The 72,089-nt window shown below is 36.9% G+C and overlaps 1 pseudogene; it reads right to left on the bottom strand.

The window, feature by feature from the left end:
- Positions 1 to 22,401: 22,401 nt before the first annotated feature.
- LOC144249351 (broad substrate specificity ATP-binding cassette transporter ABCG2-like) lies at positions 22,402 to 42,431 on the bottom strand (annotated as a pseudogene).
- Between the last annotated feature and the right edge of the window lie 29,658 nt (positions 42,432 to 72,089).

Below are 72,089 nucleotides of genomic sequence, written 5' to 3' on the forward strand. Positions count from 1 at the left end.
TATACACAATGGAATATTACTTGGCAATAAAAGAGAAAAAATCAAGGCATTTGCAGGTAAATGGATGCAGTTGGAGAAGATAATGCTAAGTAAAGTTAGCCAATTCAAAAAAGACAAATGGTGAATGTTTTCTCTGATATAAGGTGACTGACTCATAGTGGGGCAAGGAGGGAGAGCGTGGGAGGAATAGAGGAACTCTAGATAGGGCAGAGGTGTGGGAGGGGAAGAGAGGGAGCAGGGGGTTAGCAATGATGGTGGAACGTGATGGACATGATTATCCAAAGTACATGTATAAAGACATGAATTGGTGTGAACATACAATATATACAAAAAAAAGATATAAAAAACTGGTCTCTATATGTGTAATAATAATTGTAATGAATTCCATTGCCATGTATTTAAAAAATAAAATCAATTTTAAAAAGGTAGAACATCTAAAGATAGAATAAATGATGTTTGAGATCTCCATAAAAAGGTATTTCTTAATTTTTTCATGCATAAAAAACTTAGAGAAAAATATAAAGGATAAAGAAACTTCCTCCATAGTAATATCAATATAATATAATTATTACACTAATTTCTTTATTCCCCTTACATTATTTTTTGGTAAAACATAAAACTATATAATTTCTTATATTTTTGGTTTAACTAATGTGCTATTCTATTTGTAAACATAATGTATATAATAATCCAATTTAATGTTTATAAAATGTCAAATTGGTAGTTATCTTTCCATAATTTCTTCCCCTGTTGAGCATTTATGTTGTTTTAATTATTTGACATTATAATTTATAATTCATATCTTTCTCTATGTAGTTTCTTTTTATCCAAAATTGAGATTATATTCATAGGGAAAAACATGAAATGAAAAAGACAAGTCAAATATAAAAATCAGTGCTGGCTGTTGAACCTTGCATAGTTTATTCTTTTGGCTATTCAAAGAGGTTAAAATAATTCACAATGCTATCAGAATTTTTTTCTTTATACCAAACATAACAACGGGTCCAAATAAAATCCACATCTTTGGTAGTACGATACAAAAATACACTAACTTCCTTTGTATTTTTGAACTAATAGTAAATGGAAATACTTAACAATATGTTCATGTGATTTTGTTTTGAACAATTTGTTTGATTATTAATATGTCCTAAATGATTCTTTTGAATTTTCTTACTTTTTTTTTCAAAAATATGTTATATGTGTTATACTTTTTCCATTTTACTGAAGAAGTTTTCAACTCTTTTTCTCTTTCAGTGCCAATTTTCATATTCTGAGTCATCTTAATGTTCCCAAATCTGCTTTCATTATCTTTTCTCCTTTACTTCTAAAGTGGGCATCACTCTATCAAGAAATTTTCATTTTTAATGGATAATTCTGATATACCTGTTGTTAATATTTTCATGTAATGTGAAATGAGATTCTGAATATAATATTTTAACAGTTGCTGAAAGGTCTTATAAAATATTATTAGTGATTCTTTCACCATTGATTTTCACTGTATCCCTTATTATAAACATTTAATTAAATATCACTGATAATAGTTTTTTTATTGGTTGTTCAAAATATTACATAGCTCTTGACATCTCATATTACATACTTTAGATTCAAGTGGGTTATGAACTCCCATTTTTACCCAGTATACAGATTGCAGAATCACATTGGTTACACATCCACATTTTTACATAATGCCATATTAGTAACTGTTGTATTCTGCTACCTTTCCTATCCTATACTATCCCCCTCCCCTCCCCTCCCATCTTCTCTCTCTATCCCATCTGCTGCAATTTAATTCTCTCCCTTGTTTTTTTTTCATTTCCCCTCACAACCTCTTATGTGTAATTTTGTGTAACAATGAGGGTCACCTTCCATTTCCATACAATTTTCCTTTTCTCTCCTTTTCCCTCCCACTCATGTCTCTGTTTAATGTTAATCTTTTCCTCTTGCTCTTCCTCCCTGCTCTGTTCTTAGTTGCTCTCATTATATCAAAGAAGACATTTGGCATTTGTTTCTTAGGGATTGGCTAGCTTCACTTAGCATAATCTGCTCTAATGCCATCCATTTCCCTGCAAATTCCATCATTTTGTCATTTTTTTAGTGCTGCGTAATGCTCCATTGTGTATAAATGCCACATTTTTTTTATCCATTTATCTGTTGAAGGGCAGCAGGGTTGGTTCCACAGTCTACCTATTGTGAATTGTGCTGCTATGAACAAAGATGTGGCAGTATCCCTGTAGTACGCTCTTTTAAGATTTTCAGGGAATAAGTCCAAGAAGGGCAATAGCTGGGTCAAATGGTGGTTCCATTCCCAGCTTTCCCAGGAATCTCCACACTGCTTTCCAAATTGGCCACACCAATTTGCAGTCCCACCAGCAATGTACAAGAGTACCCCTTTCCCCACAACCCCTCGAGCACTTGTTGTTGTTTGACTAAATAATGACTGCCAATCTTACTGGAGTGAGATGGTATCTTAGGGTGGTTTTGATTTGCATTTCTCTGACTGCTAGAGATGGTGAGCATTTCTTCATGTACTTGTTGATTGATTGTATGTCCTCCTCTGAGAAGTGTCTGATCAGGTCTTTGGCCCATTTGTTGATTGGGTTATTTGTTATCTTATTGTTTAATTTTTTGAGTTCTTTGTATACTCTGGATATCAGGACTCTATCTGAAGTGTGAGGAGTAAAAATTTGTTCCCAGGATGTAGGCTCCCTATTTACCTCTCTTATTGTTTCTCTTGCTGAGAAAAAAACTTTTTAGTTTCAGTAAGTCCCATTTGTTGATTCTAGTTATTAACTCTTGTGCTATGGGTGTCCTATTAAGGAATTTGGAGCCTGACCCCACAATATGTAGATCGGAGCCAACTTTTTCTTCTATCAGGCACAGAGTCTCTGATTTGATATCAAGCTCTTTTATCCATTTTGAGTTAACTTTTGTGCATGGCGAGAGAAAGGGATTCAGTTTCATTTTGTTGCATATGGATTTCCAGTTTTGGAACATCATTTAGTCACCACTGAATACCTTGCCATACTGCTGCAATGTCAATCTAGGGACATGGCTGTTGATGTTTATATTTTCTTTAAATAATATTATTTCTTTTTATAAAATTTGACTAATGCATCTTATACATTGTTTTACCAGGTTATTATGTAGATATCAAGGTCAATTAATTTTTTTCTATTTTTGGTAGAATTTTTCCTCTATCTATATGATACAGTTCTCTATATTACACATTTCATTAAACAGAAAGGAATACATATCCATATTTATATACAATGTACACCTGCCAGTTTATAAAACAGCCCAAATTATCAATATCTTCTTTTAAAATTATTAATCATTAAAGTGGACCATATCTTATTTATTCTTTGTACTATAATTGCCTTTTAATGTACTTTTTATTGTGGCAACAAACACACAATAGAATTATCATCTTGTTACCTTTTAATTGAAGGAAGATTAACAAAATGTGAGTTAATTTTTCATAAGCTGAAAAATAAAATATTAGTTTATAGACATTTACTTAAGAACATGCATGTATACATATGTAATTTACTTTTATTTCCTTGGATGTCATAACTAATGTATAATGGAAGGGAACCAATCTGTTATGCAGAAATAAATGAAATGTCAGTTGATATTTATTTTCCAGTTATTTCCCTTGGGATACCATTTAAGACTGCAAGAAGACTGCTGCTATGGAAGGTTCCTCAATATGTTGGGGAGGGAGGGAGAAAGGGAAAAAGTGGGTAATTTGGAGAGATGTTAAAGAGGAAGTACATGTACTACTTTCTCTGTCTTTGAAGTCATGCTCATGCACCTTAGATCTCAAATTTATTAGAGTCTAATGCATTTACATACATTTGAAAAGCATAATACTGATTTTTGAAACATCTTTTGCTGACTGTATGTTCAATGGGCTTTACAAGAGAATTGTCAAGGGGACAGGAAGGCTGGAAGTTGTCAATGAATCCTACAATTCCTGAGATTGGTGCCAAGATAGATTTACTGAGAGCCACTTCTGTTGCTTGAGCTGGCAGCAGCAGGTGCTGATGTTGAGCTTTCAGTATGGTAATGCCCTTCCAGGAGACTGGGTCAGCTAGAAACTTGGTGGTAAAATGATGACATGCAAAAACTGAATGATTATCTTGATGTCTTTGAGGACCACTGCACTGGGATATAGATCCTCATGGAGTGATGCTTTTATATTGGCTGTGACTGTTTTTGCCCTTTGAGAGCCAAGTCATTGAAACAAAGACCATTGTCACCTACAAAGCCCAAAGTATCTACTGACACTTTATATAAGTTTGCAGAAACCTCCATTAAACCTACAGGAACAGTTCCCCAAAGTTGGAATACTCAAGTCCATGAACCAAGCAATACCAGCCTCTCTCAGCAACATTTCCATAAACTAATTTGCAGAATTTATGCTTTAGGTCTCTGCACTTTTAGGACCTGATGTATTAGAGGTCCTGAATCCTGAAGATTAGGTAGACAGGGTCATACAGGCAATTTTCTATGAAATCTAACAGTGTCTGCCACTTAGTCACTTTGGGATTGCCACAGTGGTGTCACAGCAGCAGAGAAAGGAGTTATAATATTGGTCATCCCTGTAATCCTGAAGGCTGGGGTTACTGCCATATAATAGGCAGAGAATTCACAGAAGTAACTCAGTGTCTCTCTGCAATCAAGTCCCTGAGGCCTCCAGAGTGAAGGTGTGGATAAGTATACCAGAAAGCAGCTTAGAGTACAGCTGAAGCAATGGCCAATTATGAGGAAGTTCTAGAAAGGATAGTGGAAGACACATGTAGATAAATGTGATCATGATCAACAATGGGATCCAGCTAGTTCCACTGAACCTCTACACTTCTCCATGTTGTGTTTTCTAGAAACTACAAGTGACCTCTCCCTCAAGCTGTCCAAGTGGACTTAAAGTGAACATAAGTGGATCTGCATCGTGTGAGGGGTGGGCTGACATAGGTGCTGTTGTGCTGTCACATCTCTGTGCACATCCACTTTTGGTTGAAGCTGTGGTGGGCAGTTCTATGTGAGCTGAGCTCATTCCAACAGCATCACTTCTCCACCCTGCACCACATCTCTCTCCATGTTTCTGCTCTTAGTCCTGTTTTTATGTGGTAAGGTCCCCAGCTTGCAGGCAAATGTGTTGAGGAATTTCAAGGCTAACAACACCCCTTGAGAAATCATAACCAGCAGAAATAAGGTCAAGCAGAAATGTCCCAGCACAATGTTTTTCAGACAGGAAATTATGGAATGCTTTCCTTCATGTGGTCAGAATAGGAATCTAGATGGTTGCCTGCAGAGTCAACTTCCACAGACCCTGGGAATTGGCCTTTACTCCTTTTCTATCTCATTTTCTAATACAGGTTTCTAACATCAACTGCCTATAAATTACCTGGAACAAGTCCTTGTCTTGGTCTCTTTTTTTTTTTTTCACATAAACGCAAACACAAACACGTTGTGAGCTGGGCTCTTCTAATTTCTTTCCCTCTACCTCTCATTACGGTTTACAGGATTGTAAAATGGAGTGCCTCTTCCAAAGAGAAAGGATTCCCCATGTTACTGATTATCGTCCCCTTTCTTTCTAGCTGCAACCTCTTTTCTTTTACAAACCAACCCACTACTCTGAAATTTTAAGTGCACTTAACCAAAGCCATACCCTCCAAATTCACGTTGAGGTGTCCTGTTCAGGAGCCAACTGTGTAGCCCTCATCCAGCATGGGCTACTAAACCAGGGTCACTCAGATGAATTTGGGTTAGCATAAAATAATCGTGCAAACACACACAAAAAGTACCTTTTTCATGGGTGGTCCAAAAAGGCTTTTCCACCTCAGATGTAAGCTCCCACAAGGCAGGCAAGAGAAAATCAGGGGAGGGAGATGGGAGAGAGGGAGAAGGCACTTTTTGAAGCCCAATTTATTGATGGAGGGGCAGGTATATTTGATGGAATGTTCCATCAATAAAAGGAAAGGGTAATATTACAACAAACAGGTGGGTGTAACTCAGCCCCATAGGGTGACACCCAATCCAGAGCTGCACCTCACCTGGCTCACTGAGGTAAGTCCACATGCATCACAGTGGGTGCAATGCCAGTTCAGTACCTCTTTACTCAAGACTCAAAAGATGTGTGCATAGCTCCTGTTCAGGGTGGCCTCTGACAATATCTAGGACTTTTGTGAAGCCTGGCTAATGAAATGTGAAAACATTTGCACACTGTAAAATGTGATGAAAACGTGAAGGTTCCATCACTTCTCCTTTCACTCCTCAATAGAAGGTGCCACTTGGAATGTGGTACCCACCCTCCCTAAATGAAAGGAATTGTGAACAACACAGCTATCAAAAAAAAAAAGACAACCTGAAATAAGTGCTGGAAAGAAGAGAAAATTAACATACATTAGGTCAAGAACATGTATATATCTATGAGCACATAATCATTGTGACGCTTGGCTAATGTCCTAATGCTAAATTTCCAATTTTCCATGAACCACACTAGAACAAACAGTATGTAAACTTTCAAAAGCTGCCTATAAGGCATGGTTTATCAGTTTAAAATAGTTTATCAGTTTAAAATGGTGCTATGGTTCTGATCACTGATGTGGTCAATTAGTTGCTCGGCTACCTCAGTCATGGGGGGTAGAGACACGGAATCAACACACAGACTTTAGGAACTGGTGAGAGAACTGGCTGGATACCCACCTCAAGTCTTTTTCCAGTAGCTCAATTTATTTTTAGAATGCATGCGATTTTTATAGGGTTTGAGTGGGGTGTGCCCATCAATCATATACATAAGCAAGATAGTATTCATAAGCCAATTATCTTATGCCTAATGTAACCACACTATGATGATGCTCTAAATATTGCTATCATCAGGGTCTTTGTCCCTAAGGGAGTGGGTTTCTAAGTTAAGAGTTTCATGCTTGAAGCTCCTAGCTATCGGTTTCCTGGTCTGGCAGCTTGGCAATGCTAACCACAAGTGCTAAGGATGTGATTTCACTAACGTCTCGCTAGAGCAGAGCATACCATCCTGCAGGCGTTCCTATCAGGCCTAAATGAGTGTAGATTCTTTAAGCACTCTGAGCTGCTCATAGCTGCTAGCTGCTAGCTGCTAGCTGTAAACTGAAAGTTATTCCAACATAATGGTATACTTTTAGTCTTAATATACTTGAGAAGATATACATACAAATATTAAATACAAATACAAGATATTTAGAATCCTATCTATTGTATAAATTATAATCACTAGAATAAGAGCAAATAAAGAATATTTAAGAAGAGAAAAATTAAAGAAAATAATAGGAGAGTGTTGGAAAAGGAAAAAATAAGATGGTTGACTTTTGACAAAAGCAAGAAATGTAAAAGGAGTTCCAATTAATGCTACAAAATGAAAAAAATTTCTGTACAAATTTGAAAACATGCTCAAAATAATGTTTAAAATAAATCTTTGCAAGTTGTAGGAGGGACAAAATGTTTTAAAAAGTCGTTATTTGATATTATACCCATCTGATAAATGAGACTTTAAGATGAACCTGGGGCCTGTTGAAAGATTATTTGATATTGATAAATGATACCATACTTAATAATTTGTCTACCATGAATCACATGGATTGAATAATAGAGTCCCAACATATAAAATAATACCTACTATTTATGAGAAGAATTAGCAAAATCACATTGCAACTGGAAAGTTAACCCTACCTCTCTCAATCTTTGATGGAGAAAGTAGACAAAAGGGGATTTAATTGAATACATGACTTACTATATGTACATCAAACTTTATGCAGTTTGAGCATATTTAGCCCCCAAATCTGAAATCTGAAAATGCTTGAAAATCTGAGAATGTTTGTTTGGTCACTATGACACCACAACTGGAAAATAGCCTTCCCCACATAGTACCCCCTACCTTTTTGACAATGGACAGGGCCTAGAAGCAGCTGCATCTCTGAGCAGGCATCTCAAAGGGAGTGTGGGGTTCTCACCTTAAGCCCCATCTGTGTAAGACATTACTTCCCTCTTGGGGCACCTTAACTATTATCTCAACTTACCTCAGCTATTGCCACCACCACTTTTAGATGCAGTAGCATACTTTGAGGGACACCAGCAGGGTCTGGAAGCCCAAAATCAAGGTTAGGTACAGGCAATATGCATGGGTACTACAAGAATATAGGGAATAAACTGTAATATCTGAAATCCACACTGCAAGAAAGGAAGACACATAGACAACACGAAAAAACAAGAGAGGAAAGTGCCACAAACAAACCAGAATACTATAATAACAGAATCCATGGACAGCAAAGATGCTGAAATATCAGAGAAAGAGTTTAGAAAGTTCATAATTAAAATGATCTGTGAATTAAAAAATGAACTGAATGAGCAATTATAGACAAAAATTTATCACTCCAACAAAGAGATAAGGAAAAAATACAAGTAGCAAAAGATTACTTCAAGAGAGAAAGACTCTGAAAAAAAAACAGTCAGAAATCCTTAGAATAAAGGATATAAGAAATCAAATAAAACACTCAATGGAAAGCATAATCAACAGACTACATCACTTGGAAGAAAGAATGTCAGATAATGAATACAAAGTATACAATCTGGAAAATAAAGTTTATCACAGGGTGAAGACAGTAAAAAACCAGGAACAGAACATCCAAGAATAATGAGACAACATCAAAAGACCAAATCTAAGAGTTATTGGGATAGAAGAAGGCACAGAGTTTCAATCCAAATAAATGCACAATCTCTTCAATGAGATAATATCAGAAAATTTCCCAAGCATGAAGAACAAATTGGTAAACCAAATACAAGAGACTTACAGGACATCAAACTTACAAAATTACAACAGATATACACCAAGCCACATTAAAATGAAAATGCCGAGCATATAGAATAAGGATAGAATCTTAAAAGTCACAAGAGAGAGAAATCAGATCACATATCAGGGGAGACCAATTTGTATCTCAGCAGATTTTTCATCCCAGACCCTCAAAGCCAGGAGATCATGGAACAACATGCACCAAGCTCTGAAAGAAAATGGAAGCCAACCAAGAACCATATATCCAGCAAAACTAAGCTTTAGATTTGATGATGAAATAAAACCTTCCATGATACACAAAAGTTAAAAGAATTCACAACTAGAAAGCTTGCACAAAAGAACACCCTCAGCAAAATATTCCAAGATGAGGAAATTAAAACAATGATGAAAATCAGCAGAGGGAGGGATTACACTAAAGGAAAATCTAATCAGAGGAGAAACCAAGTCATATTAAATACCAAAAATAAACAAAAATGGCTGGGAATACAAATCATGTCTCAATAATAACCCTAAATGCTAATGGCATAAACTCACCATTCAAAAGATATAGAATAGCAGATTGGATAAAGAAAATGCCCAATAATATTCTTCCTTCAAGAGACTCATCTCATAGAAAAAGACATTCACAGACTGAAGGTAATGGGAAAAATTATACCACTCACATGGAAACTGTGGAATCAAGCAGGGGTTTCCATCCTCATATCAAATAAAGTAGATATCAAGCTAAAGTCAATCAAAAAGATTAAAGAAGGACACTACATACTAATCAAGGGAACCATACACCAACAAGACTTAAAAATATAAATATATATGCCTAAAACAATGGAGCGACTATGTTCATCAAACAAACACTTCTTAAGTTCAAGAGTCAAATAAACCACAATACAATAATTTGGGGAGACTTTAACACACCTGTTTCATCATTAAATAGATCTTCCAAACAAAAGTTTAACAAAGAAACTATAGAACTCAATAATACAATCAATAACATAGACTCAACTGACATAAATAGAATATTTCATCCTTCAATGAGAGAATATACTTTCTTCCAGCACATGGATCCTTCTCTAAAATAAACCCTATACTATACCACAAAGCAACTCTTAGCAAATATAAAAACGTAGAAATACTACCCTACATTCTTTCATATCATAATGGAATGAAATTAAATATTAATGATAAAATAAGAAATCAAATCCACTCCAACACCTGGGGGCTAAATAATATGCTACTGAATAAACAATGGGTTGCAGAAGACATCAAGGAGGAGATTAAAAACTTTTAGAGGTGAATGAGAACACAGATACAACATATCAAAATCTCTGGGACACTATGAAAGCAGTTTTAAGAGGAAAGTTGAATGCATGGAGTTCATTCTTTAAAAGAAGAAAAAGTCAACAAATAAATGACTTGACACTACATTTCAAAGCCCTAGAAAAGGAAGGACAAATTAATACCAAAAGTGTTAGAAGACAGGAAATAATTTAAATCAAAGAAATTGAAACAATTGAAAAAAATTGATAGAACAAAAAGTTGGTTCTTTGAAAAAATAAATAAAATTGACAAACCCTTAGCCATGCTAACAAAGAGAAGGAGAGAGAAAACTTAAATTATTAACATATGTGATGAAAAAGGAAATATCACAACAGACACTACAAAAATACAGAAGATAATTAGAAATTATTTTGAAAGCTTGTACTCCAATAAAATAGAAAATATAGAAGGCATTGACAAATTTCTAGAGTCATATAATTTGCCAAAATTGAATCAGGATGATATACACAATTTAAACAGATAAATTTCAAGTGATGAAAAGAGAATGCCATCAGAAGTCTACCAACCAAGAAAAGACCAGGACTGGATGGATAAACAGCCAAGTTCTGCAAAACCTTTAAAGAAGAACAAATTCCAATACTCTTCAACTTATTTTGGAAAACAAACAAACAAAAAAAGGGAGTACTTACAAATTCATTCTATGAGGCCAATATCACTCTGATTCCAAAACCAGGCAAAGACAATCAAAAAAAGAAAACTTCAGATCAATATCTCTAATGAACACAGATGCAAAAATTGTCAATAAAAATATGGCAAATTGAATACAAAAGCATATCAAAAGATCATGCACCATAATCAAGTGGGATTCATCCCAGGGATGCAAGGTTGGTTCAATGTATGGAAATCAATAAATGTAATTCTTCACATCAACAGACTTAAAGATAAGAATCATGTGATCGTCTCAATAGACACAGAAAAAGCATTTGGCAAAACACAGCTCCCCTTCATGTTCAAAACACTATAAAAATTAGGGATAACAGGAACATATCTCAACAACATAAAGGCTATGTATTCTAAGCCCAGGCCAACATCATTCTAAGTGGAAAAAAAAAATTGAAGGCATTCCCTCTAAAAACTGGAACAAGACAGGATGCCCTCTTTCACAACTTCTATTTAACATAGTTCTTGAAACAATGGCTGGAGAAATTAGACAGACTAAAGAAATTAATGGGATACACACATGAAAAGAAGAACTCAAATTCTAACAGAAGCCACATATGATCAGCAAGATTTTGACCAATCCTGGCAGATGGCACCACTGTTAGAGGAAAACTAAAGGGGCCAAGAGGCTTCACATGGATTCCCAAAAGTGATCTCTGTGGAATCTCAGCTGACTCTTAATAGTAGACAGGAACAAGGTTGCTTTGGACCAGCTTGGTTTTAAACACCTGGCAGGAGAGTACAGTCCAAGCACAGTCTTACACAGACATTTAAAAGGAAAGCAATGTTGTTGTTTTTTTCCAATGTAACTTAAGAGGTACACTCATGTCAGCCCTACCAAAATTAAGTAAAGATGAAGGCTATAAAGGAAGGGTTGTGGTGTGGGAGTGCCTAATAATAATGATCACAAAACACTAGAGTTTTGAGTTTGTCCTGAGTTAATCTAATACTGATCTCATAGACCTGCAAATCTTCCTAACCTCCTACATTGATAAACATTATTTGTTCTTCACTGATATGATTGAGTTACTACAAAGACGTGAAGCAACCTGTCAAACCCCACCAAAATAAACATCTGTGAAGGCATGGAAGGAGCAATTACACAAACTAACAGTAAAGCCCTTCCCCTAGCTGGAGCTATTAAATAATTCAGAACTTGCCTCCTTTAGGAATAAGAATCTGACTCTTTATGTTCAGGTTCTGCACACTGATCCAATGATGGACAGACAGCCAGATAAGATTCTCTCAACACTAAAGGCTGTACTAAACAGGAGAATCTGAAACTGACTCCCTTCAAAATTACTGGAATGCATCTAAAATTAAGAGAAATTAAAGCTCCAAACTGTCACACCTTCTGAAATTCCTCATGTAGAGAACAGAAACTACCCCTGCCCTGGCCAGGCCCCACTGACATGTTCTCTAACATAGACTAGCTAAACCTTCATATATATATTTTTCTCCCTCTTGTCTCACTTTAACACCTTCTCCTCTTATGAAAGCTTTCTTGGCCCTTGAATTTTCTGAAGATGTAAATTCAAAACAAAAGTTTTCTTTTATCTTTCTTCAAAGCTGGCTTTGAGTAAATCTATTTTCCTGCCCATTTGACTCTGAATAATTTTAGAGTATTATGATCAGTACATTCTAGATTCTGACTCATGTAGGGCAATACTTCTGGTGAGGAATAATTTGGTAGTGAAGATTAAACATCCTTTATGCAAATTACTCAAAATATTTGGAACTAGGAGTGTTTGGATTTGGGGTATGGTGAAATTTCTTTGGGATGGACCTAAGATATTTGCACATTGTACACATAACCTGATTGTAATTTTAAACAATATTTTTTTTAATTGGGGGCATACAAAAGTTTCATTTTCCAGTTGTGGTATCATATTGACCAAACAAACATTTTCAGTTTCAGATTTCAGAATTGTTAGGAATATTCAACCTGCATGCAGTTTTATGTGCATATAGTAAGTGCTATATTCAATTCAAACTCTTATGACTTGGTAATTTTTCTCTAATATCTCCATCAAAGATTGAGAGATGTAGGGTTAACCTCCCAGTAGTAATGTGATTTTGCTAATTGTTCTCATACTACTAGTAGGTGTTGTTTTCTGTGTTGAAACTCTACTATTGAATCCATATGATTAATTATGGTTAAATTATTGAGTATTGTACCATTTAGCTAGTTACTAGCTAGCCAATAACCAACATCCACAATCATGAATCTCAGTGGTATATATTCAGGATGGAGCAAAGTTGGAAATCTGGTTTCTATCATCTGACCCCAAACCAGGGGGTCATTTAACTGCCGCTTACATAGACTCATTGTGTTGCTGATTCATTGTGTTGCTGACTCATGGCCAAGTGAAGAACTGTCATTCAATGACATGTGGGACATCCCAGCGCCTGCCCCAGAAAAAGGACTGGGTTCATGTTTAATGAAGTCTGTTAAAATGATCATCCTTAAAAAAAAATTCTTCAAAGCTACAAGGCATTGTTTCCCTGAATGTCCAGAAGGTGGCGGTACACACCAAGGCCATTCATTTCATCTCCTTTATGAAGCAATGAAAGCTAAACAGATCCTGAAACCTTCAGGATCAAAATTCAATACTGGATATTAAGCACAATAGGCAAAAGAAAGGAAATATATCTTTAATTAATGGCTGCAATATTTATATTTAATTATTATTTTTACTACACCATATTCAGCAATGAAAATATTAGAATAATTTTTCAACATTTCTTTTTACAAATAAAAAAAATCAATGGCAAAGTACTTCCAGAGCTCTGTATTAATCCATTCAAATTACTTTCTCATTTTATGTTAATTGAAGGTAATCAACTTAATCACTTGGTTGGTATTTTGAGCCTTCACTTATTATTCTTTCATGTCAGCTGTTTCCCCTCCATAGGCTCTGGATCCATGAAAAGTCTCTACAGAGTGTTTCATACTGTCAGTGCCTTTGTCAGAGCTGGGCAGGCAGCATGCTCCCTATTGCTACTCCCATCATGTCAAGTATGATAGAAAGAACACGAAACTTGACAAGAATAGGAATCCTCACTTGTCACAGTTCCTCCTTCCCTGATCATCGCTGGAGCTTGTGTGGGTGCTGAAAGCTCAGGTTTCAGGTGTGGCCTCCCCTCCAGTACGAGAGGAGATAGTGATGCCTAATAGTGATGCCCAGGGCTTTTAAATGTCTGAAATTATGGAAGTAAACATTATATTTCTAGATTGAAAATAGAAGGTGCTACCATTAAATGAATCACCTAACTTTCTCAGCATGACACCTATGAAATGGGAATTTGGCAAGAAAAATCCTTACCTCAGTTTCAGGAAAGCACTAAAGATCAGTGGTGTCCCTGTGAATGTAAAATATGCTTGCTACTATTTCAGCCAAGATGCATTTACTGAAAACTTATGAATCATTAAGCTCTGCCCAGGAGAGGAAGAGCATCCTAGTGGCAAACTTCAGTGCCAATCATGAGTTGTCTACTGATTGAATGAATGAGACACTTGGTTTCTATTGCAAAATATATATCCCTCTTCTCCACTAGATGATTTTTTTTTTGCAGTGCATGGTTTGTGTCTCCTTTTTCTTCTTTCTACTTTGTAAAATATCTTTACATCCAAAAGAAACCTTAGAGTTTTTTTTGTGAAGTTTTCATTTTAAAAATGTAGAATATTTTGAGCAGCATATGTACCAGAAGACTTAATGGGGACCTGAAAAGGAAGGAATCCTTTGGAAAAGAGGACTTGAGAAGTCTGGTTCTTCTTTTGGTGCAAGATTCTACAAGTATGAAGGTATTAGCTCATAAAATGACTTGCTGATAACTTGGAATGAGCGGATGTAGTTTTGGATGTAGTTTTTGCCTTATAAAGGCAGGGAAAGAAGAGATAGATACTCTTTTTGGACAATCTATGCATTGTTTTTGCTTTAGTTTCTCTTATTGCAGTGCAGGTTATTGGTTGAATTACCAGCAACATTTGGTGTGGTTCAATTTAGCAATTAATTATATTGGTAAAGCTCATATAATACATCACCAATTTTGGTTCCTTCCTGGAAAACAGTGAGTTTTTTTTTCTTTTTCTTTTTCCTTTTTTTGCCTCCTTATCATTTACTACATGGTGGAAGAGACAGTGAACATCTACAATCAGAAAGTATAATTTTTCAGGATTTCTGGAATTGTCTGGACACAAGTGATCATTGTGGTAGTTTGGAGAACATCAAATTTTCTACCCTATTCTAAAATATTATCCTTGATTTCCTTAGCATTTTGTATCTCAATATTCCCGGGAGACAAACTGAAATTTTATTTGATTGTGTACACTTTGGGGTACCACTTATTTTCCAATTTGTGAGGTGAAACCTCTCTGAAGCTCAATAGGCATTCACAGTGAGCTCTCAAGCACAATCATCACACAGAAAATTTGCTACTTCATATTTGTCTTTGGCGTGATACATGAGATTTGGGGAAAATTATTTATTTGGGGGTTTTGCTATAATATTTTCTCATCACACTTACATTTTTCTTTTACTGTGAACAAATACCTTTTATAAGAGATGAGTAAGAAAAATATTTTTTTCCCCATCATAGACCTTAGGTGGTTGTGCTTAGTTTGGGTTGCTGTGTTTCAATTCCCAAAACTTGATCATTAAGATATTTGATGCAGGGATCCTGACTGCACTTCTGACATCCCCCAGAGCTGTGCAGGTGTCCTATATCCAGGGCTGTGAACTGCACAACCTGGGCAGACATTCTTGGGCCTTGGCTAGAGCAGTGCTCCAGGTGGCTTTGCCATTCAGACACAGTAAGTCCCTCCTGGCTCCTAGTCCCACCTAAATATGGGTATAGAAGGCCAGCATTTCAGTCACTGTGCAGATTCAAAGCAGTGACCTAAACCATTGTTTCATCCACATAATTAATAAACAAATATATGGCAGATACTAATACACAAATAGAATTTCCTGAAAACAATTTTGTGGTGTTTATTTGTTAGTTTTTTTCTCTTTTACCTTTTGAGAAAAACTATCATGAATCCTTGTAAAAGTAAGCAAGCCCATTTTCAAGGTATTCTAATCATCCTGGAAAATTGTTACCACATGAGGCTGCAGCTGCGTTCTGTTGCCTGCTTCCTCCAAGCAATAAGAACAGTGCCTGTCATGAGTAGGGATTCAACAAATCCTTTAGGAAAAAGACAATAGAAGTACTGGGTTCAGAAACAAAACCAAGTATTTTTCTCTCTTCTCTCTTTTAGTCTTATTGTGATTAACATACATAACTGAAAACTCGCCATTCTCACATTTGAATGTGTGGAGCGCAGTAGCATGGACTGCATGCATAGTGTGGGGCCACCATCACCACTGTGCACTACCAGAGCTTTATCATCCTCCTACAGTGGAACTCTGCCCATCAGCACTGACTTCCCATCTCGCCTTCACCTCAGCCCCTGGTAACATACTTTCTGATTTATTTATGAATTTGACCACTCTGAGTGTTTCATGTAAGTGCAGGGGTACAGTTTTGATCTTTTATGACACACAATTACCCTTGGCATAATGTTTTCAAGGTCTGTGCTGTACTGTATACCCAAAGTCCATTACTTTTTGTGGCAGAACATGTATTCCATTGTTTGCATGTGCCACATTGTGTTTATCCATTTATCAGTTGATATCTTCCCTCTTATACAGCTACTCAAAATCAAGAATTTTAGCAGGACTATAAGCCAAAAGTCCACACCATATATGTCAGTGTGCCAAAGGCCTCTTTGGGGTTTTTCATCATGTACTTAATTATTTACTTAGCTTAGGCTCAGTTAGTGCACCTTGTCTTTGGTGATCTGGTTGATGATCTCAGTACTTTCCAAGAATTTGTGAAAGCACAAATAAAATTAAGAAGGAAAATATAATCAGTAAATATAACAACTGTCATCTCAAGGATAAAGAAATCTTCACAGTTGTTATTTGATCACTATGACAGTGTTAAAAATATTCAAGATAATAGTCACCTTTTCAAAAACATCTATCAACAATGCAAAGTTGTTAATCCATTCTGAAATGTTGATGCTAAACATTGTAGCCCTTAAGTAAAGAGATACAGTGGAACAGCAACAGAGAACCAACACTATTTCAAGGCCAAGGTCTTCTTAGTGCTCCTTGCACATGAGAGGCTCTAAAAGGCCATTTGTGTATATTTTTATTCTGGTTTAATATGTTGCACTACATTTTGAACTTTGAGTTATAGGAAATAAGTATTTCAGACATTCTAGAAGAAATGTAGCAGTGCATAGAAATTTTCTCGCTTCTTCCCCAAATTTTTAAAATATGACAAAGCAAAACCAAAAAAAAAAGAGCCAGTATCAGATTTCTGTGCCATCTACAAAGGAATTAGTAGTTAGGAAAGGAGAGGAATAACATGATGATGAAGTTGACAGGGTTTTGTGCATAGGGACCCCTAATTTACTTTGGTGTTTGATAAAAGTCAATAATGGAAATGATTTTATTAAGACCCAGCACTCACAACATCCAGCCACTTTTCTTTCACTTTGAATGAATGTGAGAATATAGGATTGTTGAACACATACAACTCTGGCCATCCTTTAAGAAATATTTTCTTTTAAAAGATATTATCTTCAGGCCCAGAGTGACCATGGTAGAGATATAGATCTTCTAGACTTCACCCAGATTATGTTTTGGATTGTTAGAGCCAAATCCTATGTAAGTTATTTAGTAGTAATTATATTTAATATTAAACAGATGGAAATAACATATAGTATGAAAACATATTCTTATTACAGAACATTTCCATTGCTGATCTAAGGAGAAGACTTCTCCAAAGGAATTGATGATTTTCTATTATTTGGCAGCCATCCATTTTGCTGTAATGTGAAATCATCCTTAAGAAATGTTGCATCAGTTGCTGGACATTCTTTGTTTCTGTATTATGGTATTATGTTGTGTTTTGTTTTTATACCATTACCCAATTCTGTATCACTTTGAATGATATCAACTTTGCAGAGAAGCTAATCAAGACTTGGGATCCTTTATTATATTACTTTTGTGCTCTTTTTGTTCTTCATCTTTTGGTATGTACAGTTTTGTTTATAATGAAAAGATTTAAATTTTATTTTCATAAATCTTCCTCTTTTATTCATACTTTATTCCTGCTTGTTTCAAATAAACTAAGAAGTAGAAAAAATGTTGAGTTTGGAAAATTTATTTTACTTTTCTTTCATTTAGAGTTTTAAGCATTAAAAATATTTATTTTCATTGCCTTACATTTATCCATATGCATGTTTCTACTCAATGAAAAAATAAGAACAAGTGCAGATTAATAAAGTTATCTAAGACAGTGCTTTGCCTCAAAAGAAGAACATGCTCACTCACATGATTTTTAACACAAATGTTAACACTTCATAGTTACTTGGTAGCATGACTTTTCATTTCACTCTTTCTTTAAAAAAAATAGAAACTGAAAAGCAAGCTAGATCCAGGATGTCACAGGAAGTGTTTGAGTGAATTATTGCATGCCAAGATAAAGACATTCTCTTTTAACTCATTCATATTTTACACTTCGTAAATATCTAAAGCCTACCTACAAAGAATATGCATATATTACCTGTGATACTCAACCAATAATGAATGTAAACTGTTTTAACAATTATTTAAAAAAAATTTTAAGTCTTTTGATTTGGTACAAATGGACACTTTTAACACTTTTATATAAGTTAATTAAGATAGCTTTAAAGGTTTTTTTCTCTGCACTCTGTCTTAACATCTGTGCATTCTCTTAGTCCACTGAAAAATATTAAATTATGTTACCTTAATTTAGGTACCAGGTGTTTTTCATCTAACACTAACGTTTTATGCTTTCCTTAAGAGTCATCTTAAAAAAATAACTAAATTATATCTGTTTTAGTCAGCTTTTCTGCTGCTGCAACTAGAAGTTTATTTGGGGGCTTATGGTTTAGGGGCTTTAGTTCATAGGCAGCTGTCTCCATTCCTGAGGGGTCCAGGTGAGGCAGAAGAGCATGGTGGAAGAACATGGCAGAGAGAGATGGCTCACAAGATGATCAGAAAGCAGAGAAACTCCACGTGCCAGATAAAAAATATAGACTCCAAAGACAAGCCCCCAATGATCCATCTCCTCCAGCTACTCCCTTCCTCCCTTCAGTTACTCAGTTAATCCCTAATGGTAGATTAATTCACTGGTTGGGTTAACCAACATGGAACTGCACACAATGGCTGTAACCAAAACCACCCAATTCAGCCCATGCTTTTATGAGGTTACCCATATTATTCTGTCTTACATAAAAAAAGAAAGAAAACTAAGTATTGTACAATGCAGTACATAGTGATAGCGGCCATATATACAAGCTTTGTGCATCTGGATTGTTTTAATCACAAAGATGAAAAAGGAGTTCCCCAAAAATGTTACTCAGTCTTTGTTCAAATATGTTGAACCAACATTTCTCAAGGATGTGTTCTGAGAGATGTTTATAGCTTTCACTAAATAAATAAATTCATAAATGTTCAATGTGTTAATAGAAAGAATGACTCTCAGACAAATTGATAATAATGTCTTCCAAATCAATTTAATCAGGAAAACTAGCACATTGAATAAACATTTTTATATAGATAATTCATTTATTCTAAGAACTTCTAAATACAACTGCTGGATAGGGGTCAAATCTGAATCATGTAAATAACTAGTTTAAACCAAGCATAGCTATCAGACAACAGTCAGGGTCTTATAAGAAGGAAGCCATAAGACAAATCTGTCTTAACACTTTAACAAATCTGTCTTCAAAACCTAGGCAGGAAGAACAGTCCAGTTTAAGAGTCCTGAGCCACAGGAATCATTAAACTGTGCCCCACAGGCCAAATGGGGACAGCCACTGTTTTTTCTTCTGACCACAAACAACTATGGGCCTGATAAATGTAAAATATTAACTATTTGGTACTTTCCAAAAAAATTGGTTTGCCTGTTCCTACACAAACATTCCGGCCTTTAAAAAATTGTGGAATATACTTTTCTGTGTGTTAGGCAGAAAAAATAAGCACTAGAAATGCAATCCCCTCCCGGCTGTAACCCCTGGGGGACTCCTTACTTCCTACCCTTACTTTCTGAGGGAGCCTGTTTTGATCATTCATATATATATCTCCTTAACCCTAATATAGTAGTATTTTAAATAGTTCAAATTTCACATACATAGAGAAGTTATATGCATACTCCCGTGATTTGCTTATCTTGTCAATGTGATGCTTTGGGGATTTATCCATGTTGCTAAATCCAGCTCTGGTTCATTCAGTAAATGAGTCAATATAAAGAACGTAGTATCTTTCACCTGACGCTACATGTTTGCTTATTTTTTTAATAGATAAAAATTCATTTCCACTGCAGAGTAGTAGAATGTTGTGCTAATATTATATTAAATGTATTTATCAGTGGGCTGTGTTTGTGGCTTAGGGGTAGAGAACTCGCCTAGCATGCATGAGGCACTGGGTTTGATCCTCAGGACCACATAAAAATAAATAAATAGACAAACAAATAAATAAGTAAAGGTATTGTGTCCAACTACAACTGAAAAAAAATTTAAAAACAAATGTGTTTATCCTTTCTCCTGCTGATGAAAATTTGTGATGTTTCCATTTTGTGCTTATTATAAATACCACCAAGAACACTTTAATTCACATCTCCCTATGCATGTGAGTTTCTCTACAGTAGACAGCAAAGGCCTGCCTTGCTTCAATGCTACAAGTTACTTCCCTGTTGTTTTCCAAAATGATCATACCTAGCAGATAAGTTATTCTGCTCCCAACATCCAACTGAGCACCTGTGCTTCTCAGATTTGTTACTTATTTTCCAGTTTAATGAGTGTGTAGTGTTATTTCTTTATGGTTTCAATTTGCATTTCCCTGATTACTAAAGAATTAAAGATTGGACATCTGTTCATATATTTATTGGTCATTTGTATTTTTCATTCTGCAAACTCCCGTCCAAAACCCTTCCCTAGTTTTCTATTGATTATTGCCATTTTCTTATTGATTTTCAATAAATCTTTATATATTTTGGAAAAAAAAATTGTTGAGATTTGTTCCACTAAGCTCAGGGATCTCTAAGAGTTCTCCCCTTATTCTAGAGACTACTATTCTCTGAATATTGCTGGACTTCCTTTTGCAGAACTGAGTTCACTGATGAGACCAGAAGACTGAACACCAAGCCTGGAGGCACTGGGCTTCTGTTTGCATCTTAAGGACACCTAGGACCAAATGCACAATCCTGGTGTATTTGCATGTAGCTATGTCCTAATCATACTCTGTCCAGAACTACTACTTTGAGTAACAAGTAAGAAACATAATACATAAATCATATGAAAGAATAAATGGATTACATCACATTGTTCAAAAATATATAATGCAGGCAACAATTACCTATGAAAATTATGATGATTAATGTTAAATAGTCAGTAGTACTTCATTAGAGCCTACAAAAGTCATCGTTCAATACTCAACTGAAAATCAATGATTGATAATGTACATTTCATCCTAGACCTCCTTAAGATGCAGACCGAGCACCAGGGTCTAGGCTAAACTGATTTCAGCTAAACTGATTTCCTTACAAATGATGGACAAATGAACTGGAAGTTAGAAAAGCTTTGTATGACACAGAGTTAAAAACAACAGAAAAACCTTGAAAATTGATAATCAACAATGACCACAGAGCTAGTCAAAGATGAAAAGAACATTATATCATCCTAGTTAAGAGGGTTAACCTGACAGTGAATAGCCTTGTTTAGTCTGGTTACTATCTGTGCATAAAATGCAAACTCTTTGAGGTATCTAGTGCTTTCTAAAGTTTAAAATCTCTCAATAAGGAAGGTGAATTATAAGGAACAGCACTTTGCATACAGGATCCTCCACCAGACAGTGGGCAGCCCAGACAATGGTCAGCCTAGAGAACCCTCAACTGTATTCAGTAACATCAAGTTCTCTCACTGCCTCATTTCAAGGGCAAAACAACCCTCTTGTCCCTACTGCCTTTTGTCTCCCACCTCTCTTCTCCCTCCATCTGTGCTTAAATTTTCTGTACAGACCTTTCTGCAATCTGATATATCAATTATCATGTCTCTACCCTCATAACAAATGAATTGCATGAGAACAGAAATGTTTATTTTTACTCATTTTGTGTACTGCTTTCTGAGTTCCCAAAATGCAGCATATGATCTTGTGAATGACTCTGCAAATGAAAGTAGACAGCTATGCAATATCCATACATATCTGAGATACACTGTCTTTATTTTCTTTTTTTGAACAAAATTTTTTCTACTCAATAATACCCATTATAATTTTTCTAAATCAACAAAAATTCTGGGTGAAGTAACCTAAGAATCACTAAGAAACTTTCCCATAAGTAAAACTTGTGATTTTGTTGTTGTTGTTGTTCTATTGGCCATGATTACATACCAAATGAAGCAAGGATAATAAATGAATGGAAGAGAATAAACCAATTCCTGAAGTAGATCATATCAAAACCATGTTACTTCTACATGGGTATTTCACAGCATAATTAAAAGAGTCTCAGGTCACCTGAAATATGTTTTCCTCAGGATCTCTCAGCAAGTTCTTGAAAAAACACCAGATAATCCATCTGAGCTGATGATAGAAGGAGTGATATAGGTGGTCTCCTTGAAGGCTGAGCTCCTCTTCTTCTGACCACCTTAGAGTTGGTCTAACTCAGCTTTCATTTCTCTGTAGACGGAGGAGTTGAGGTAAAATTCAACTAATGTTTCTATGACTAGTATTTTCCCCTTGGAGAGCTCTTCAGTCTCGCTGACTTTCAAAGAAAAAATTAATAAAGAACAAAAACACTACTATTAGACAATAAGTTATTTAACCCATTTTTCTTTGACTCCTTTCTTCAATAACAATTTGATTTTAGAGCTTGAATATAAAAATTACTAGCTTTATCGCCGCTTTTCACATTAGAAAAACACAGCTGAATGAGCTGGCTACTACTATGATTGTAATTACAGATAACATCAAACTCACTGACCTTTTCCTCCCAACGTGGAACCTAACTATTAAAATAAATATCTTCATACAGAGTTATAATGTTAATATAAAAATCTGGTCCTTTTATTTTACATGTTAATGCATAAAAACCTGTTTTTCATTTTTAAATACTATAACAATGAGCATATTTTTTTAAGAGAGAGAATTTTTTAATATTTAATATGTTTTCCTCAGGCTCACTCAGCAAGTTCTTGAAAAAACGCCAGACAATCCATCTGAGCTGATGATAGAAGGAGTGATACAGGTGTTCTTTTTTTTTTTTTTTTTTTTGGTGGACACAACATCTTATTTTTTATTTTTATGTGGTGCTGAGGATTGAACCCAGTGCCCCGCGCATGCCAGGTGAGCGTGCTACCGCTTGAGCCACATTCCCAGCCCAAGCATATTTATTTTTAAATGGAAACCCCCCATAAAATCAAAAGTAGCATATAAATGCTCACTCATAAATGAAACAAATAAACAAACAAAAAACCATAGCACTCTCAGGTAATAAAGCCTATCTGCTGACTGGTATCAGAACACAACATTAATGCAAATTCACAAAGCCCTGTTAGAATATCTTTCCATATCACAAAACCTCAGCCAAATTGATGAGGCAAAAACTGTGAATCTGAGATTGATGCACCTTCATGCCCTTCTTTCTCTCTGTTAAATATCATAGCAGAAAATTCTCCCTTAATAATTTCCAGAAAGAAGACTACAGGGCTGTTGTACAGCTTACAGGGATAACCTGCAAAAGAAGGCACTCCAACAACTCAACCCAATGGTCTTCAAAAGTAAAGAGGACTCACACAGTGTGAGACAGGTGAGACTAGGGAAGGCAGAATTATCATCTTCTCCCTCATTTTCATACATACATGCATACGTACATATCCAACCAAATCTGGACTCTTTACAACATATTAAATTAGTTATTATCTACAATAAGTAGTAAAGTTCAATAAGCTATCTAAATTTCCTGGAGTTTATCAATACTCCTTCATAAGACTAAGGCTAAGTACAGGAAGGAAGTTTTGAAGGCCCAGATGCATTGTATTCTCTGAGTTGATCCAGGAAATACTGGAATGGCAGTACTAATGACAACAAGATAGCTTTTCCACCTATTAAATTCATATTTCAAACTTATCATCTGTCAATCTGTCATAATTCCAAAGAGGAACAAATCCTTCAGGGTAGCATTCTGGAGAGAAAATGACCAGTACAGTACACCTGAACTCTTTCCTCCACTTCTAGTGGCATAAATCATCTAAACTTTGCCTGTGGTCTGATTCCTGTCTCCTCTGGACTCCCCAGATCCATACATGCTTGATTATTTTTAAAGGAGAGATATTAAACAAAAACAAATTTAAAAAGACAACTATTTGAGGTCATAGAGAAGCATCTACGATCATACCCAAATATCTCTGAAGCAGATTCTATGAGCTATTTTTTAAAAAATCACATAATTTAATAAAAAATTCAAAGAATCAGGCATCCCTGAAATATTGGTCCAATCAGATTTGGGATTAGCCATTCCATTGACTAATAGATCACTCACACCCACTTAAGTCCTAAATCTTTAGTCTAATGTTTCTAGAAAGTTAAGTAGTATCTCCATGAGCTCTCGTGGAAGCAGAACAAGATTACATGCCATGGTAAAAACAAAAATAAAAAAGCATTCTTTTATAGGTCTCAAAATAATAATATTGGGCCATTCCATAAATATTTAACTGACAGAATAACTGGATATAAATCTAAGTAGTTAAATTTTGAACTTTAAGGGAAAGATCACTGTTACGGTTTAGATATGAATTTCCCCAAAGATTCATGTTGTTTTAATCAACTGTGACCAGAAGACCTGAAAATAAAAACATAGAGAAGGAAAAGTTTATTTTGGCTCATGATTTCAGAGGTTCAGTCCACGGTCAGTCAACGCCATAGTGGTGGGCCCAGGGGAGATAGAACATCATGGTAGAAGGACATGGAGTAGGAAAGCAGCTCAGGTCATGATAATTAGGAATTAGGGAGAGAGCTTCACTCACCAGGAACAAAATATAAACCCAAAATGTATGTCCTCAGTGACCTACTTCCTCCAGCCACATTCTATTTGCCTGTAGTTATGATCCAGTTAATCTATAGCAGTGGATAATCCATTGATTAGGTTATACCTCTCAAAGTCTGATCAATTCACCTCTGAATATTCTTATGCCATCTCACACATGACCTACTGGAGGAAACCTCATATCTAAACCACAACACATGTGTTTAAGGCATGGTACACAATATAGCAATCTCATAAATTAATAACTTGAATGGACTACTGTGTGGTAGGAGGAATTAGGTCACTGGAAGTATGCACTGGAAGAATTTATCATGCTCCTGATCCACTTTTCTCTCTCTCACACACACACACACACACTCTGTCTCTCTCTCCCTCCCTCCCTCCCTCCCTCCATCCCTCTCTCTCTCCCTCCTTCCTCGCTGGAAAGAGTTGAACAGTTTCCACCACTACAACTTTCTGCCATGATGTTCTCACCAAAGGCCAAAGAAATGAAGCTTAGTTCTCACCTAAGGCCCAAAGCAATGCATATAGCTGTATTGGAGTGAAATCTCCAAAACCATGAGCCAAAATAAATCTTTCCTCCTCTAAGTTACTGTTCTTAATTATTGATCACAACAATAAAGAGTTAATTAACAAGAAGTGGGGTCATTGCTGTGACTATACCTGACCATGTGCTTCAGAAGCCTTTGAAAATGATTTGTGGGAGGAATTTGGAAAATGTGGAGATACAAGATAAAGAAGCTTTGGAATTTTGTAAGCAGAGGTTAATGGACAATTATGGTGTGACCTCAAGAGACCAGAATGTCAACAAGAATGTGGACAGTATAGATTGTGTTCATGAAATTTCAGATTGTAATGAGGACTGTTTTAGAAACTGGACTAAAGTCCATAAGTGGTATATTCTGACAAGGAACTTGTTTCCATTTTATTCATGTACCAACACTCTCTGAGACTGAATTTAAAGGTGATGGACTAATTAATCTATTGGAGGAAATGTCAAGGCAACAAATCATTGGGACTGTGGCATAGTTATTGCTGGTAGCTTTTAGCCATATTTTTAGTGAGAAATGGCAACAAGAAGCAGAACAGAAACATTTAAAAATTTTCTGTTTGGCCAGAAAAACACTTGTAAAACTGAAAATAAGGAAGGTGTGGTTGCTGAATAAATCAGAGCCTTTAAAAAGAAACCAATGTTTCATGGAGAAAAAAGGAAAGATGTTTAAAGGTGTAAAAATGATAACTAGTTTGAAAGACTCTGCTTTAAGAAGAGAGTCCTGGGTTATATTGCAGGCACAGGGCCACCTAGAAACTTGTCCTGCCAGGACTCATTTCACTGTCCAAGCACTCAGTAGCTGCTACAGCTATTGTTTGAGCAGACCCAGCTACTGTTCCTACAGGCAGTGGGCCTTGGTGTCATCTGTGTTGTGCCAGTTTTAAATAATGCAGAATTCTGAAGTAGGGGGTTCATGAAAGTTTTTACCCAGATTTCAAAGGAAGGCCTTGGAGATAAGACTTTGTGTAAAGGTTGCAGTCTCTGCTGGCCGCCCCGAGAGGGTGATGTGAGATTCTGTGAGAGGAAGCTAAATCAGTAATGGAGTTGCCAGGACTAAGAGATGCCATCAACCATGGAATGTCTGCTGAGGAAGGATATATGCAATGAACAAGGCTTTTTTTGGAGGCTGTTTATTCCCTTTTGGAATGGAAATGTCTACTCTGTTCCATTGTAATACTAGAAACATGTAACTTATCTATTATTATGTATATGGGCCCACAATTAAGGTGTTACCATGTGTCTCACAGAATACTTTGGATTTAGAGTTTTGAGAAATGTTGGAATTGTTAAAGACTAGAGGAAATTGTAGGACTGAATGCATTTTGCATTATGAGATGGACATGAGCCTTTTGGGGTTGGGGCAGAATATTATGGTTTGGATATAAAGTATACACTTTAAATACTTAAATACTAAAGAATTTAAGACTCGGTCTCCAATGTACAGAAATGGAGCTTTTAAGAAATTATTTGATTATGAGGGCTCTAACTTCCTCAGGAAACTAATTCATTTCATGGGATAATAATTAGAATAGATTACTTAGAAGTGGGACCTAATTTGAAAAAATAGGTTACTGGGTTCATGCCCTAGAAGGATTTATTTTGTCCCTAACCCATTTCCTCTCCTTTCCTCTCCCCTCCCCACCTTTCCTTCTCATTCTCTCCCTCCTCTTTCTCCCCTTCTTCTTTTTCTTCTCTCTCTCTCTCTCTCCCTATCCTTCCCTCCCTCTTTTCCTTCCTCCCTCCCCCTCCCTCCCTCACTCCCTTCCCCCCTTCCCTCCACCACACCCTTACACCATTTTTCTGCCTCACCTCAGGCCCAAAGAAATGAAGCCAGTAGACTTTGGACTGAAACATCTAAAACTTGAAGCCAAAAACCATCATACTTTTTGTAATTAGTTTTTCTCAGATATGTGTTATAGGAATGAAGAGCTAACCCACACAGTCACTGGGAAGCAGAACAGCCACAGGACCAGTACAAATACTCTCACACACATATGCTGCCATATGAAAAAAATGTTTGGCAACAAAGTGACCAAGGATGTTTTAGAGTGGTAGAACCTGAGGTAAATTTATACAAAGATCAAACAGTACTCCCATCAATACCTTTGTTCTCTCCCAGAATTCCAAGAATGAAGGATCTGGTGCATGAAAAAGTCAACCAAACCTGCTGATGCAAAGTACTCTCACACACATATGCTGCCATATGAAAAAAAATGTTTGGCAACAAAGTGACCAAGGATGTTTTAGAGTGGTAGAACCTGAGGTAAATTTATACAAAGATCAAACAGTACTCCCATCAATACCTCTGTTCTCTCCCAGAATTCCAAGAATGAAGGATCTAGTGCATGAAAAAGTCAACCAAACCTGCTGATGCAAAGTATTCCAAAGCCTTCTGTGCAGGACCTTGGTACAATAGTTTTCCTGAGGCCAATAAGGTGAGGCTGTCAAACAACTTGAAGATGGAATACCGAGGGTGATTAATCGTAAAGATGATTGTTGGTCCCTGCTCAGAAATCCTAACGTAAAAGAGGGAAGATAATGAATCATTACACATCTGAATCTCACCCTTCCTAATAAAACAGTTTATTCTTACCACTAAAACAAGAGTTCGAAGTTCAACTTCATTTTCTCTTATAGTCTTATCACCTAATCTTATGTTACCTATATGACACCTGGGGAATCTAAATTCAATATTTTTTTTATATTTTTCTACTTGTAGTTGGACACCATACTTTTATTTATGTATCTTTTGGGTTTCTTTTTTTAGTTGTTGATAGACCTTTATTTTTTAATACATGGTGCTGATGATTTAACCCAGTGTCTCAATTATGCCAGGCAAGTGTGCTATCGCTGAACCACAACCTCATTCCTAATTCAATGTTTTTATTAGTACTAAATTGTTAGAAATTCACTTTAATATGCAATTTAAAAATTAAACATGTTATCATTTTTTATTATTTCAACAACACTGCAACTCAAAAAAAATTCATGATGGGTTGGAGATATAGCTCATCAAAAGTGCTTTCCTAGCATATGTAAGACCCTGGGTTTCATACGCAGATATGCAAAAAAAAAAAAATCAAGATTTTTGTGCACCTTAGTAATTATTATGAAAAAGTAGTAATTATTATGGGCTTTGTATCTTTAATAATAACAACTAAGGGAATTGTTTTATTTGCTTGTTTTGAAAGAATTGTTCATATACATTATTAATATTCTTTGTGTTCTAAACAGGATTTAACTTGGCAGCATTTATAGTCATTTTTTTCCTTGGAAGAATTTTTCAGTGTTTATAAGTACCATAACAGCAATTAAAATACATAATCAAGATAAATAAAAAAGATGATTATTACCAAGAAAAATAAAAAATAAAAACATTAGGCTTCTGAAAAGATGGTACATCAACAGTCTAGAATCTACTATAGGGCTTATTAAAAATACAGATGGCTGGGCATTCCTCCTAGACGCTGAATTAGAATTTCTGAGGATGATACAGGGAGTCCATATAATTAACAAGCTGTCCAGGCAACCTACAAGTATAATCAAGTTTGAGAAGTAGTAATAGAGTAAATATTAAGACAACAGTCTGGGCTGGGGATGTGGCTCAAGCAGTAGGTAACACGCTTGCCTGGTATGTGCGGGGCTCTGGGTTCGATCCTCAGCACCATATAAAAACAAAATATAGATGTTGTGTTCACCGAAAACAGAAAAATAAATACTAAAAAATTCTCTCTTTCTCTTCTCTCTCTCTTTAAAAAAAAAAGACAATAGTCATACAAATAATTCTCATTGATGATTTGTCTTCTATCACTTTATGAGTAGTTTTCCTTTTTTCTACCTTGATAAAACAATGAACATTCTGAAGTATGTACTATGAGATTGCTAAATGCTTTAGAAATTACTTCATTTGAATTTTCACACTATTGTAATAAGGTAGTTTCAATATTATAATTTCATAAGTTTTAACAGGAAAAGCTTAAAAGTTAAGCGAATACCCACTAAGTCACAATTATGAAGAAGTAAGGCTATGATTCTATCTCTGGTTTAATTTGTGGTAGAAATAGTGTTAAAAGGCCATTTCACATGAGTTATTACTATGGATGCAAAAAATAAAGGTAAAAATGTTCAAAGTAGATATTTAAAATATTTATGAGCCAGGTGTGGTGGTATGTGACTGTAATCTCAGCTAGGCAGGAGGTTGAGGCAGGAAGATTTCAAGTCTGAAGTTAGCCTAAGCCACTTGGTGTACCTCTATCCCAAAATAAGAAGTAAGAAGGTCACAGGATCAGTGATAGAGCACACTGAGGTTCAATCCTGAGAGCAACAAAACAAAAAAAACTTTAGAAGACCCACTTCAATCTACAAATTTGATTAGTTCCTAGTATAGTTTAGTGCCCAAGGGTGCTCTGCCTCAAAAGAGATTTGGGCAAGAAGACCAAAAATTTCAATAGAATGTGGAAAAGATATAGCTAAGGGTTCCTTGTAAAGGCTAACAACCTAGGCTAAAGATGATACAAGTGGAACATCAAAATTACCAACAGGATTCAGGTAAGAAAAGGATACTCCTGGTCAAAGAAACTCAGTGTTACAAAGCAAGAGGTGTGTGTGTGTGTGTATATATATATATATATATATATATATATATATATATATATATCTGAGAGACAGTGACTTGGTATTAAATGAATAAGGTAACTAAAGAGACTACAAAAAGAGAATGACAAGCCTAAGATTGGCCCTTCTCTCAGAAACTGGAACTGTATTCAGTAGACATCATTGAGCTGGTAGACAACTAGAAGCAGGAAACAGAATTGTACGAGAGCCCTGCTACTCAAAGTGAGATTGGATGGGCAGTGGCATTAGTATCAGTATCTCCTCTTAGAGTCCCCTAGGGAAAATCCTGGGCTCCACCTCAGACTTAAAGAAACAGAATCTACATTTTAATCAGACCCCAAGTGATGACTGTGCATAGCAGGGCTTGATCTCTGCAAGAGGCAGGATGCTTGAATGGTACCCAGTAAAAAAAACATAAAGGAAATAGTTACAATATTCTGTATCAATTCATCATTGTCTAATGAACACTGTCAGCAGAGCTGTAGATAATAAAAACTTTCCTGGGTATGTTCTATAAAGGTACCCAAACTCCAGGCCCATAACCTGGCATCTTCATTTATACGTATGTTGACATCTAGAGCATAAGATATTTAAACAAACAGCCATCTTTGCATCATCTTGTTTTTTCTCTCCTATCAGAAACTTTCTTATGAGTGTATGGCCATCAGAGAAAGCAAGGTAAGTACTAGGGGAAGCCATGAAGGTGGTGTGTCAGGCACCTTAAAGTATGAAGTAGAGGGGTTTCCAGAGAAAGGAGACAAAGATATAGCCCAGAGCAAGTGGCAGACTGGTTGCATTGAACAATTAAATCATAGATCAAGTAAGTGAATATATTAAAATAAAAGGAGTCACATCTCTCATGGTCTGAAGTGACTTGCAAAGGCTGAAAGGGAAAGAACTAAAAATGACACAGAGTTATTGGACTGGAAATAAAAATAATAATATGAACTCATGGGTATCTAAATATATACTCATAAATAGCAATAATTACAGAATGTTTACAGAGAGACAGAGAGAGAGACACAGAGAGAGAGACACAGAGAGAGAGAGAGAAAGAAGGACTGAAAACATTGCTCGGGTGTAGAGTAAGTGCTTAGCAAATATGAGGCCATGGGTAGGAACCCTGCCACACACACAATAAAAACCCACTACACACATACACACACACACACACAGACACACACACACACACACACACACACACACACACACATCTGTACACACACATATAAAATTCATGCAGGGCCAATGTTTCCAAATAAAATAGAATATATTTCCATATTTTATATAAACACATACAGTAGGCCTAGGTACGCCTCTTGAAGATCTAAAAGCAATACCACTCCAATAGCAGTGAGCACAATAGCAACCACATTTTGGTTTCTTAATATTAATTAAACCAGAACAAACCACATCCATCCACAAATAACTAACTCAGGAAAAGTGCAACATAAACATGGAACATCACAGTGACTACAAAGTAAAGAAATGATGGAAGAATGATCAGGGAGAGGTCAAAAGAACACACAGACCATTGAAAAGCCATCCCCTAGTCAAATCAGGATCAATTTAATCATTAAAACAGTGAAGAAAAGCAGATTCCAACCCATTGCATCACACAGAAAATGAACAGGGGAAAAACTCTTCCTTAGATAAAATGTCAACAATTACCTGTTAGGCAACTACCACAAGAACAGGATTATTAGCTTACGCTAAAATTGGTGGGTGAGACTTGAGGAGGAACACAATCTTGGTATAATAGGCAATTATCTTCCCAGAAAAAAAAATACTAATCTACTCTAAAGAAGAAAAGTACTTTCCCAGCAGAGAAGCCCAGCAGACCCCAACATGATCAAATGAGGGAAATTCACACCACCTATGAGACCGGAATCTGCTCATGGAACATAGGGATGGATCCAGTAGAGGGTCACCCCATGAAATCCACCAAGACTTGCAAGGGCATGACGGACAGGAAAGGACTGTGGAACTCACACAGATTATCAAAACCAACCAAAACAGGAAAGCCAGAAAAGACATGTTTCAGTGAAGAATCCCAAGGCACTGCAGGAAACAGACACTGCAGGGGAAGCTGGTGACATGTGACTAGAGTCTAAGCACTGGATGGTTGTGAAGCCACCACTGTCAACTTCCTTACCTTAAGGCTGGTGTAGTGGAATGTCCTTGCCTCTTGGAATTTACAATGGGGAGAATTTACCAGAGATGGAGCATGAGATCAGAAAAAAACTTAACACAGGTGGAACACAGATGGAGGAAGAGGAGAGCAAATGCAGTAAAATAGAAGTTAGGGAATCCAGGTGAGGAAACTGGGATTTTTTTTTCTTTAAACTTTTCTTGGAACTTTCCTGTCAGTTTGAAATAATTTTTTATAATTTTAAAGAAGATGTTCAAAAACTAATCTAAAAAATTTCTCCTCTTACATTCCTGCCAGTCTCCTTTCTTGATAGAAATGAATGACTTTTTTTCCCATTGTTCTACTTTTCCAGGCCCCTACTTAGGATTCATAACAGGTCAAGTCCATTTCCTAAGCTGATCCAGTTGGTTCCACCTTCAAAAAACACCCAGAACCCATGCTTTTCTTACCACCTGACCACCAGCATCCTAGTAGTACAGGGCCTACTTCAGCAGCTATTTCTTGGTGTCCTTCATTCACCTTGGCCTCATTGTGCAGTCAATGCTGACACTCTCAAAATATCCCTGGACCTTAGCAGCACAAAATATGCCTCACAGAGGCCAATGAGGTCTATATAATCTGACCCAAGCCCAACTTTACTTTATATCATTTCTAATTGGCTGAATTGTGGCCTCTCCAAAACTGGTATGTTAAAGTCCTAACACCCAGCACCTCAGAATGTGGCTACCTCTGGAGAGTCTTTAAAGAGGTCACTAAGATTAAAGAAGGTCATTAAGTGGTGACTCATCTGACTGTGTCTATTGAAGGATCCAAGAAGAAACAACTTGTAGACACCTTGATCTCAAATTCCAGCTTTTAGAGCTGGAAGAAAAGTAGTATCTGTTATTCACCCCCAGCCTGTGGTCTTGTTACAAGTGTCTAGCAGCCAACCTGCACTGGGTTCTGTCCCTCTGGCCTCTCTGATGCTCCACACACATCAAGCATCAAGCATGCTGTGCCTCAGGGCCACTGGCTGCTCCTTCCAACCAAAACTCTCTGCTGACAGAAAGAGCAGGACTCACTCTGTCACAGGTCTCTCGTCACATACTTGTGGTCCTCCATGACTATCCTGTTTTTTAAAACAATTGCTCACTCCCTTTGTGGCCTTTCTTCCCCAAGTTCTTCATTCATTTTTCTTAATAACACTTCTTTGCTCCTTGATTATTTCTCTTTAAGAAGAAAGGAAAGAATTTTGCTCTTCACTTCTGAAACCCTGGAACCCTGAACCCCTGGTACATAGAAGTGGTCCAATTGTAAATAAATAAAAGAACAATGTTCCTACAGTATTTACCTTTTCAGGAGCAAAAGTACAGTATTTGCTGTGCTTATATGTAAACCACTTGTTGGTCGATCCAAGAACAAGATGGGAGGATCAGCAAGCAGCTCCATTGCTATACTGGTCCTTTTTTTCTCTCCTCTAGAAAAAACCTAAAACACAGATTATTACATTATCAACAAGAACCACTATGGTCACCACCACAGTGAATTAACTTCATTTTGTGGATTAACTTCAGTCCTACAAGATACTCTTTCTCTATTACCCTCATTATTCTGAACAAGAAATAAATGGACACCTGAAAGAAGAAGGAGGTCTCTATTTGAACAGATAACTACCTGGAGGCTAAGGGCAGAGGATCCAAGTGGCTGGACCTGATATGAAGTTCATACTTTAACATTCTGTATATTCCTCACCAAGTCAAAGATTTAAAGACAGTGACTAACAAAACTAAAAGATATGGATCTGACACAGTGAAACCACAGTCTAAAACAGGAGATAAATCTAGGAGATGAAAAATGAAAATACCTTGAGTATTCTATTAGTCTTCTAACAACAACCCCCCTTCCCCCCCCCCACACACTTCATTGCTTCTGACAAAAGTCCCTGAGTGGACTTACAAGAAAATGGTACACTTGAAGCCAGGAGAGCTCACGTTCTGCTATACCACATAAGCACTTTTTAATTCCCATAAGATTTCCTAAATTGATACCATCTACACCCTAACTCAATACAGAATTCCCAATTAATCATTTCAGATAAAAGCAGGAGGTGGGATAGTCTGCAGGTACCTGGTTCAAACTTTTCAACCAGTCAATATCATTGTGTGTGCTGAGAGGACTAGAATAGTTCTGGGGAGAAAGGCAGTAGGGAACAATTCTCAAATGAAGAGTCTCCAAGAGAAATAATCAAACGCAACTCATAGCCCTTGATTGAGAACTTTTAATAACTGAGCTTTAAAAAGACATCTGAAGACAATTTGGGAAATGTGGATGAATATGGTTTGACATAGTTGGTGATATGAGGATATGATGTTACTCTTCATTTTGTTAGTTGGTAATGGCTTTGTGGTAAGGTAGGCAAACGTCCTTTTTTCCCAATGCATATAAGTATTTTGGGGTGAAATATCATACAAATTTGTATAAAATAGTTCCATAAGACAGAGTTATAATAATTATGAGAGATGTTAACAATTGAGAAATCAAGGTGAACAGTACTAGTAATTATATTAATTTCCATATAATTAACATAATAATAGATACATACTAAACATAATGTATAATATATAAATAATACAATGTACATATAATATATAACTATTATACTAATTACCCCAAATCACATCATTATAGTAATCAAACCATCTTCTCTAGATTTCTGTTATGTTCAAAATATCATAAAAAACTAAAACTATATAAAATTATTTGATACTATTAGATTATGTTAATTATAAGAAATCAAAAACAGCCTTTACATATGTTCCCCAGAAATCCAAGAAAGTAACTAAGGACAATGAGTGCTTAATGGTAAAGAACAGAGTTAAAAAAAAAAAAAAGTACCAAACTGGAATGAGAAGATCAAATAAATAAAGAGAGCCAAGGAAAAGAAAATCAATACTCAGTAATAAAAATAAGTAGATCACAGGACTATTTTTATAAGTAAAACACTTCACATAAAGCCTATCAGCAAGTATAATAGGAAGCAGTAGCCAAGAGGATGCTCCACCCACATTCTTCATTTTTTTAGGAGAGAAGATCAGGGGCTTCATTCAAAGGCACTACATTCTAAAAAACTCATTATCACATACAGCTACAAATATCTGCTCAGCAAACCCTCCACGTGGAGTGGTAAACTGTAAAGTTCAATCATTGTCTCCATGATCCTGCAAACCCACAAAAGGTTGAGTTACTTAGTCCATTCTATTACTCTTGCCCACAAATGTACTTCTCAAACCTAAGAGAATGGTAGATGAGTCTGGAAATAAATATTGGCAGAAAAAAAATGGGAATGAGGAGAGGATAAGAAAAAAAACTGCCAAAGATAAGCTATAGAAAAAATTAGTAGCAACGCAAATTAGAAGTCAGTCCTACTGTGATCAAATATAATTCTGGAAGTCAAATTACAGACAAGTTATAGATACAAAGAAATAATACCTGGAACTTGTCATTTATCAATTCCAGAAATATGCCTCAAAAAAGCCATGAAACAAAGGTCCTAGGAAGAAGAGAAAGAAAAGAGCAGTGAAAGTCATGAAGAGAAAAACAGGAAGAAGAAAAGTTAGAGCAAAGACATCAAATGAGCCCTGACTACAGCAATGAGACCACACTCCACTCCAGGGATTCCACCATCTTTGAGATTGTTTCTCCAGCTTCATTTCCACCTTCACAATAGCTATGTAGTCATTTTTCTGATCATTACAGAAAACAGCCACACATGTCATAAGAAACTTCTGATTAAGGTCACACTGTCCACACAGGGAGGTCCGCTTTCTTGGCTACAATTCTACCAGTTTTTTTCACATTACCTTGGAATCAGCCACTTCACTTAGATCTAAATCCTCAATGACCTTGTTGATCCTCTCATATTTTCATGATTTGTCATAGTTGTTGGAAGCCGAAGAGCTGCTGAGAACTGCAAATTTTCTCTCACTGTCAGGGTGTTCATCAGGACATTATTCTGAAGGAAAATACAATTTTCATGAGACACACTGAGTCTTTTCTTAGACTATTCCTCTAGTATATGTAACTCAATAGATGAAAATAACAAACCCAAGGAAATGCTGTAGTTAATGCTGTGTTTTCAACTCTGCTAACTACAGAGACTCCATATACAGACAGTTGCAGAGCCCAGGGAGGTATTTCGACACCCATCTGAACATCCAAGTGGAGCACAGGGAAGTATGATATGACTATTGGCAGACACATTCAAGTGTGTTCTCAGGAAGGAAAAGAGGCAGGAGGGCAAAAACAGATATCAGTAGACCCTTCTGAAAATGATACAAGTAGAATTGATATCCATGCCCTACAGAGGTCATATTCCAGGTCCTCTCTGCCTTTCCATTTAACTCCACCCTCTTTCTAATAGGAAATTTTCAGAAACAGATGTAAGAAAAGTTGATTCTATGAGTATGTCACATAATCAACTGGAAGCACAATAAACTGCAAACCAAGGCACTTGCCTATATAGAAACACATGAATCCTAAAAGTAAACCAACTAATGCTTACTTGAACCACATAACCTGAATGATATTTGAAATTGGCAGGTCTAGGTTCTCCATTGATCAAAACTTCTCCAGATAATCCACTTGGGTCTTTCCTTACAGCTAAAATGTTTAACAACCTTCAAAAAAGACAAACATGGTGAGGTTTTTTTTTCCCCTTCAATACAGGCCACCTCTCTCAGCTACTGTTAGTTCAAATTCTGTTCAAGCTATAAAATTAACTAATCAAGAGATATATGACTTAACTAAAACTTAGTACATGTGTGTTAGTGTGCTTCTGTGTGTGTGTGTCTGTGTATGTGTATGTGTGTTTACATTCAAATCCTCGCCTTCCTTTTCATTTGTGATATAAGAAAGCACAGAAATGTAGAAGCAAGGCAAATTTGGCTTATCCTGCATAGACCTCCCAAAGGACACTCCTGTCCATCTGACATTGGTGGATCCAACCCAGGAAATGTGCTCTTTTATCTAAATGTGTCTTCAATTATTCCTATGTTCCATCTCCCCACATTTAATATTATTCCCTTCTTATTCTTCCTCATTAGCTCATAATAGGTTCGACAGGTGTACCTCAACCACTTTATGATGCTGTATTAGTAAGACTTATAAAAGTTATTTCTAAAAGCACACTGAAACTACAAAAAGAAATCTGACTTATAATTTCTGTTATACTCACAAAGACTTGTTTTGACCTTTGGGTACCATAATGGCATTGAGACCAGGTTTCATGATTCCACTGAAACCCAAAAGCAAAAATGAGTAATTATTCCATTTTAAACAAAGTTCTATTAAATTAGGATCTATGTCAAATACACTTAAGAAAATTTCATGAAATTGCATCAGATTCTCATTAACATCACTTAATTATTTTTTTAAAAAGAAGCAGGAAATTACTTACTGAAAATAGATATATTCTGACTGAACAGAACTTAGTTACATTCCTACCTGTGATTTTATGCTCACATAGTGTGTCAGTCATTTATATTAGACTTGCCCTTCCCCTTCCTTTCTTAAAAGAGGAATATGATGGATGTCCTGGGAGTAGGGCAAAAGACACCAGCATCTGGGAATACAGGATGGGAAGCAGTGAGAGAGTAGAGGGGAAAAGTTGTAGGCTGTGAAGAAGCTTATATGAGGAAATAAAAGAACTGAACAAATCAGTAATTACATTAAGACTATGAGGAGGCATTTTTTCACTGTTTTTAAATAGACTTTTAAAAAAATACATTTTTAAACATGGAAAATGTGTGAAGAATCTACAGTGCTAGATGGGAATTGGTGCATTAATTAGAAGTAATAGGTTTTAATCTACACAATAGTTATAGAAGAGTATAGATGGAAGGGTGCTGAGGAACCATCTGCCATCCACCACTCCACTTACCCCTCCTGGACAGAATCACAACCTCATGCACTTGCATAAGGGATTCAGTTTTATTTTTTTAAACAAAGTTTATATATATATATATATATATATATATATATATATATATATATATATACACACACACACACACACACCACACACACACACATGTTCATGCATACATATATTCTCTAGGCATGTCCACTGAGGTGGTTTAATTCCAATGACACATGAATAGCAATGAGCATTCTAAACACTCAGATGATGGTTTATAAATACCATTCTCCACAATTCCACAGAATGAACATCAGCTGATTCTGGCCTAGGGTCAGTGCACAGTTTGGATTTTTTTTTTGTAATAGGATTAAACCTAGGGACTCATACATGATAAACAAGCACTCTATAATTGAGCTACAGCTTCAGCCTTTTAAAAATTTTACTTTGATACAGAGTCTTTCTAAATTGTCCAGTCTGGACTTGAATTGTGATTCTCCTGTTTTGGTGTTCTGAATAACTAGGATTACAGGTATATGCCTCAGCCTCAAAAGAGTATGGAACTTCTAGCTATAACAAGAAAATACTCAAAGAATGAAAGAATAAGTCAAAACAGTGAAAGAGGAAGGGAACTCAAATTGAAAGGTCTCCCACTGACTAAGTTCAGACCAACAGAAGTATCAAGATAAATAACAATAATAATACATTACCACTAAGTGTTATTGAAAGAGGAATCCTTGACTGTTGTCAATAGAGAAAATTAAAGAGGAAATAGTAAACTGAAGCTTTTTCCTCTTAGTTTCATGCAAATTATGAGATAATGGAAATAAATCACCCTTTGGTAACTATCATATTTTCTGATCTAGACAGGAGTCATGAATGGGAGCTGAAGCTGGTGAGTTGGAATATAATAAAGAGCAAGATTCTGTATTAATGTCAGAGCACCACCCTTCACAATAGTAATGAAGTGCAAAGAGAAAAATTGTGACACTGTGGTGAAATTTGGCAGACAGATGCATGACCAGGTGATCAATTTTAACATCACTGGAGTGGGATGGAATTAGAAGGTACCAGTCTGGATGAGCCTGAAGAAACATGATGTGGTGAGGAGCACAGTGATGGGCAGCCCTCAGAACCACTCCTGCCTTCATTCTGAGGATACCTGTCTCCTCAGCTGCTGCCAGACAACAACTGAGTGATTACACAGGAGAGGGTCCTTCTTTCTAGAAAGTAAGGCTGAAAGAGCTAGGGATAGAAAATGATCATGTGAACAGTATGCTCTCAAATGATTCCCAAAATACACTAGTAAAAGTGAATGAAAAAGGAGACACAGTAGGGCCAGGTACAGTGGCATGTGCCTGTTATCCCAGTGGCTTGGGAGGTGGAGGCTGGAGAATGTCAAGTTCAAAGCCAGTTTCGGCAATTTAGTGAGGCACTAAGCAATTCAGTGAGACTCTGTCTCTAATAAAATGCAACATAAGGCTAGGGATGTGGCTCAATGGTCAAGTGCCCCTGAGTTCATTCCCCAGTACCCCCCCTCCCAAGAAAGAGACACAGTGATGGGAGTAAACAGTGGAATGTAAACAGGTAAGGAGTCTAGTGAAAGGATTATGTTCATGCAGGATTATGTTTGAAATCATTTAAAAAATAATCATTAATCTGAAAATTTCCCAAAGAGAAGAATGAATTTTCCTCACCATTATAGAATATTCATAAATCTTCAGGAATGGATAATTTTTCCCATAGTTATTAAACATTGGTAATGAAAAGTTCAAGTGTTGTGTATAAAGACAAACTAAGCTTAAGGGAAAGTTTTTCATGAGGTATGAAAATCTTTTCAATTCTCAAGGTCAAATTTGGTTTAACTTCTTACAAAAGGAAAGCAAAAAAGCATCCAAAGGAAAATCGAGATTCTCACCACATTTCTTGGAATATACTTACTGTTTTGAATGGTGACTTGTGCTATCAAATAAAAATAAAAAATAATATGAGTAAGTCTTCCTCCATCCTATAGCCTACTAACCTGAAGTGAGCAGACAGGAGAAAGATCTGAAACACAACAACCAAAAATGGGTGTCCTTTCCCACAGATACTTACACCAGAAACAGGAGAAACAACAGTCCCTGAAATTGTAAAAATTGAAAGAACTTCAAGATTTTACTGCACTTTTATTAGCCTAAGAGCACAAAACCATGACCCTCAGTAAACATGGTTTACTGAGAGGCACAACACTTAGCCTTAAGCACAACAAGAAGTCTTGAGCAGAGGTGACACTTAGGGTATCCCATCACTAGTCTACTTGGAGGAAAAGATAATCTAGAGGTGTTTGGGAGTGTGGCTCAGTGGTATCAAGATGGCTCACTGTGCACAAGGCCAAGGGCTTGATTCCCAACACCAAAATGGGCAGGGGCAGGTAAATGTACCCTCACATAAAGAATGTACTTTATATGTATTTAGTCTACACATATTCAAATCAAATTACATTTTACCTCTTTCAACACAAAATCTGAAAGTACCAACATTTTTTTGATTATCTCACAAAATTCTTGTCAGCTTTTCATAAGTCAATTCTATCTGATCATTAACAAAGGATAAAAGCTTTAGATCCACTATTCCTCTTCTTATTCACCTGGTCAGGATTTCTTAACCAACACAAGAGAGACAAGAAGCAGGCATGACAGCAGGTATTGCCAGAGAAGAGTTCTAATCCTGCATAGAGCCCTTGAGCTCAGCCCATGAACCCTCAGATCCTCAGCATTTTTCTCTCAGGCACACCCCAAAACTGTCTACCCAACCCTGTCACTTCCTTGTCTTCTGAAAGATGTTAGGCACTACTGACAGTAAAGACCACAGATGCATACAAAATGTCAAGAAAGCAGGTCAAACACCTGATTTTATATAGAGCTACAACCATACCAGGACTCTTATAACCACTTTCCCAGCCTTGGAGAGTCAGAAAAAGTTGTTTGCTTACACTAGGAGTAATTATTTCCTCTAGTAAAAAACAAAACAAAACAACAACAACAAAAAAAAAAACAAGAAACAAGTGTTGCCAGGGAAAATCCAAATTCATTTCCCCTCATGATTATCTCACAAAACTCTTGACAGCTTTTTATTAGTCAATTCTATCTAATCATTAGAGGGAAGCACAGTTCTCTAGCAATCAGACAAACATTAACAACCCTAATGGCCAGCATCTGTGAGCTCATATAGATACAAGTAGCCAGAGGTTCCAAACTCACTGCCACTTTAATAATTAAATGACACATTAATTGCACAGTCATAAAAACAAACAAAACATGATGCAGTTCATAAATTCTCTTCAAAGTTTAAACTACCTGATAACTGATCCAATCATATTAGTCCTTGTTTAGCCTAAAGGAAAGAAAGCATGCATCTATATGTCTCTACAAAACTTGTACTCAAATGCTCACAGCAGTCTATTGGTAGTAAGCTGTAGAGAATCAGATGTGACTGTGTTACTATTACTGTCCTTGATGGAGTCTGCCTGCAAACGGGATATTCTGTCAAGGTATAGATAAGTAGCAGCGGACATGCTTGAAAACGAGATGTTTGCTGTCCCTGGGAGAGTCTGCTCGCAAACGAGAGGCTTCTTCAAGGTTTAGATAGGTAACAACAGACATGCTTGAAAAGGAGATGTCTGCTGACCTTGGGAGAACTTGCCTGCAAACGGGATGTTCTGCCAAGTGGGATAAGAGGGTGCTGAGAAAATTTTTTTATCTGTTCAAAACAAAGAGCAGAGCTCAGCATACTCCAGGCCGAAAGTAGATTAGCCATGAGAAGCGGGTCACTTCTGATTAGAAAGTAAAACTTCTGTGTGCTATGTTTAATTAGCTGAAAGACCTGATTTATTGATGTTGGAAGGCTGCCTTCTTTGTTCATAATACTATAAAAAGATTGCTTGTACACAATAAAGGACTTTTTTTCTGCTGCTGCTTTGCTTGCTCTGCTTCTTCTTTTTCTTTGTTTTCCCATGCTGACCTGCAAGTGAATTACTGCAACAGTAAGCAAAGCCAATAGGTCAATAAAGTGAACTTTTAAAAAATTCATGCACATACCTGATATTTGATAGTATTTCTTTCTCAACCATTCTTTGTTGGAGCAGACAGCCACTCTTCACTTGTACTTGATAGCATATATTATGAAAACTCAACACAGCTCCTTGGGTAATTGTCTCCTGGTCACCAGTGATCATCTCAGGGAGGTCATTGGTGTGTCTTTGTAGCATTGGGATAACAACCTGGTCACTACTGGAAGACATCTTCAGAAGTTTTGCCTTTCTGTGGAGGGAAAAGTAATAGTAAGTTGATATTCCACATAAATGAGATTGTAAACTCTAGATACCAATTCATTGAAAACAAGATGGTTTTAAACTGTGCTGCAGTGAGTAAATTCTTTTCCAATGAACAAACAGCCTGCATCACTATGATAAGAATAACCTTAGAACCTAAAATGGGAGACAGATGAAACTTTAAATGCTTGTACTCAAATTAGATGTCAGATAAATTACAATAAGCAAAATAGTTGAGTATGAAAATTACCAACAACTCATAAAGGAGAAAAAAGACAAGTGATCCAGGTACATTAGCACATGCACACCTGTAAGCCCAGTGAATCTGAAGGCTGAGGCAGGAGGATTGCAATCTCAGAGGTCAACCTGGGCAACTTAGCAAGACCCTGTCTCAAAAGAAATATAAATGTATCAGTGGTACAGAACCCTTGGGTTCAATTCCCAGTACTTAAAAAAAAAGGTAAGGACTGCTCCTGACTTCAAAAAGCATATTATGATACAGCTTCAGTTCTGGGACAGCCTACATGAGCATCATAATATCCCCTGTACTTTTTTTAATGTTGGAAGTGTTCATAGTGTTGTTACCAAAAAGGGCTTAGACAAGCAGACAGGGACAGGAGAATTCTCTGAATTTAGAGTCCAGACTTCACATATCTGGTTATTACATACTTTCAGTCAAGTAAGAAGGTAAACTCCAATATCGTTTACAATGCAACAGATTTCATTACTAGGAAAACATTTAAATTCTAGGAAGATATCAAATTAAGTATAAAAATTATTAAGTTAATTAAACCAATAGTTAAGCAGATCAAGACTTGAAAACAAAAACTGAAAAAAAGAAATCAAAATTAAGAATTCAAGCCATAAGTGGTTGTGCATACCTACAGTCCTAGCTATATGATTAGGCTGAGGCAGGATCATCATGAATTCCAGGTAGCACTGGTAGTACAGTGAGACTCTGTCTCTTATAAGAAAAATAAGGGACTGTGGGGGTGTAGCATAGTGGTAGAATGCATGTTTGAGACCATGAGTTTGACCCCAGTACAGGGGGAAAAAAAACATTAAACATTCAATAGTTGAGTTTAGCTACAGTTTAAACATGACAATGGAAGAGAATTAGTATAGTTTACTGAATTGAAGAGAATTAATAAACTTTAGTTTTCTGAATTGAAGAGAATTACATAAAAGAGGATAAGGAACACAGGGCATGATAGGAAGAGTCTGATCTACATGTAACTAGAGATGTGGGAGAGGAGGGAAAATGAAGCAGCATCAGTCATTAAAGAAATACTGGCCATAGTTTGGAGGTTGAAGCAGGCAGACTGCATGTAAGGGCAAGACCACAATTTTAAAAGTTAATATGTTGGAGGCAACAGCAACTTCAGAATCCATATGAAAGATCTTTGTCATTCCCATCCCTTGACCTTCTCTCCTCTAATGATCTTGTCCTCCTGACTCTGCTTCACTATGTCTATTTCTGGTCCCCCTTATCTAAACAATATCACATCAGTACCACTAAACAAAGAACTGGTAACTCTGGTCCCCTTTGTTTTCCAGTATAGTTATATTGATTAAAATTCCTTTACTGCTTTTTGACATTACTTTTTCTTGCGGTTTTTAGAGGCTAGTGGCTGGAACTAAGTTTCTGGGACTCCACCACATTGGACCTCTGGCCTAGGACTTCAGAAACAACACTTAAAGCAAGCAAAATTACAACTATGATAGTTACAACTAAAATAAGCCATTTCAAGACGTACAATTAGAACATGCACTGTTGCATGCATTATGGAAACACTGAGAGGGCTCTTCCATTGCCAATCCTCAGTCTCCTCTGCATCCTTGTGTGACACACATGAAAGACACAGCCCTCAAAAGTAAATGCCAGGTAAAGCTCCTCTGAAGAGACACAATGTTATCCCCTTTATTGTCACTAAACTGTGTGACAGACCATTCTATTTTCATTATGGCCTCCTTGGTGTAACTTTATTAAGTGCAGAGGGCCCTGGGGTCAGCCAATGTCCATTGTAATGTGCTCCCTCATGGCGGCTTTCTACTCTAGGTTGTATATGATTTTGTAAACATCATATTTATGCTCACTTCAAATGCTTCAAGGATGCTTAATGACAATAAATGCAGAAACAGATTTTGGATGCTTGTGTAATTTAATACACCTTGTTTCAAAAAGAATGTGTTTCCTAAGAAAATTCCTGTATAATACCCAGGACCTGGAATAAAGATGCCCAATATACATTTGTTACTATGAATCTCTATACATTTCTTTTTTATTTATTTATTTTTTTTATTTTTTTTATTGGTCGTTCATAACATTACATAGTTCTTAATACATCATATTACACTGTTGATTCACGTGGATTATGAACTCCCGCTTTTACCCCGTATACAAATTGCTGTATCACATCAGTTTCCCTTCCATTGATTGACATATTGCCTTTCTAGTGTCTGATGTATTCTGCTGTCTGTCCTATTCTCTACTATCCCCCCTCCCCTCCCCTCCCCTCCCCTCCCCTTTTCTCTCTCTACCCCTTCTACTGTAAATCATTTCTTCCATTTGTATTATCTTCTCTTGCCCCTCCTTTCCTCTTATATGACATTTTGTATAACCCTGAGGATCGCCTTCCATTTCCATGCAATTTCCCTTCTCACTCCCTTTCCCTCCCACCTCTCATCCCTGTTTAAAGTAAATCTTCTTCTCAAGCTCTTCGTCCCTACCCTGTCCTTGTTTACTCCCCTTATATCAAAGGTGTCATTTGGTATTTGTTTTTTAAAGATTGACTAGCTTCACTTAGCATAATCTGCTCTAATGCCATCCATTTCCCTCCAAATTCTATGATTTTGTCATTTTTTAATGCAGAGTAATACTCCATAGTATATAAATGCCACATTTTTTTATCCATTCATCTATTGAAGGGCATCTAGGCTGGTTCCACAGTCTTGCTATCATGAATTGAGCTGCTATGAACATCGATGTAGCAGTGTCCCTGTAGCATGCTCTTGTTAGGGCTTTAGGGAATAGACCCAGAAGGGGAATAGCTGGGTCAAATGGTGGTTCCATTCCCAGCTTTCCAAGAAATCTCCATACTGCTTTCCAAATTGGCTGCACCAATTTGCAGTCCCACCAGCAATGAACAAGAGTGCCCTTTTCCCCGAATCCTCTCCAGCACTTATTGTTGTTTGACTTCCTAATGGCTGCCAGTCTTACTGGAGTGAGATGGTATCTTAGGGTAGTTTTGATTTGCATTTCTCTGACTGCTAGCGATGGTGAGCATTTTTTCATGTACTTGTTGATTGATTGTATGTCCTCCTCTGAGAAGTGTCTGTTCAGGTCCTTGGCCCATTTATTGATTGGGTTATTTGTTATCTTATTGTCTAATTTTTTGAGTTCTTTGTATATTCTGGTTATTAGGGCTCTATCTGAAGTGTGTGGAGTAAAGATTTGTTCCCAGGATGTAGGCTCCCTGTTTATCTCTCTTATTGTTTCTTTTGCTGAGAAAAAACTTTTTAGTTTGAGTAAGTCCCATTTGTTGATTCTAGTTGTTAACTCTAGCGCTATGGGTGTCCTATTGAGGAATTTGGAGCCCGATCCCACAGCGTGTAGATCATAACCAACTTTTTCTTCTATCAGATGCCATGTCTCTGATTTAATATCAAGCTCCTTGATCCATTTTGAGTTAACTTTTGTGCACGGCGAGAGATAGGGATTCAGATTCATTTTGGTGCAAATGGATTTCCAGTTTTCCCAGCACCATTTGTTGAAGATGCTATCCTTCCTCCATTGCATGCTTTTAGCCCCTTTATCAAAAATAAGATAGTTGTAGTTTTGTGGATTGGTTACTGTGTCCTCTATTCTGTACCATTGGTCCACCCGCCTGTTTTGGTACCAGTACCATGCTGTTTTTGTTACTATTGCTCTGTAGTATAGTTTGAAGTCTGGTATCGCTATACCGCCTGATTCACACTTCCTGCTTAGTATTGTTTTTGCTATTCTGGGTCTTTTATTATTCCATATGAATTTCATGATTCTTTTATCAATTTCTACAAGATATGCTGTTGGGATTTTGATTGGCATTGCATTGAATTTATATAGGACTTTTGGTAATATCGCCATTTTGATGATGTTAGTTCTGCCTATCCATGAGCAGGGTATATTTTTCCATATTCTAAGGTCTTCTTCTATGTCTTTCTTTAGGGTTCTGTAATTTTCATTGTATAAATCTTTCACCTCTTTTGTTAGGTTGATTCCCAAGTATTTTATTTTTTGGGGGGATATTGTGAATGGAGTAGTTGTCCTCATTTCCGTTTCAGAGGATTTGTCGCTGATATACAGGAATGCCTTTGATTTATGCGTGTTGATCTTATATCCTGCCACTTTGCTGAATTCATTTATTAGCTCTAATAGCTTCTTTGTAGACCCTTTTGGGTCTGCTAGGTATAGAATCATATCATCTGCAAATAGTGATAATTTAAGTTCTTCTTTTCCTATTTTTATGCCTTTAATTTCTTTCGTCTGCCTAATTGCTCTGGCCAGTGTTTCGAGGACTATGTTGAACAGAAGTGGTGAGAGAGGGCATCCCTGTCTTGTACCAGATCTTAGAGGGAATGCCTTCAATTTTTCTCCATTCAGAATGATGCTGGCCTGTGGCTTATCATAGATTGCTTTTACAATGTTGAGGTATGATCCAGTTATCCCTAATTTTTCTAGAGTTTTGAACATAAAGGGATGCTGTACTTTGTCGAAAGCTTTTTCTGCATCTATCGAGATGATCATATGGTTCTTATTTTTAAGTCTATTGATGTGGTGGATAACATTTATTGATTTCCGTATATTGAACCAACCTTGCATACCAGGGATGAATCCTACTTGATCATGGTGTATAATTTTTTTGATATGTATTTGAATCCGATTCGCCAGAATTTTATTGAGGATTTTTGCATCAAGGTTCATTAGAGATATTGGTCTGTAGTTTTCTTTCTTTGAAGTGTCTTTGTCTGGTTTCAGAATCAGGGTGATGTTGGCCTCGTAGAACGAATTTGGAAGTTCTCCCTCTTTTTCTATTTCCTGAAATACCTTGAAAAGTATTGGTGTTAGTTCCTCTTTAAAGGTTTTGTAAAACTCTGCTGTATACCCATCCGGTCCTGGGCTTTTCTTAGTTGGTAGTCTTTTGATGGTTTCTTCTATTTCCTCTATTGTTATTGGTTTGTTTAGGTTGTCTATATCCTCCTGGCTCAATCTGGGCAGATCATAAGACTCAAGGAATTTATCTATGCCTTCACTATCTTCTATTTTATTGGAGTATAAGGATTCAAAGTAATTTCTGATTATCTTCTGTATTTCTGAAGTGTCTGTTGCCTTTTTCATCCCGTATGCTAGTAATTTGGGTTCTCTCTCTTCTTCTCTTCGTTAGCATGGCTAAGGGTCTGTCAATTTTATTTATTTTTTCAAAGAACCAGCTTTTAGTTTTGTCAATTTTTTCAATTGTTTCTTTTGTTTCAATTTCATTAATTTCAGCTCTGATTTTAATTATTTCTTGCCTTCTACTTCTTTTGCTGTTGTTTTGCTCTTCTTTTTCTAGGATTTTGAGATGAAGTATGAGATCATTTATTTGTTGGTTTTTTCTTTTTTTGAGGAATGAACTCCAAGCAATGAATTTTCCTCTTAGAACTGCTTTCAGTGTGTCCCATAGATTCCGATATGTTGTGTCTGTGTTTTCATTTAACTCTAGGAATTTTTTAATTTCCTCCTTGATGTCTTCTAAAACCCATTGATCACTCAGCAACCTATTGTTCATTCTCCAGGTGATGTTTGATTTTTCCTTTCTTCTTTTATCATTGATTTTCAGTTTCATTCCATTATGATCAGACAAGATGCATGGTATTATCTCTACCTCTTTGTATTGTCTAGGAGTTGCCCTGTGACATAGTATATGGTCTATTTTTGAGAAGGTTCCATGTGCTGCTGAGAAAAAAGTGTAGCTACTTGATGTTGGGTGGTATAGTCTATATATGTCAATTAGGTCTAGGTTGTTAATTGTGTTATTGAGTTCTATAGTTTCCTTATTTAACTTTTGTTTGGAAGATCTGTCCAGTGGTGAGAGAGGTGTGTTGAAGTCTCCCATGATTACTGTATGGTGGTCTATTAGACTCTTGAACTTGAGAAGAGTTTGCTTGATGAACACGGCTGCACCATTATTTGGGGCATATATATTTATGATTGTTATGTCTTGTTGGTGTATGGTTCCCTTGAGCAGTATGAAGTGTCCTTCTTTATCCCTTTTGATTAGCTTTGGCTTGAAATCTATTTTATTAGATATGAGTATGGACACTCCTGCTTGTTTCCGTGGTCCATATGAGTGATATGATTTTTCCCAACCTTTCACCTTCAGTCTATGTACATCCTTTCCTATCAAATGCGTCTCCTGTAGACAGCATATTGTTGGGTCTTGTTTTGTGATCCATTCTACTAGCCTGTGTCTCTTAATTGGTGAGTTTAAGCCATTAACATTTAGGGTTATTATTGAGATATGGTTTGTTCTTCTATCCATATTTGTTTATTGATGTTACTAAACCTGATTTGTTATCCTCTTTGACTACTTTCCCCCCTTTACTGTCCTACCTCCCATTGTTGGTTTTCAATGTTATTTTCCATTTCCTCTTCCTGTAATGTTTTGCCAAGGATTTTTTGAAGAGATGGTTTTCTAGCTGCGAATTCTTTTAACTTTTGTTTATCGTGGAAGGTTTTAATTTCATCTTCTAACCTGAAGCTTAATTTCGCCGGATACAAGATTCTTGGTTGGAATTCATTTTCTTTAAGCGTTTGAAATATGTTATTCCAAGATCTTCTAGCTTTTAGAGTCTGTGTTGAGAGATCAGCTGTTATTCTGATTGGTTTACCCCTAAGTGTAATCTGCTTCCTTTCCCTTGTAGCTTTTAAAATTCTCTCCTTATTCTGTATGTTGGACATCTTCATTATAATGTGTCTAGGTGTGGATCTCTTATGATTTTGCACATTCGGCGTCCTGTAGGCTTCTAGGATTTGGGATTCTGTCTCATTCTTCAAGTCTGGGAAGTTTTCTTGTATTATTTCACTGAATAGATTGGTTAATCCTTTGGTTTGGAGCTCTGTGCCTTCCTGTATCCCAATGACTCTTAAGTTTGGTCTTTTGATATTATCCCATAGCTCTTGAATGTTCTGCTCATGGTTTCTTAGTAGACTTGCTGAGCTATCTATGTTCTTTTCAAGTTGAAATACTCTGTCTTCATTGTCTGATGTTCTATCTTCTAAGTGATCCACTCTGCTGGTAGTATTCTCAATTGAGTTTTTAAGTTGGTTTATTGTTTCCTGCATTTCTAGTATTTCTATTTGTTTGTTTTTTATTACCTCTATCTCCCTGTGAAATTGATCTTTTACTTCCTGGATTTGTTTGTCAATGTGATCTTTCATTGTCTGATTTTGCTGTCTCATGTCTTCCTTGAGACTCCAGATCATCTGAAGCATGTATGTCCTGAGCTCTCTATCTGACATTCCATCTGTTGCAGCTATTACCTCTTCTAAAGTTGAGTTCACCTGCATTGCCTGTGGCCCTTTCTTTCCTTGTCGTTTCATACTGCTGGCGTTTCTTTCTGCTTGGTGAAATTGTTGTGTCTTTGATATTTTCCCCCTCTATTTATTTATATTGCTCTTGTATAGTTGAAAAATCACCCTTGCAGGGCAGGTAGTGGCTGTGATCCTCCTCCAATTAGTGTGATCCGTCTACCATGCTGGCAGGCCCTAGGTCTGCTTTGCTGGTTGGTCAAAGGTCCACCTACCCAGCAGGCGCCAGGGGCACCTGTGTCACTCCATAGGTTGCTGGGCCTAACCTCCCGATGGGTTGCAGGTTCGCCTAGCTTGCAGGCACTGGGGGAGGGGCCGGTTCCGCCCCTCAGCAGGCTTTGGGCCAGCTCTGCTCCTGTTCACAGTCCCGCCTACCTGCAGACACTGGGGGAGGGGACAGGCCTAGCCCTCAGCCGTCCGCCGCCGGACCTGTCCTAGTGGGTCCGGTCAGCGTTCCCCGCCGGCGCGTGTAGCTGCAGTCACTTGGCTGGTTGCTGGGCCTGACCCGCCCGCCCGTGGCTTGCAGGTTGGCCTAGCTTGCAGGCACTAGGGGAGGGGCCGGTTCCGCCCCTCAGCAGGCTTTGGGCCCGCTCTGCTGGTGTTCACAGTCCCGCCTACCTGCAGACACTGGGGGAGGGGACGGGCCTAGCCCTCAGCCGTCCGCCGGACCTGTCCTAGTGGGTCCGGTCCGCGTTCCCCGCCGGCGCGTGTAGCTGCAGTCACTTGGCTGGTTGCTGGGCCTGACCTGCCGCCTGTGGCTTGCAGGTTGGCCTAGCTTGCAGGCACTGGGGGAGGGGACGGTTCCGCCCCTCAGCAGGCTTTGGGCCCGCTCTGCTGGTGTTCACAGTCCCGCCTACCTGCAGACACTGGGGGAGGGGACGGGCCTAGCCCTCAGCTGTCCGCCGGACCTGTCCTAGTGGGTCCGGTCCGCGTTCCCCGCAGGCGCGTGTAGCTGCAGTCACTTGGCTGGTTGCTGGGCCTGACCCGCCGCCCGTGGCTTGCAGGTTGGCCTAGCTTGCAGGCACTGGGGGAGGGGACGGTTCCGCCCCTCAGCAGGCTTTGGGCCCGCTCTGCTGGTGTTCACAGTCCCGCCTACCTGCAGACACTGGGGGAGGGGACGGGCCTAGCCCTCAGCCGTCCGCCGGACCTGTCCTAGTGGGTCCGGTCCACGTTCCCCGCCGGCGCGTGTAGCTGCTGTCACTTGGTTGGTTGCTGGGCCTGACCCGCCCGCCCGTGGCTTGCAGGTTCGCCTAGCTTGCAGGTACTCTCTATACATTTCTGAAAAATAATCAGCAATTACATTTCCATTATTAGGTAGGAAAATAAAACAAGGTACTATTATAGATACACACACAAGCTGATATATTTACAACTTAATTTTTTTGTCATATATTTGAACATTTTTAGCATTATTTTTATATGTATTGTAAAATGCTGGTTAATTTTTAAAGTTAATTATTAAAACTTAACCACTCACAGAAAAATTACAAAAGGAAATTCAATAATTCTTTAACAAACCACCCAAACTTGGAGTTAAACTTCATTTCCTGTGAATTAAAAAAAGACCCAATATATTAGTTAATGCCTTTAAAATATGTATGTGAACAAAATTCTCCTACACCTTTAGGAACTCCTATGCTCAGTAAATTTATGTCCATTCAATATCAATTCCATTTATCTTCACACACTTGGAGACAGGTAAGGATTTTACCTTAACCAACCTGCAAAAACCCACTATAATCAACTGCTCCACCACATCATTTTCTGAAAATCCATTCTGAATTGTCAGTTTGTATTTCATAGTCATTTTCAAATGAAACTGCCAGGTTCAGCACATATAATAAGGACTTAAGACTCTCCACTTGAGCCTACGAATATCCAGTTGGCAAGTAAAAGAAGGATTAAAATCTTGGAATCTCTGGTTCCATGTTACATCTGTCTCCTTTACTCTCAGTCACCTTGGATTCTGGAAATGACAGACCTGACCATTAAACCCCTTGTGATGAGTGGAAACTACCCCCTACCCCCGCACACACCACACAAAACACACATACACATACAACTAGGAAATACCAGCTTTCTTATCTCCAACAGGTTCCCACCAGACCAATTGTGAGAATGATCATTCATGCCATAGTTTGACAAAAGCTGCCTGACTATGGATACTTCTATGTAGTTCCCCTTGTCTTAATAATCTAGACGTTCATATCAATGCCCCCAAATACAGGGTCTGGAAACACTGGTCTACTTCCCAGTATACCTATACTGATTAAACTTCCTTTCTGCTTTTCATCATTACTCTTTCATTTGATTTTGAGACAAGGGACAGAACTGATTTGCTAACTGCCCCCCACACCACCCCCATTTCATCAGGCCTCTGGACTATGACTGAACTTGTTAACAAAAACTCCCATCATCTCACTTGAGCAGCATGCTTGCTATTTTTTAACAAATCACAGTATAAACCAACTTTCCTGCCAAACAAATTTGCCCAAGTTGTGTGTGCTCCGAGGCAGGGCAGTTAACAGGTCTTGACTCAAACATTGAGAGGAGTCAGCTGGATCTTTCAAACAGGTCCAAAGAAACAGCTTCTTCTTAATATGATGCCAATCATTTTCTGTTGTGCTGCTGAATTCCTGAAGAGCTTTCCCCAAATACCCCTGGCTCCTTTCCAGGCTGCCTCCTTCCTGCAGTCTGGGACTACCATGAAAAATATGACCCCTTAAAATTAAGAGCATAGAAATTCTGAGTGGAGAAATGAGACTGGCCCACCTCCCCTTAAAAGAGGGTCAAATGCTCCTCAGCAACAGGTACAAGAGAATAAACACAGAGACACTTTCTTTTTTTTCAAGGAACCAGCCTAACACTTCCTCAGAGCCATGTCTCCCTCTGGCTCCCCAAACAGCCTCCCTAAGTATTCACTTGGGGTTTTACCAGTGTAAAGTTCAGTGGGGGTTTGCGGGGGCTCCCCATCCCCCAGCTTTCTGGGGAAGTGGTCTGTGCAGATCCTGGACCACGTCCACAGCCACCACAGAGACCTTCACAGGACCTGGTAGTCCCCAGTGAATCTGCTATCTTGGGGTCCAACACTTACCACTAGAGGCGCCTGGGAAGGTGTGGGTGGCCCAGCTCAGTCCTGTGGGTGGCAAGGAAGTGGCGTGGACGCAGCTTCCCCATAATGGGATCCGGCTTCAGGGCTGGGGCGCCAGTGGCTGCCTCCCAAGAGGTGGCTCCCCAAGGCCCAGACAGTAAAAAGAAAGAGGAAGGGGTGGTGCGGCTACCAGGAAGCAGTAAGTAAGCATCAGGGGGCCCAAGAGCCCAGGTTCTGGGAGAGTGTCCCAAGATAAGAAGATAAGAAGATAAGAAGCCCTGCTGGTTGAAATAAGCCCTCACAGGGAGGGAGGAAGGGGTGCTGTCATGCACGCTGCAGGGCTGACACTTGCTGTTGGCAACATGGAACACCCCCCTCTTCTTCACCAGTACTTCTCATTGACTAATGTACAGAACTTTTCCTGCAAGTTGGTGAGGAATACATCAAATTATTAGTTTAAACCTACTAATCCTTTGATTTATGTGTGAAACTTCAGTTTTACAGAGTTCCTGCTAATATTTGTCCTATTTTCCTTATTTTTTTTTTCTTTTGAGGCAATAAGGATCGAACTCGGGGCTTTGAGAATCCTAGGCAAGCTGTCTAGCTCTGAGCAACATTTTCAGCCCTCTTTAAATTTTATTTTGAGATAGGAACTTGCTAAGTTGCCTACACAGGCCTAGAATTGCAATCCTACCTCAGCCTCCTGGCTAGTTGTGATCATTGGTAAGGGCCATGGTGGCCAGCTCAGTGTGTCCTTATTTTATGTCCACCATAGACTTGTTAGAATACATTCCAGCACAGAGGAAGCAAGGAATTTATGTTTCCTGTGCAAAGTGACAGCTTTATTAAGGCCTGATACTTGACCAAATACATCTTGGTTCTACTATCTACATCTGGTATAGTGACATGTTATAGCAATTTCATCTCCTTATTGGTCCATAGGTAATCAATCATGGGAAAAAAGTTAATTTCTAATGGCTTAAGTTTATATGTTATGCTTGTTTATCCTTTTGTTAATTAATTTTCAGAATTTATGGTTTTAAACTGCTTCTTGGTTATGTTATTTGTGGTTTGTTTTCTATTTGGGGGGATATACTCATTTTTTTTCTTTTTCTTTCATTCTTATTTTTGTTTGTTTTAAATTTAGAGCAACAGAAATTAATTGTCTTGAAGTTCTGGAACTAGAAATCCAAATAAAGTGAAGGTAGGGTTATGTTCCCTCTAAAACTGTAGGGATCCTTCCTTGCCTCCATGTCACTCCCAGTGATGCTAGCAACTCTTGGTCTCTTTGGTATGGAGCTGTATCACTCAAATTCTCTGTCTTCATGTAGAACTCTTCCTGTCTCTGTCTTCACTAGGTGCTCTCCCTGCCTCTGTCTTTAAGTGGACCACCTATTATAAGCACATCTGTCCAGCTAATTTTTTAATTTTATGGATATACTGTTTTTCTCTTCATGGCTTAGCATAGTAAATATTCCAGAGATACCTAAAGAAGAAACTAAGTGATCTCTTTTGATAGTATAGACTGAATATCCCTTATTAGAAATACCTGAGACTAGAAGTGTTTCAGACTTTGGACTTTTTTAGATGTTGGTCTGTTTGCATACATATCCTGTGATATTTGGGGGATGTGACCCAAGTTCATATAATCTTTGCATGGATGTAATTTATACAATATCAATGTACAACATAGTATGTCACATGTTCATTTCAAACCCTTCATATGTATAGGTCATTTTTGTCTACTTTCTCTGTCAAAGATTGAGATATGTAGGGTTAAGTTTCCAACTACAATGTAATTTTCCTATTGCTCTTCATATGCAATCTGGTATTGTTTTATATATCTTAAAGCTCTGTTATTCCATATATAAAATTCATGATAATTAAATCATGTGTGTGAACCATTTATCCATATGAAATAACTTTTGTTAGATTCCATAGTCAACCTATTGAGTATAAGACTCCTTTGCCCCTTTTAAGAAGCATTTCCTTCTCATATATTTTCTCAAAATCCCATTTGTCTTTAACTTTACTTTGAGGGGTCTTATACAAATTCTAAGGTGATTTTTTATTTTTAACCAATATTTGGAAACTCTGTCATCAGTAAAAGTTTAAATCATTTTTATTTATACTTTAGCCAAATTTCTATCACCTTAGTTCTTTTTTATACTTTTACATAATTTTTTATTAATTTATTTTCTTAATTTTAATTCTTTTCTTAATTTCTTTTCATTGCTCTTTCATTCATGCAATGCAATTTAGACAGAGATATGTTTTTAATATTTGTATCACCATTTCCCCAACAATATTAAGAATACAATAGTATCTATTAACTATTTTGAAATAATACACCATGTTTTAAAGGCAGCTTTTGGTAGTTTATATGCTGGTAGTTTGATGCTCTGTGTCTTATGTTTTGTTCTGGCTTAGTTTTTGGAAAATTAGGAGTTGGTACAGGATTGCAGTAACAGAAGAAAATATGTGCACATGGATACATATGTGTCCTTTAGCTGATGTATTGTAATATTCACTTTTCCTTTCTGGTCCTCACTTCAGGTTCTCTGTTCCATGTGGCAGCTGTGTCCTTCACAATTCATTTCATTTAGTGAGAGTGAGTGCCACCTTCCCAGTCTTTTGAATATGCTGATTTCTCCATTGGTAATGAAAGGAGAAGTGATGCAACTGTCACATCCCAGTTGCATTTTAAGGTGTTCAAATGCTTTCATATACATTTCTTTAGCTGGGCTTCACAAAACCCCTAGATAATATTATGCTCATTTTCTTGAAAATAGAAATCAAACCCAGGAGAGTTAATAGCTGTCCAAAATCCCAAGACACCAAGCCTCAGAATCATGAATCCCAGAGTCAGACAGGATGGAGCAAAGATGAAACACTGACTCAAATTGTCTGACACTAAATCCAGGGGTCATTTACATTCCAGTTACATAGAATTATGATGTAGCTGACTTCTGGAGTGTGTAGAATTGGCACTCAAATACAGCTGAGACAGCCCAGGATTTAGGGAAGGTGAGAAACTAAGTTCATGTTTGCTCCTTAAAGATGTTTCAATAATCATTGAAAGCTGAAAGGCTTTGTTTCTATGGCTGTCCAGCAGGGGGTGCTGTACAACCAAGGAGATCTGTTGCTTAACTTTTACTGAACAAAACCAATATAAAGTTTCCAAGAATTTCAAAAGTGAAAGTCAATATTGGGTTTGGAACGCAACAGAAAAATAAAGGAGATATATTTTTTAAATTAGTAGCTAAGATACCTATATTTACTTATTATGCATAACTATACCATTATTTAGAATTCAAATATTTTAAGTAATTTTTCAAAATTCCTAAAGATAAACTACAAACCCACAGGTGAGAAAATAGCAGAATGCTCTATATTAATCTATCCAAAGCACCTTCTACTTTCATATTAGTTGAAAGCAATTAACTTGTTTAGGTGTTTTAGGAAACTTCACTCCCTATACTTTCATGTCAGCTTTGTCCCATCAATTGGCTCAGAATCCACTGAAGGCCTCTGCAGACTGTATCATATCTGTGTCCATCTCTATATTGGAACTGCTCAGACAGCTTGTTCCCTGGGGACATTATGAGCTCCTTTTCTGGAAGGATAAGTAGGCTCTTGTTAATCTTCATGTTCAATACCTGTTCCATGAATACGAATGTTAGAATTCTACACCCTTAACTAGGGTCCAGTACTGTTCTAGGTATGGCAGGTCATGTAGCTCTAGAAGATGACCTTTCTTGTCCTACCAACTTTGATTTATAGAATAACAGGTGAGGGCATCTTACTAGGGTATCTGAAAATTATTCCTAGTCCTCCTGATATATTACACAAGTGGCATATAAGATAGATAGATAGATAGATAGATGATAGATAGATAGATAGATAGATAGATAGATATTGCTATTAACAAATGTGGGTTTTGGATGTCTTGGTCACCAAGAAAAGGATCTATGTGACCTGATGTAATAATTTCAGCAAAGCTTAGAAGGTGATTCTCCCTTCCATGCCCTACCAGGGTCAACAATATCAAGAGGACCACCTTGAGACTCATCGAGAGCTTGTTTTACTATACTTATATATCATGTTTTCACCCTCCATGAATCAGTTGATGCACTATGGTTAATACTATATTTTGGCTATTTTGAATAGTGTTGCAATAAACATGGGAGTGCAGAGATCTTTTGATTTCATTTCCTTATACATTTTAGTGAGGTTGCTAGCACATATGGTATTTCCACTTTTAATTTGTTAGGGAATCTCCAAATAAAGTATTGTTACATAAAGTTTGAATTGGAGAGGCAAATTTTTTCTGGTTTAAAATCCCTATTTCTCAAATGTATTTTTGTGATTTTAAATTTATATTGACACATATGCATATTTAAAGGATTTCTCTGGTTTTTTTGTGTGTGTGCTCTTTGGTAAATATACCTCCAATGTCTAGTATATTAAGAAATAATTATTATCCAAAGTACATGTATGAAGACACAAATTGGTGTGAATATATTTGTATACAACCAGAGATGTGAAAAATTGTGCTCTATATGTGTAATAAGAATTGTAATGCATTCCGCTGTGGCATATAGATTTTTAAAATCAATAAAACAAAATAAAGAATGCTTGTTCCTTTTTAGATTGTGACAGTAGCACCAGGGCACTGAAGCAGGGAAGGATAATACAAATGAAGCAAGAGAGAAACACAGTAGACCAATTGGCATAGGAACATCTGTAGAACAGAAAGGCAGTTTGAGCTTAGCTGATTTAGAGGTGGCACAGTGAGCAGTATGTGAAATGTTGTCCATGTTTCTCAACTTGTGAGCAGAAAGCTGAAGCAGGGAGCAGTCTTGTGGGGCTCATGCTGGATCATGCTCTGGGAAACCTGGGAGATCATAGCAAATATTGTCTCAGTGTGCCAGCTAGCACATACTATGTGGCCTGAATGTAATTAAAACAGAGATGATTGCATACAGGGGAATTCAGGTCAGGGATTCAGAGGGGAGTGAAACTCTCTTTCCCTTTATGGCTGGTGCTTGCACAACCATCTGGAGAGGGTTGGGAACTGAACAGGTGGACATGACTACATTCAGGGATACTTAGATATTTATGGGTGGTAAAATGTACAAGACCTGCCTTTCCTCTTTCAATCAAGGAAATTGGTTAGCCCACAGTACGTGTTGAAATTTTGGGAAGCCCCTGAGTTTCAGATAACCAGCAGAAATCAACCTGTGCCCACCCCTAGAGATGTGTTGATCTAATCTCTATGGAGTAGAAAACAGCCAAGAAAGTTCCACAGATCCTAGAAGTCAGTCACTGGAACTTCCTATTTAGGTCTAACTCTGCATCACCCCTGCCCTACAATTGTAATCAATCTAATATGTCCAGACAGAACTCCAATAGAGAGTACTTCCCATTGTATCCTACCTCATGCTGGTAAACAATGAAGCTGACAGCCATTTCAGTCAATTTCTGTTCCCAACACTCCTGCCAGCCACTTGGTAAGCAACACAAAAGAAGGAAGGGTTTAATATCCCAAGCACTTGCCAACTCTAAGGGGTGAATAGCCCAAGAAGAAATAGATCATATCAGAATCTCTGGGACACTATGAAGACAATTCTAATAGGAAAGTTTATAGCCATGTGTGTCCACATAAAATAATCATAAATGTCCCAAATAAACAACCTAATAATGCATCACAAGATATAGAAAACCAAGAACAAATTATAAAATGAGTAGAATTAATAAAATAATTAACATCAGAGTCAAAATTAATATAATAGAGAATAAAGAAGATACAAAGAATCAATGAAATGAATGGTTAATTTTCTGAAAAGATAAACCAGACTAATAAACCCTTAATCAAACTAACCAAAAGAAAGACAAGACCCAAATTTATAAAATGAAAGAAAAGGGATATCACTCAGGCATCTTGGAAATCCAGAAGATTGTTAAGCAATATTTTGAAAATCTTTAAATCAATAAATTGGAAAATGTAGAAAAAAATAGGTATATTTGTAGTTATATGCCGCCCCCAAAAAACTGCACTTAGAGGATATAAAAAATGCAGACAGAACAAAAGCAAGTAATGTAATTGAAACAGTAACATAAAGACTTCCAACACAGAGAAGGCCAGATGACAGGAATTCTCTGAAAATTCCACCAGTATTTTAAGGAAGTACTACTCCCAATACTCCTCAAACTATTACATGAAATAGAAGGGGTGCAACACTTCCAAATTCATTCTAGTATCACCCTGATTTATAAACCACAGGACATATCCAGGAAGGAAATCTACAAACCAATGTCCTTGGAGAAAACTGATGCAAAATCTAATCAAATAATATAAATTGCATTGAACAGCACATTAAGAAGATTTTACATTAAGACAAAGTTGGTTTCATTCCAATGATTCAAAGATGGTTTAACTTATGCAAATCAATAAATTTAATTCATCACAAAAACTTAATTAAGCAGCTGGAGTTGTGCTTCAGTGGTAGAACGCTTGCCTGGCTGATGTGAGGCTCTGGGTTTGATCCTCAGCACTGCATATAAGTAAATAGATAGAAAAAAAGCATATAAAGAAAAATATTTTTAAAATATGTATATAATTAAGGACAAAATCACATAATCATCTCAATATGTGCTTTGGGTTTCTCATGCAAAAGTTTTATGATGTTGAGCTAAGTTATTTCTATCCCTAGTTTCTTCAGATTTCTTAACAGAAATGCATAACTACATTTAGTTAGTCTTTTTATACATTTATTGAGATTATCATATTACTTTTTGTCCTTAATTCTACTTATTTGATAAATTGTATTTATTGATTTTCACATGTTGAACAATACTTGCATCCCTAAGGTGAAACCCACTTGATTATGGTGTAGTATCTTTTGAATATGTTTCTGAAAATAGTTTGCTAATATTGTATTAAAGGTTTTTGGTATCAATGTTCAATAGGGATATTAATCTGTACTTTCCTTGTAACATCTTTACCTATTTTTGGCATCAGGTGATATGGCTTCAAAGAGTGAATTTAGGGGTCTTCTTTATCTTTCTATTTTATGGAATCATTCAAGAAGAATTGACATGAGTTCTTTAAAAGACTGGTAGAATTTAGCTAAGAATTCATCTGGTCCTGGGCTTTTCTATTACTACTTCAATAGTTTTGCTTGAGATTGTTCTGTTTAGGTTTTTTTTATATCCTCCTAGTAGGGTACAAAAATTGTGGTAGGTCCTATATGTCTAGGAATTTATCAATATCTTCTAGATTCTCCAATTTAGTGTAGTATGTGTTTCCAAAATACTATTTAATAATCCTCTGAATTTCAGAGATATCTGTGGTAATATCTCAGTTTTCTTCTCTCAATTTATTAATTTGGATATTCTCTTTCCTTGTTTTGATTAATTTGGTTAATCAAAACAAGGAAACAGATAACCAGGCTGCCAACTAGAGCAGCCTGGAACTGAAGCTGTTTGAAATAGTTCTTAGCTTCCCTTCTCTCCAGTATAAATCAGAATAGAATGTGAAGTACTGTCCACAGGGGTTTAGTCCAGACAGACTAGATTGATGTACACCTAGGGTGGAGCTGATGCAAATTTCTAAGTGGTAATTTCCAACAGTTAGGGTTAAGCTCTGATCAGACCTTTGAAATTTTGTCAGGTGCTATCTCCTAGGACCAAGCAGATTTCTATCTCTGCTGAGTGTCTCAATCTCAGAGGCCTCTTGAGAACTCCACTCACAAGATGAGATAACCAAATTTCTACAACTCTTACAGACTTCACCACCCATAAACATGGCCTTCTCAGGCTCAGATCCTATTGTAATCATGCCTTCCTGTTTAGCTTCCCAACTCTCTTCAGCTGGTTACATAAACCAGCCGGATTCAGAGGGAAAATGAGCCACATTCCCCTCCATATCCCTAACCTGAGTCCCCTTGGGAACAATCTTCTCTAGGCCAGTTTCAATCCCACTCTAATGGACACACCCTAGGCCACACTGTAGGTCCTTGCCAGCACAGTATTGCAATATTTGCTATGACCTGGGTTCCTGTGGCAGCATGCTGCAACATGACATCTTCAAGATGGCTGCCTGCCTCAGCTCTTCCAGTTGAGAAAGACAGAGCACTTTTAAACACCAGCTCTGGGAGTTTGGCTAAGTTCAGATTGCTTTTGTGTTCCACAGGTTTTCTCATGCTGAATTTGTGTGCCTCACTTCTGTCTTTCTGTTTGTGTTTTCCCTCCACTCTGTGGGGAACTCGCGCTGCTGCCACCACTGCCTTGGCTCTAATGCACGTTTTCTTGTCCTCTGTTACAAGAAACCAAACTTCTGGATTTTTATGATTCTCTGACTTTCCAGTATCAAATTTCAGTGAATTCCTTTTGTCACAGAGCTTTGTGAGAAGCAGAACTCCTGCTTCTTGAAGCCCAAGCTATGGAGCAACTAAAAAGTGCAACCCTCTTCTAATCCACCATCTTTGATCTCTCTCTGGCATGATTCCAGACTCATGCTTATATTAAAATTTCACTCCTTTTTCTGCCTGAAAAATATGCCATTATATGTCTATACCACTGGGTTTTTCCAATCTTTTTTTTTATGTCTTCCCTCTTTACAGTTCTTCAAATTCCAATTTTAACATGACTATGAGTCTGCCATGACTGTCTAGAAGTGGCAAAGATATGTCCAGTTAATATTCCACACCTTCTATGCTCAGGTTGCTGACTTCAGTGTTTATATAATTAAGAAGAAAATATTTAATGTGAGATCATGTCCTTTTCAAGGATGAAGAAATATTCATGGTTGCCACTTGGTCATTATGAAATGTTAAAAATTGTCACTCAAAAAGGGACCCACAAACACAAAGAAGTCAATCCATTATTAAATGTTGATGTCTATGCTACCTGCCCTTGTACATTGAGATATAATGAAACAGGGGCTGGGGAATGTGGCTCAAGCGGTAGCGCGCTCCCCTGGCTCCAACAGGGGGTCTCAGGAGACGAACGGATGGTGAGGAGTCGGCGAAAGAGGGGGTGGAGAAACAACACAGACACCAAAGTGAAGGTGTTGATCCCAATCTTTACTTGTGAAGTTGATCATATATACTTTTCATTTTGGCAGGCTTACAGTATTTTGTGGTTACAAAACAGTAATCATTATTCAAAGAAACAAAATATTACGTAGTTACAATTAGAATAGAAGAATGTATTTTGACTTATGCATAAGCAAACATTTGTACTTTCAGTTGAGTTTTGCTTTGAGCTGTTTCTGCTTAGTTAACTTTTAATAATAGTTACAAATGTCCCAAACTATTGGCCTATACCTTGACTATTGTTTCTTGACTTACTGACTGGAACCGGTGCCATGGTTACGGCAAGTGGTTGACTTGTTATTACTTTTAATCAAACAAAAGTAAGAGCACAAACCATTGTGCACAGGAACAAGAACAAGTTGCCCAGTACTAAGCACTAATCTATCTTCTCTAGATTTTAATTTAATTTCTCAAAAACTTCCTTGACAGGAATACAGGGAGTTTTTCATTAGACATTAACAATTTACACTCCACAGCTGAATCATTGCATTTAAAGCAAACAGATCTATGCTTTAGAAGTAGTTGCATTAATTGGGAAAGTCATGATTTTTCCTTCATACTTAATGGTCATATGAGAAATCACAACTATACTTATTAAAGGAATACAAAAACAAATCAGCCCATTCCCAGAAACATACTGCGTTCCTCCAGAGGATGGACGCCTTGCGCCATCCACCTCAGTAGGGCCTTGCCATTGCCTGAGTCAGGGGAGGGGCGCAGCATTTCCCCCTTTTTTATTTTTTAATTTGAGGTGTTCGATTTGGACGGAGATGCTTCTGATTGATTTCCAGACAAGTCTGAAGAGGACTGGAAGAATGAGACAAACAAGAACAATGAATAAAAAGCCAAAACCAATATTAATCATATATGACCACCAAGTACTATTGGAAATAGTTTTTTGTACATTTTTGTATAAGTCTGCTGCAAGGTCAGCTGTAGAGTCAGTAGATAAGTAAGCCTTACTTATATATTTTACTTGTTGTTGTAAATCTTGTATATTGGGGCCTATTTCAGTTTTATTCCAAATCCCTAATAAATGAGTTTGTACTTGATTCCATCCATATTTAGTTTGATTATATTTTAAGGGAGTAACACAGATCCATTTGAAATTAGGATGACATTTGGTTGTCATTTGAGTTTTTATATTTTGAATCTGGTTTCCTACATATAATAAAGCTTCCTCTAAGGCATTAACTCGAGCCTCCAATTTTTTATCTATTTTTTCTTGAATAGCCAATGCTAATGAAACATTATGAGATAAATCATTAACATGATGAGCAGTATGAATTTCTTTAACTAAAGCTGTAGTAGATAAAGCTAAAGAAGTAATAATTCCTATCAATGCTGTAATTCCTAAAATTAATGTTGCAACAAATCGCTTAGGTCTAATTAATTCATTAAATTTTTTAAGAATTTGTGACCCTTCATCATCATACCAATCATCATTAAGAAGGACAGGAATCATTACATAGGAAGGCTGATGTATAATTATAAAAGTAGTATAGTTTTTCGGAAGATTAGCATGTATACAATTAGTTAACATACATTGATCACAGGAAATAGAATAAACACTATTATTACGATTAATTGTCAAGGTATTATTATTACCTACTAAGATAGCATGAGGAGCATTAATGCAAGCACGAATATTGAAAGGTTCTGGAGTTTTACCAGGTCTGGTTAAAAGAACCATATTCGTAGCTGCAATTAATCTAAAGAGATCTGGGAAGTATGAAACCTTTCCATTAGGGAGCTCACTCTGAAATATGGGAGTGACCCAACCAGGTGAGAACCATCTATGAATAGGAGAACTTGTATACATTCCTTCAGTATGATTAAATTTTTGAAACTCAGTCTTAAAATAATTTTTATAATCAAAATGAGGGGCAGAAGCAGACCAATCATAGATCTTAACATCTGAAGACTTAGGCTGAAAGACTTGTGCCCTTTGCATAAATCCGCATTGAAACCAATGAGGAAATTCTTCCCAAGGATCAATCATATTATTCCAATAAAAATCTTTTTTGTTATTCTTTAATCCACATGGATCAATGGCTTCAGGTAATGTCTTATTAACATAGGTTTCATTAACTATATAATATCCTAAAGAAACCATTTCAAGGAGCCAAAGGCTCCTCTTTTTATTATCCATGTCTGGGAAGCCAGGAGGGCAATCAGTAAAATATTGTCTATAATTAATAGGCATACATCCTTGAGGGATGAATTTATTATCAGTAGCAAAGCAAATAGGAGTTTCTTCTATTAAACCCTTGAAATTAATATTATAGGACATCTTATGAGGAATAAGGGAATCAGAAATCCCTCCTAACAAATCAGGATTATCAGTAAACACCTTAATATTAAGTTTTCCCCAATCAGTAACTCTTAAAAGAGGAGGATCAGGAAAATAAGCCCAATAAGATTGATTAGCAGAAATCAGTGATACCTGACAGGATAAGAGTGCTAGCATAGCAAGAAACACTTTTTCAGGAGAGGCAGAGGCACCTTGGCTAACAACCAAGTTTTGTGCCTGACTGGTCAGATGTTTTATTTGACCCCAGGAAGGTAATTTTGATGTCAATGTTGTTCGTGCCTGTCGAGGGGAATGAAGGTGAAGATTAGTCATGTTCTCGGCAAGTTCTTCATCCTGGGTCGATGGCATCCTTGGGTATGGCTTGGGGAGGAACCTCCACCTGCGATATGGGTGAGTCATAATGTCTGATGAGTCGATCTGGAATCCACAAAGGTGAAGTAGCGTCCTGTGGAAACACACAAGCATATCCTCTCCCTGATGTTAAGAGAATATCAGGTCCTTTCCACTGTCCAGTAAGAAGATCTTTCCATTTAACTAAAGGTTTTTGAGTTACTTTTTGCTCAGACCAATGACGTTGCATTGGAGTTAATTTAGAATCATTTACATTTAAATGATTAATGACAAATAGAGCATGTTGAAGAATTTGATGAGGAGAGCTATAATGTAGTTCCCCCTCTTTTAATTTATTAATTTGAGATTTTAAGGTCTGATGAGCTCTTTCCACTATGGCTTGTCCTTGTGGGTTATAGGGGATGCCTGTGGAATGAACTATGTTAAGTGTCTGACACAGGTTTTTAAAGGTTTTTGAAATATAAGCAGGAGCATTGTCTGTCTTAATATGAAGAGGTAATCCCATATATGCAAAGGAGGCAAAAAGATGTTGGGCAATATCCTTATAAGCTTCTCCAGTACGGGCTGTAGCAAAAATAACATGTGAGAAAGTATCCACACAAACATGAACAAAAGATAACTTTCCAAACTCTTGAATATGAGTAACATCCATCTGCCACAATTTGTTGGGTAATAAACCCCTAGGGTTGACACCCATCTGTGGAGAAGGAAAGTGAGTAGGACAGATTTGACATTGTTTAACAATTTGTCTAGCTTGTTCTTTAGTTATATGAAACTGTGCTCTAAGAGCAGCAGAATTTTGATGATGTAATTGATGATCTTTAGTAGCTTGTTCAATAACGTTATAAACAGTCCTAGTTAATAAATCAGCTTTAGCATTTCCTGCCACTAAAGGTCCAGGTAAGTTAGAATGTCCTCTAATATGTCCAATAAAAAATTTATAGGATCTCTGTAATATTAATTTTTGTAACTTTTGTAATATATTAACAATTGATGAATGAGAGGACAAAGAAGATGTTTCTATGGCTGGAAAGAGATTAACTATATATTGGGAATCAGTATAAAGATTAAAAGGCTGTGTAACCTTTTCAAAAGCAGTTATAGTAGCAATTAATTCCGTCCTTTGAGCAGAGGTTTCAGTTGTTTGTTGGACTATTGGCTCTTGGTCATCTATAATAGTAACAGCTATTCCATTAGAGGATCCATCTGTAAAAATTAGAGAAGCCTGATCAAGGGGCACATGAGAAAAGTTTTTAGGAAAAATAGTATTTACCTTAGTCATAAAATGTAGTAATGGGTGGTTAGGCAAATGAAACAATATTTCTCCATAGAATCCCTGTAATGCTATAGGCCATTCATCATTAACATTTAATAAGAAATCTAATTGTTCCCTTTTATATGGAATAATAATGGAGGATGGATCTCGTCCAAAGAGCTCTCTACTTCGAAGTCTACCTTTACAAATTAATGATGACACCTGGGTGGGATATGAAATATTAATCTTTTTTGGAGTAGAAGGCAAATGAACCCATTCTAAAGGATCATCCTGCCATAGGCATCCAGTAGGAGTGTGTGAGGTCTGTAAGATTATTAACATCCAGGGCTTATTATAGTCTATTTGTTGTAAATAATGATCTGAAATAGCCTTCTCTACCTTAAATAAAGCCTTCTTTCCCTCAGGAGATAATTGTCTAGGTGAATTTGGATTTGAATCTCCCTGTAAAATTTCAAATAAAGGTTTAAGGTCAGCAGTGGTTAATTTTAAGTAAGGCCTAATCCAATTAATATCCCCAAGAAGTTTTTGAAAATCATTTAAAGTACGTAAAGAATCAACCCTAATCTGTATTTTTTGAGAAGTTATATTGTTGGAATTAATTAATCTTCCTAGGTAAGAAAAAGGAGCCTGAGTTTGAATTTTATCAGGAGCAATTTTTAAACCCCAGTCTTGTAAACTTGTAATCTCAAAATTAAGCATTTGCTGGAGTATCAAATAATCAGCATGAGCTAATAAAATATCATCCATATAATGAATTATATATCCAGATGGAAACTTATTTCTCGTGGAGACTAAGGCTGCATCAACAAACTTTTGACATAAGGTGGGGCTATTTTTCATTCCCTGAGGCAAAACTTTCCATTGAAATCTTTGAAAAGGTCTTTGTAAATTTGGGGAAGGCAGACTAAAAGCAAAATGTTTACAATCCTGTTTGGATAAAGGAACTGTAAAGAAGCAATCTTATAAGTCTATCACCACTAATGTTACAATCTTTAGGTATAGCAGTAGGAGATGGGAGACCCAGGTGTAAGGCTCCCATAGTTTTCATAGTTTTATTTAAAGCTCTAAGGAGGCTCTGGAGACACAGAAACTAACAAATTGGGTGGCCAATCAGAGATATGATATCGAGCTGCAGCCTCCTCTAAGTCCTCCTGATCTTGAGGAGAAAGTTGTTCATCCTCCTCTTCATCCCCTTGTTCATCATCAGATTGAGACTGTTTTTGAAGGGATGTAGTTTTATAAAATCTAGTTGTAGCAGCAGCCCCAATTAAGGGGGTTTGTTCAGACTTAGTCACTTGATGAGCCAAACAAACTGCCTCATGGGTCGGATCCAAAGCATCTTTAAAAACATTCCATAATGCAAAAGCATCTACAGGAATCTTTTCTGGCCCATGATGATCATAATAAACCTTCATCTCTTTACCTAGTTTTTTCCATGTTTCTAAATTCAAGGTTCCTTCCTCAGGGAACCAAGGAGAGCATTCTTGAATAAAATGAAAAAAATGTCTTAACTGCTTAGAAGAAACTGAAATGCCCCGTTTTTGGAGCATATGCTTAGCTATATCAATAAAGAGTCCTCTTTCTTTAGACTCTTTATGGCCCATGACTTCTCAAAATAAGTTCTCTGATTACTTACCCTTCACTTACTTAGCACCTTGCTAAGGGGTCTGCAGTACCCTAGGTAAGATCCTATCCTCACCCGAAAACTTCTCAATGAAATGAATGCATCAGACTTACGGATTACCGATCGTCCCTGTTCGGGGGGCGCCAGATGTCGGAGACCAGCTCCAACAGGGGGTCTCAGGAGACGAACGGATGGTGAGGAGTCGGCGAAAGAGGGGGTGGAGAAACAACACAGACACCAAAGTGAAGGTGTTGATCCCAATCTTTACTTGTGAAGTTGATCATATATACTTTTCATTTTGGCAGGCTTACAGTATTTTGTGGTTACAAAACAGTAATCATTATTCAAAGAAACAAAATATTACGTAGTTACAATTAGAATAGAAGAATGTATTTTGACTTATGCATAAGCAAACATTTGTACTTTCAGTTGAGTTTTGCTTTGAGCTGTTTCTGCTTAGTTAACTTTTAATAATAGTTACAAATGTCCCAAACTATTGGCCTATACCTTGACTATTGTTTCTTGACTTACTGACTGGAACCGGTGCCATGGTTACGGCAAGTGGTTGACTTGTTATTACTTTTAATCAAACAAAAGTAAGAGCACAAACCATTGTGCACAGGAACAAGAACAAGTTGCCCAGTACTAAGCACTAATCTATCTTCTCTAGATTTTAATTTAATTTCTCAAAAACTTCCTTGACAGGAATACAGGGAGTTTTTCATTAGACATTAACAATTTACACTCCACAGCTGAATCATTGCATTTAAAGCAAACAGATCTATGCTTTAGAAGTAGTTGCATTAATTGGGAAAGTCATGATTTTTCCTTCATACTTAATGGTCATATGAGAAATCACAACTATACTTATTAAAGGAATACAAAAACAAATCAGCCCATTCCCAGAAACATACTGCGTTCCTCCAGAGGATGGACGCCTTGCGCCATCCACCTCAGTAGGGCCTTGCCATTGCCTGAGTCAGGGGAGGGGCGCAGCAGAAATGTTAAAAATTGTCACTCAAAAAGGGACCCACAAACACAAAGAAGTCAATCCATTATTAAATGTTGATGTCTATGCTACCTGCCCTTGCACATTGAGATATAATGAAACAGGGGCTGGGGAATGTGGCTCAAGCGGTAGCGCACTCCCCTGGCATGCGTGCAGCCCGGGTTCGAGCCTCAGCACCACATACCAACAAAGATGTTGTGTCAGCCGAGAACTAAAAAATAAATATTAAAAATTCTCTCTATCTCTCTCTCTCCTCTCTCACTCTCTCTCTAAAAAAAAAGAGAGATATAATGAAACAGTTATAGAAAAACAGCACTATTCCATAGACCAAGGTCTTTTTAGCACCTAGTTTAGACTGGAGTCTCTGAAAAGACATCCCTGTATAGGTTCATTCCTGTTGAAAATTGTTGTCATATACTTAGAAATTAAACTTATTTAATAAGAGAAAAGATGTTTCTAATATTTTAGACAAAATTTAGAACTTCTTTTATCTTTTTTTCTAAGTTCCCATACATGCAAAAAACAAAATAGAACAAAAGAAAACTAGCCAGCATCAGATTTCTGTCTCCTGTATGAAGGAGTTAGTAGTTAGTAAAGGAGAGGACTCCTATGATAATTGATTGATAGGGCTTTTTGTGTATGTGGGCAGAGTTATCTCTAGTTAATTACTGTTTGATAAAATCAGAAATTGAAATGATTTATGAAAACCTGACCCTGGAAATACAAATCCACTTTTATCTCACTTTGAGTGATGAAAATATTAGATTATTGAACATATGCAATTCTGGTAATTCTTTAAAAATTTTTGTTTTTCTTTTAAGAAATTTAAATTTTCAGATCCAGAATAACCAATGTAAAAAAATGAGTTATCATGGTTTTCCCAGATTGTACATGGATTCACAGAGCCACATCAATTAATAATAATTATTTTTCATATTAATCAAAGGGAATTAACAGGTAGAATGAAAACATATTATCCTTCCAGAAGACTTCAATTGCTGAAATAAGTAGCAAGACTTTTTCAATGATATTGACATTTTTATTATTTGGCAGCTCTCCACAACTGCCACAACTTCCTGAAATGTGAAATCATCTTTAAGAAATGTTACATTAACAGCTAGGTATTCTTCAGTATTGTATTCTGATGTTTTGCTTTGTTTTTATATCTTCTCTCAGTTCTGCTTCATTTTGGTATATCAACTTGGCAGAGTTTAGGAAGTTAATAAAGTTTCAGAACCACTGTATTTTACTACATCTGTACTTCATTCTTTAGTATGTACACTATTGTTTATAGTGTGGTGATATAGGTTCCATGTTTATAAATGAGCATCTGTTTTTCTCACACTTTACTTCCCATCATGGCAAAGAGCAGACAAAATTGATTTTAGAAAATTCATGTTATTTTCCATTGCAGACCTTAATCAAATATCATCTTTATGGTCTTTAATTTATCCATTTAAGTGTGTTTAATCAAAAAAATTAGAGCAAGTACAAATTTATAATTACCCCAAATAGTACTTTATCTCAATAATAGAATATTCTCACATGCTTTTTTTTTAACTTTAATGTTAGCACCTTCACAGTCACTCAGTAGCATAAAACTTTGTGTATTTTCTCTGTACTGGGGATTGGACCCTTAGGCACTCTACCTCCAAGCCACAACCCCTACCTTATTTATATATTTATTTGACAGGATCTTGCTAAATTTCTCATGCTTTCCTCAAACTTTTGATCCTCTTTCCTTAGCTTCCTGAGTATCTGGGATTATATGCATGTGCCAACAAGCCTATCTATAGCTAATTTTTAACCCTCTGAAATGTCCTCTCACTTTTACATTTTAAAGAAACACTAGGGGAAGTTTAATTCTTTGTTACCCTGTAACATTGGTAGTATTAGGACTTGGGGACACCGGAATGTATCCTAAAGAGCCACAATCCAGGAACTGAGAGTCCTTCAGTGGATCCTTCAGTTGACCCTGGCCTTCTAGTTTTCAGTTTATCAGTCACCTACATGAGGAACATAACTATGGTGACTTGAACTGCTCAAATGAGGTCTCATTTGAATGTTGTGTCTTAATAGGCAGAACCTTCCAGGTTATTCAATTCATTTTATCAGATCAAATATCACAACATGAAAATAAAACCTTGTTTTTTATATTAAAATAATTTTATACTACTGCACAAGAAGAGATTGCTTTTCTTGAAGTCCTCACATAAAGATAGATGACAGATATATAATTGATAGATGGATAGATGAATGATAGATAATAGATAATATATAGAGGCTACTTTCAACACAAAAATCATTTTTTAGCCAGTGAGAAGCAAACTGTAGGGTGCATTCATCCCATCCTCCATTTAAAAATAACCCACAGAGGTGTGAAATGCCTGAGATGGAAATGACTACCACCACACACAGAAGGAAAGACCTCCTAGTACAGAGACACTTATGTAACACTTGCATTATTGAATGTGGAGTAAGTAGGCAAGCTTCATCTTGCTACCATTTTGAAATCCCGTCTCAGCCCGTTTGCTATTAAAAGCCTGCTCAGATGACCCACCCTTTAACCATTTCAGCACAGACATGGGTATGCATCAATTAGCAATTTAAAAACCAATCTAGAATGTTAGATGCCTCTTTTGGGAAAGAGAAGTTGGACAACATTCCAACTGAAATTATCAGTATTGAAAATGGAGCCTTTGGCCAGGAACTTATATGTATTCTATGTTCTGTTCTCATATCTGCTATAGAATATTAAGATTCTCCCTTAATTGATAAAGATTTATTAGTCTTTCAGAATAAGATAGCCCTAATGTTCAAATAGATACTCTACCATTATATCTCCATAAATATTTTATATTGTGTATACTATATATTATAATATATAATGTATACTATACTTATATCATACAGTGTGAGACGTGGTAGATGCTGAGGATACCATGGCAAATAAAGCAGATCCTAACCCCACTGTGATGATGATTCTATGAACTTGTGGAGAAATGTCACTAAATACACCACTCTATAGTTATAAGGCACAATTACATGTCATTGGGGTAATTATTGGTCAGTGCCTAGGAAGGCTTGTTGTTCATGATGGTGAGATAAAAAGAGCTTCAAAGAATGTGATTATTTGGGTAAAGGGGACTGAAACTGGCCACTTCCCTTGTCTCCAATCTGTAGGTGGGAATCTTCATTATATAGTAAAGAAATGTACTCATAAAACATCTGAAGAAACTCATCTGCCACATAG

This window comes from Urocitellus parryii, chromosome 11, assembly GCF_045843805.1.
Source record: "Urocitellus parryii isolate mUroPar1 chromosome 11, mUroPar1.hap1, whole genome shotgun sequence".
Taxonomy (NCBI): Eukaryota; Metazoa; Chordata; class Mammalia; order Rodentia; family Sciuridae; genus Urocitellus; species Urocitellus parryii.